Below are 72089 nucleotides of genomic sequence, written 5' to 3'. Positions count from 1 at the left end.
TATCAAAGATGTTCTCATTGAAAAGGAAACAAACAATCCTTATGGCTGTTGGAATGATAGTCCTGGATGTCTCATCGCTTCATAGTTATGGAGGACTATCCACCACGGGGGTCAAATTTGCTCAACCTTAAGCTGGAGGAAGCTTGATGATCAGAAGGTATGTGACAAATACACATAAGAAAGACATATAATATAATTGAATTTAATATAAAAATGAGCTGCTTCATTAAGAATTTATATATGTCAACATTAAAGGTATCCACACCTGATGCATTACTATGTGGTTGGTGCACGATAGCTGTTAAGACCTTGTCTTCTCTAATCAATCAGCAAACAACTGAGATAGGAGGCATCTTCTGCACCAAATATAAGAAAGTAGTAACTGTTGAGAAATTAGGATGTTAAGGCTTCTTTTGAATGTGAAGAACTGAGGGTGAGTCATACAGCTGAACATAGAATTCTAAGAATGCAAAGTTACCGTCAGCTTGGTTAACATTAGAGTTATTTTCCTTGTTTATAATCTGAGCAATAAACTTTCTCTTTTATGTTATTTCCAGCTATGAGCTACTGCTTGGCAGTTGTTGTAGAGGAGTATGTCTATGAGCTGTTAATGAGCTACTTCCTGTGACCCGGGGTTGATTCCATCAGACTCCATTAGCCAAACTGTGTAACACTAAAGAAGTCACTTAAAAAGACAGTGTTCCCAGACTGAGTCTAAAACATGGCCATATAGATCAGTTCTCTAACCCAGTTAACAAACAGATTTGTCTGGTTTATTGCCTAGAGGCAAGAATGAGTGACTGTCAGTACAAGATACAGATGGGCCGTTTCCATCACTAGTGTGTGTTCTCTTAAACTGCCATTAAATTTAAGTTGCTTTCGGCACATTTTCATACCCACCTTTACTTTTTTCTAATTCTCTGTGCTTTAAGTCTAATTTGGTTAGTTCCATAACTTTGCTGTAAGCAAGGAAAATTATTCTCCTCTAATTTTTAACTTTCAGTTTTCACGCCATGGTAAGATAGGCAAATGTTATGGCAGATTATTAGAATGGAAGTAATCAAATTCCTCCATACCCATCCACCATGCAGGAATTCACAATATTCCATATATTTCAATAAAAAGTGCCTATCCTCCATGGATTACTCAACTGCACGAAGTAGACATAGATGGCACATGTTGCTGCCTTATGGCCTGTCAGAAAGCATGTGACAGTATAAATTACAGTAATTCTACCTGTTTGACTGAATAACATGAACCAGTAGTCCAGGCTGCTACAGTTTCACAGTCTGATGGTGCCAAAGAGGTAAATGTGCAACTTGGTTCTTGAAGGAATATGCCTTGCAAATGTGCTTATTCATCAACTTTAGCAACATCTTCTGTTACTGTGACATTTTCTAGTATTCACTGGCAGCTGCAATCAATCACTGGATCCTACGTTATATTAAAATCACCTCCTAACAGTACTGGTTAATTATTATATTAAAACTGGCCAAAGGGTAAATAAAGAATACAAATTCTGGCTACAGCAATATACAGTCCCTAATGTATAGCCAGTGTGAAAATGTTTACTATAGTCCAAAAGTCATCTCCCTCTGTCCTTTGGTCTGAGGGAGAAAATCCTGCTCTACCGACAATTAAGAGGCAATTGTCATGCATCATGCTATGAGGAGTGAGCAAAGGTCTGAGTATTAGTGCCTTCAACATGTACGTATGCATCCTATATACCTGCAAGCTACCTATGTTTTTTATATAAAGGCAAAGTATGCCTTTTACTGATTCTAAAATTTGTACAGAGCATGTTGCTTTTGTTTACTGTTACTACTTCTTATATTAATTTTGATGCAGTTGACCTTTATGCCCTCATTGCAGAGATTCTGTTGAGGTACACTAAGGAAGACTGGAGAATGGATAAAACCTGCAAATGCTAGCAAAACAATCAGACAAAAAATTAACAGCTAGCTAATAAAAAATAACTAACAATGAGGTGCAGTAGGACCATGTAAACTTAGTAGTGTCAGTGGTGCAACAGCAAACACACACACCTTTGGTGCTGGAAGACCAAAAGGCTGTGGATTCTAGTTCCACTTCAGGTAATTGGATTGTTTTAAACTACAGTTCAGCATCATGGGGGTGTTACACATCTGAGTGTGTCATTCTTGGGCTGAGAAGTTAAAGTGAGGTCCCATCTGCTTGAGTTGGTGGCACTTCGGGTGGATGTAAAAGATCCCATGGCACCTATCACAAAGAGTAAGAGAAGTTCCCTAATACTTTGGCTGAGTGTCCCCTAGAAGTATAAGTAATACCTCAGGTCTCCCTTGAAAAGAGGTCACCAGTCTAGTGGGACTAACTTGGTCATATAGAATGAAAAAAAACATTGGTATTAAAATAGCAATTGTTATTAGTTTAAAGCAAACACAAGAACTGTATAAAGACCATGCATTGACTTTTGGTAAATCTGTTATGGTAATGGAAAAGAAGTGCCAAATACATGGTCAGTATGCTACTCCACAGATATGATAGGAATGGGAATGGGTAAAGCAACCTAAAAAACATTGTGCTGTATTCCATGCAGGGTCCACTCATAACAGCACAGTAAAAAGCAGTGCTTCTGCAGGGGATCATTTCTGTATCTGATGCCTCTCAGGGTGAGTTTCTCTTTAATCAGCACCAAATCACAAGTGTGAGACCTGTTATTGTGACTCTCACAACTTCAGAAAATAAATCGTGGTTGTAGAAAAAAGGGAATGACAAAACACACTGTACTACCATTAAAACCTACTTCCAGTGGTCTTTGCTCCTTTGCCTACAGTGTGGAGGGCTGTGCTCCAATACTCCTGCTATCTACAGACATCTCTTAAGTTTCAAGGACTGCAGTTTTGCATTTAAAAGTTCAACTGAAACTTGTTCATACTATGCAGTTTGCACTGTAATCCTTCATAATGTTTGAAACTGGTTTCTGGGGAATTTTGTGTAATTAACTAATGCATGGGAGTAGATCTGCACAGGAGCTGTCTGATTGGAAAGATATCTGAACCCTTTTCCTTCTTACTCACCACTTGGAATGGCTCCTTGTTGGAAGGGTAACATACTAGGATCCACAATTGTGAATGTTGTGATTCAGAACTGTAAAGTGCTTTTGCAAGGTAAAACAATGAATATTAAAATGTTCTGTCTGGTTACTAAGGCATGTTTTAAAAGGGGAGCTGTCCTCTCAACACCTCAATATCTATCTATCTTCTCTGAATGAGCTGTTAAACAGATGTCTCATGAAATGGTGGTAGCATCCACACCATACATCTCAACCTCTTAGAGCAAGAAATCTGGACAAAGCCATAAATAATGGGGGGTGGGGGGCAAAGGACCAAAAATAGGGACACTTTTTTAAATATTGCTCTTGTAGACTTAGAAAGTTGATAAAATAACACATTTTGCATTAGCATGAATTTTCTGAAGGGTATGAAGTCTGACATTGAAATGTCATTATTTTCTGACTTCAACCCTCAATGACTTGCCAATGATTTGCCAGAAAACCAAAATTTTATGAGAAACAGACCGAACTATGAGGCACAAATCTGGACATTCTGCAAAAATCTGTACAGTTGAGAGGTATGATCCACAGGACCTACCAAAAAGAGTAGGGGGACGTTCTATGGTAGTATAAATAGCATCACTGGTCTTCTCTGAAAAGATTCCAAAAGTAGAACACACCAATAAGCCAAAAATACAACAAACCTTGGATCCTGGTCTCTTCGAAAATACTTTTAATAAACAAAACTTGACCAAACAGAAAGACACTTCACGATACAATCCACAAATACTAAGCGCTTTCACCCACTAAGATGGGGCATCATCAGAGTACAAATAACCATTGCTGATCATCCCTTATATACTAAATTCAAAACCATTTAAATGAATAATTAGATAGATAATTAATAATAATCATCAAACAATCAGTTAATCACATCTTAAAGATACAGTAAGAATAAGGACATATATTCCATTAAAAAACAACAAGGAATGTTAAAATATTTCTAAAAATAAATGTTATGTATAAATAATTAAACTGGTAAGAATTACGTTAAAACCACAATGATAGTATGAATCAATGTAAATGTAGTTAATCAAAAATACTGATAAAAGTATATATATATATATATATATATATATATATATATACCTTATGGTGTTGTATTTAAAAAATGTAAATATATATATATATATATATATATATATATATATATATATATATATAACTATAATAATATATATAAATGTAAAAGTAAATGTTAAAACACCCAAGCAATATAAATATTGTTAGAAATATTATTATAAATATTGTGTATAGATAAATATAAATATAAATATAGATATAAATATAAATATAAATATAAATACTAATATTAAATATAAAATGTAGTGTAATGTATAAAGTAATATATAATAATCAACATAATGTGTAGAATTGGTTATGTTGTAATAATATAAATATAATAATAAAAAACTGAATTATAAAATGTATAAGTTATAAAAAGAAACTTGGATACAAGAATAACCACTTAAGCATTCAAATTCATGCACAAACAGTGAATAATAATAGTATAATTTTTGTTCATATGAAATATGATTTAAGTTTGAGAATGCTAGTGATTGCTATTTGTTCATTAATGCCAGGCCATTTGCAGGCATTAAGCCTAAGTTGCCATAAGCATTCTTTGGCTTCTAATATAGTTTTTTCATCACTACCTTTGTGTGTGTTAGGTGGTATTCTGTCAATGACAAAAAACAAAAATCTTTTAAAGTTAGTACAATTGATACTGTGATTAAATAACATATTGGTTGTTTTGTGTCTTTTAATGTCACTTAAATGTTCAATAATACGTGTTTTTAACTTTCTGATAGTTTTCCCTATGTAGAATGCTTGGCAAGATGTACAAGATGCTGCGTAAACCACCATGCTGGAATTACAGTTACAATGGCCTGGACATTTGAGAGTTTTTCCATAATTGAAAATAGAAATATATGGACCGTCATTGATAAATCAACATACATGACATGCGCCACATTTACTCATCCTAGAGTGTCTAACCAAATCAGTGTTACAGTTGTTTTCAAATAAATTTTTCAAGTTTTTCCCTTTACTGTATGTAATTTTAGGTATGTTACCTGGAATACTTGAAAGTTCTACATTTGAATCTATAACACTAATCCATGCTTCTTGAACACTATTGACTATCTCTTGCATTCTATCATTAAATGGAATAATAAAGGTGTCACTTCTGACTGCAGTAGATTTGGGTGTAACCCCCTCTGATATTCCATATAAAATAATAGGTTTGTATTTGGTCAACCTCTTAGTTTTTACATCCTTACTAATTTTGAAGACAAGGTCGTAAGGATAGCCTCTGGCAAAAAACATACTCATAAGTATTTCCAATTCCTGTTCAAAAACTTGATTGTCACTAACAATTCTAGACAGTCTGACCATCTGGCCTTTAACCAGATTCCTTTTTTGATGAAGTGGATGGCAGCTGTCGAAGTGTAGGAACGAATTTGAGTATGTTTTCTTCCTGAATAAACTTGATTCAATTCTGTTATTAACAACAGTGAGCTTGATATCTAAGAATTCAACATTGTTGTCAAAAATGTGACTGGTGAATTTTAAAAAATCAGTAGTCTGTCCTAAAAATATAGTAAAGTCGTTAAACTCTTCCTTAGTATACCCCCAGAAAATTAAAATGTCATCCAAATAACGCAGATATAGTAAAACCTTCTCCCAAAAAATACTAGTAAATATAAATTCAGATTCCCATTGAGCTAAAACTAGATTGGCATAAATGGGGGCACATCTGGCTCCCATGGCAACTCCTTTTGTCTGTATATAATAATCCTTGTTAAAATACACAAAATTATTTTCCAAAACCAATTCAAGCATTTCAGTTAATAAATGGTTGTCAGAAAAATTCAATCTATTGTGTGTGTTAAGACATGTTTCAAACATTTCCATCCCCTTTTCATGGGGAATAACAGAAAAAAGATTAATAACATCTATAGTGGCCATAATAAAATTGGATTTGAAGTCAAAGTTCTTTGAAAATTCTCTAACCAATTCTAAACAATGCCATGAATCTCTGAGAATATATGGTAAACTTTTCAAAATATCTTTGCACTTGAAATCTATAAATGCCGCTAGGGCTTCTGTTTTTGAGCCTTTAGCTGACACAATAGGTCTGAATGGGGGGTGATGTACATCTTTATGAATTTTTGGAATCCCAAAAATTGAGGGTATAATAGGGAATTCCACGGAGATGTATTTGAAAATATCTTGATCAATTCTTGCATCCATAAGATACTCATAAATTAGCCAATCAATCATAGTGTATGCTCTGTTGACTTCGTATCTAGTCACTTTTTCATAGGTGTCGTTGTCATCTAATAAAATTGTCATCCTTTTATAATAATCAGTGTTGAGCATAATAACTGCCCACCCCCTTTATCTGGTTTCATGACCCTATATTGATTTGAACTAGTTAATTCTTTTAGGCAAAACTGTTCTGCTGATGTCAAATTGTGTTTGGTGACCGCTGCCATCCACTTCATCAAAAAAGGAATCTGGTTAAAGGCCAGATGGTCAGACTGTCTAGAATTGTTAGTGACAATCAAGTTTTTGAACAGGAATTGGAAATACTTATGAGTATGTTTTTTGCCAGAGGCTATCCTTACGACCTTGTCTTCAAAATTAGTAAGGAGGTAAAAACTAAGAGGTTGACCAAATACAAACCTATTATTTTATATGGAATATCAGAGGGGGTTACACCCAAATCTACTGCAGTCAGAAGTGACACCTTTATTATTCCATTTAATGATAGAACGCAAGAGATAGTCAATAGTGTTCAAGAAGCATGGATTAGTGTTATAGATTCAAATGTAGAACTTTCAAGTATTCTAGGTAACATACCTAAAATTACATACAGTAAAGGGAAAAACTTGAAAAATTTATTTGAAAACAACTGTAACACTGATTTGGTTAGACACTCTAGGATGAGTAAATGTGGTGCATGCAATTTGTATGTAGATTTATCAATGACGGTCCATATATTTCTATTTTCAATTATGGAAAAACTCTCAAATGTCCAGGCCATTGTAACTGTAATTCCAGCATGGTGGTTTACGCAGCATCTTGTACATCTTGCCAAGCATTCTACATAGGGAAAACTATCAGAAAGTTAAAAACGCGTATTATTGAACATTTAAGTGACATTAAAAGACACAAAACAACCAATATGTTATTTAATCACAGTATCAATTGTACTAACTTTAAAAGATTTTTGTTTTTTGTCATTGACAGAATACCACCTAACACACACAAAGGTGGTGATGAAAAAACTATGTTAGAAGCCAAAGAATGCTTATGGCAACTTAGGCTTAATGCCTGCAAATGGCCTGGCATTAATGAACAAATAGCAATCACTAGCATTCTCAAACTTAGATCATATTTCATATGAACAAAAATTATACTATTATTATTCACTGTTTGTGCATGAATTTGAATGCTTAAGTGGTTATTCTTGTATCCAACAAGTTTCATTTTATAACTTATACATTTTATAATTCAGTTTTTTATTATTATATTTATATTATTACAACATAACCAATTCTACACATTATGTTGATTATTATATATTACTTTATACATTACACTACATTTTATATTTAATATTAGTATTTATATTTATATTTATATCTATATTTATCTATACACCATATTTATAATAATATTTCTAACAATATTTATATTGCTTGGGTGTTTTAACATTTACTTTTACATTTATATATATTATTATAGTTTTATATATATATATATATATATATATATATATATATACATATATATTTGCATTTTTTAAATACAACACCATGAGGTATATATATATATATATATATATATATATATATATATATATATATATATATATATACTTTTATCAGTATTTTTAACTACATTTACATAGATTCATACTATCATTGTGGTTTTAACGTAATTCTTACCAGTTTAATTATTTATACATAACATTTATTTTTAGAAATATTTTAACATTCCTTGTTGTTTTTTAATGGAATATATGTCCTTATTCTTACTGTATCTTTAAGATGTGATGAACTGATTGTTTGATGATTATTATTATCTATCTAATTATTCATTTAAATGGTTTTGAATTTAGTATATAAGGGATGATCAGCAATGGTTATTTGTACTCTGATGATGCCCCAGCTTAGTGGGTGAAAGCGCTTAGTATTTGTGGATTGTATCGTGAAGTGTCTTTCTGTTTGGTCCAGTTTTGTTTATTAAAAGTATTTTCGAAGAGACCAGGATCCAAGGTTTGCTGTATTTTTGGCTTCTCTGAAAAGATGCCACTAGCTTAGTGGGACTGACCCAGTCAACAAAGAATAAATACATTTAAAATGTATCTATGTCTATATCTACACATACACATATACTAACTGTGACATCACTGTACCTTGGAATAAGGTGAATAATCTGAGCTGCTGAAGAACTTTGAGTTCATATGTGTTCACACAGTTATGCTTTGTGTGTTGCTGTTCCAAAGATTGCAGTAGATTTCAATTATAGTTCTACCATTTACAACACAAACCCCCTGGAAGACCAGGCATCCTAACACATTCATAGGAAAATGATAGGATTTTCCCCAAGATCGTCTGTGTTGCTAGAGCTTACAGGGTGGAATGATCCATAAGGATTAGTTGATGTTATGAATTTGTCTGGTCTTTTAATAATTTGTGATCATCCCATAGAGGGTGATAAGTCAACTATTAATGTCTAATTGTCATTTAGTAAACTGAATGCTTTTTCTCAATTACTCAAGGTTATAGGATAACTGTTACAGTTTCTGGAGGTTGAAATCAGTTTTTTTTATCATGCAATTTTCATAAGTGTAGCTAAATCCTTAAATATCGACAGCTTATTTCTATAACACACCTGCAATATTTCTGCAAATGCTTCTCTTTTCTAGATTGTTTCAGAAAACAAAATATTGAAGCAGACAGGTTTTTCACCCACCCGTTTAAAAGGAAAGGTTTCACTGATGTTATTTGAGGGAAAATATCATCTTCGTCAACATACTCAAGTAGTAATATGCTCTGAATGATCAGCAAGTTCTTTATATAATCAGCTCAGAAGATCTGAACAAACTGATGACCTTTGATAAGTTCTCATCTAGAACAGTCATCACATGCTGTAGCTCAGTAAAACAAAGATTATAGTGTGTTTATTTTCTAAATCCTTATTTTTTGTTTGTTTGTTTTTTGCAATAGTAGCTGAATTGTACACATTTGTGCTGGTATTGTATGTTAGAGTACTTGGATGGTAGCTTGTGTGGACTCCATAGTTATAGCTCATTCAATAAAGTTAGATTTAGTTGTCAATTTTGCAGTTAATTATTGTTGAGGTTCTGACACAGTCTTTAATTCCACGGTGTTCTGAAGGATTTTGGACTCCAGCACCCTCAACTTGCCCACATAGTTGCTGAGAGATACACTCTCCAATGTTTATGACTGTTGATCCCTCTGCCATACTGTAAACAAAAGGATCACTTTTCAGCAAATTGCACCTATCTAGTAAGTAAAGCAAGAATCATAATTACTACCAGCAATGTGACAATACCAGATATGAGACATAGAAAAGAATCAGAAATTAACATTGCGTTTCTGTGATGAAAACCACCAATTTGAAGTTGTCATCTTAGCTAAGGTTCGCTGTCCTTATTTTCATATAGTGGGTGGGTTTAGTATAATGGCCAAGGTGTTTACCTCTTATGCCAGAAGTACTTGGTTTGATTCTGCAGAAGGAAATTTGCTAGGTTTTAAATGGCTCATAAGAGCAGCTAGCCTAGCACTTAGCTATGAACCTATGAATGTGTTCTTTGGGAGATTTTGTTACAGGGATTCCACATAAAATGCACCTGTGAAATATGAACAACCTGCTTTCTAAAATATATAAATAAAAGAAAACCAAAGAATGATTTCAGATTTTTTTTTTTACCAATAATTACATTTTGATACAGCAAATGTTTCTCTTGTAATCTGTTCAGATTAGGATGTGCACCAATCTGTAGAAATGGAAGAGCTTGTTTTTTCTAAACTCATTTCTTAATGGAGGTCATTCTTAAGTTGCCATTCAGTTTCCTGACCATCTTATTTTTTCATCAAAAAAGATTATCATACATGCAGTGCATTTCAAATGTTGAGATCAATGAACACACTGTCAGTCCTCTGAAATGTTAAAGTAAATGAATCAACCAAAAACGTCAGCATTACTTTATTTTGCATTGTTAAATGCCAGGCTTGCATGTTGTGATATGACATTACATTGATGACTTTTCATTTCATTTTGCCAGTGCTGGTATATGATTTGGAACAGTTTCAGTTCTTTTATTCAGATATAATTTGTTGCCCTTCAACACTGTTTTTGTTCTCTAATGTATCAGCATCTGTCATTCAGTGAAGTTTTGTAACAGAGGCATTGAATCAAATGTGTCAGACTTTCATCAGTCAATGTGGCAGAGTGAACAATTTACAAATGGTACAATAAAAGTTGTCAACCAGTGGTACATTCCTTGACATCAACATTGTCATATCTTAATCATCATTTGGGTTGACAAATATATTAAACTAATTACATATGTGCATTCACAAAGTGCACGAAAGCATGACAGCGGTTTCTTCAGCTAATACAAGGGATACCATTTGTGGTTTAACAACATTCCTTGTAGATGACTTTCTGAACTTATGGTTAGAAAATCTTTACTTCAATTTTATTCTGAACTATGGATACCGTTCCTGAAATGCAATTTATCTGAATGATTTTATTTGTCACTTTCTGTGCACTAAAACTGAAGTGAATAATGAATGTGTTAGAAAAAGGAATATTGTTTTGCATGTCCTAATAAAATTCCCCTTCCCTGTGTGACCCATTTCTTCCATTTGTCCAATGTGTTTTTCATTTCTTGTTTGCCTGGACTCCACCATTCACACTAACAGTGTCCACTAGAGGCACACAGTTCTCTCCAAGAAGCAATGTGCCTTAAGCTGGTATTGAGTCATTCCATTTGCTTGCCATCTTCTTCCTATCACCCTTCTCTTTCTCATTCCTTTCTTTTCATCTGAAAGCCCAGCACTTGCTACCCGGCAGCTCAGTCTGCACATATATCATAGCTCTTCTCTTCTATTGTTTTGGTCTGCTGTTCATTAATATTCTTTCCTTGCTTCCTAGCTGCTGCCCTTTGGGCAATTGCTATAGAACAAATACACCCTGCTTTGTATGGTCAGCAAACCTGGATCTTATCGTATTCCATATGTGTTCTTAACAATGGGGGCCTTGCCTAAGCAATGCCTGAGTCTAGCTATGCAACCTAAAAATGATTTAAGCCCTGAATGCTGTCTCACTCCTCTGCATGATTCCTTTTTCCTGGTAGCAACATTTTTTGACCATTAATTTTGTCTTAGCCTGTCTTTGCAGTGTTTGTTTGAGTCTTATCAGATTTCACCAGAGAATGATAGAAATGTTACACTAATGCATCCCTACAAGGTATAAGAAAGAAACAGGGATGAAAGGAAAGGAAAAGTTTCTGATTTTCCATAATAAGAGTAACTGATACTCAAATTAAGTGGTTGCTTCAGGGCAGAAGACAAAACTTAGCAATGGCATCAGTGACTGAGCTGAAGGTAGGTGAAATGGTAACCAACAACCTATACACCTAGTAACAAGAGTAAAATCCACACTGTGGGATTCTATTCCACGTGGTAAGACAACAACTAATCACGTTATTTCCAAAGTGGCCATATGGAAACTTTCACATTGAGGAAGCACAGGGGTAAGTGGTATTGTTGTTTGTGAGGGGAAAGCCAACAATAAAGATAATAATTTGCAGGCCATTGTGAGTTGGCTGATGCTCTTCCATTCAACAGTGCTAGTGGTGGAGGTATGGTAAATGTTAGAGTGTGTGATTTCAGGAAAGTTAGAAGATTATGTGACATTGCCTGTGGCTCTCTTTTCTGGAACCAGTATTGGATTAGTGTTGCTGTTTTGTTCTTGGTGAATGAATGGGTAGAGGGACATTAATTCCTAGTCTTCCTAATGACTATTGATCATTGTAGGGACTGTGACCCACTTCTCAGGAGAGACTTGTCCTACAGTTTTGCTACTTTTGAGAGAAGCAGCAGAGGGAAATTGATTCCAACCTGTCTCTGAGTGTGTGTTGTGAGAAAAACTTTCACCATTGGCTTTATTGTCATTTCAGTGGGAACCACATCCACTTAAATTTCAGTAGGGACAAAGCCTGAGGTGAGACTATGATTGAACAGGGCACACAGGTGAGGTGCCAGTTCAGTCTGTAGTTCATGTAGAACACAACCAGAGATATTGTCAGGTCCCATAGAAGCTGTATTATTGGCCTTGGACAGTGCTGTTTTAACCTGTGCAGCAGTAATACTGGGTGCCTGGAAATCTACTGATATTGTGACTGGTCCCTGGGGGGGGGGGGGGGTAAAGTTGGCACTGAATCTGTCGGCCAGTATATTGGCAATATCTGTTGGCTTGGTATAGGAGGTATCATTGTGCAGCAGCTCAGAGCAAATCTGGGTATTGCTGTGGCGATTCTTTACATAACTATAGAAGGCCTTGTGGTTGTCTTTATTATCTGCTGCAAATCTGTTTTCATAGCTAGCTTTAGATGGTTTGATGAGGGATCTCACCTTTCTGCTGAGGCTGATAAGGGAGTTTTTCCAATCTTGGGACTTCACTTTATTCCACATCAGTTTCCTCCTTCTGTTGTAGAGTTTGTTTATGGCAGGGGACCACCAGTTTGGCTTCCTTTTTTGGAAGAGAGTGTATAAGGACATAACATTAGCGTGAGTCATATTATGTGTAGTATCTCTCAAACATTCAGGGCCATGGGGTATTGTGCCTAATCTGCCAGTTTGTAAACATGCCCAATAGTGATTAAAATAGCTATCACTGGTATATGGCCAAGATGGTGGGCAAGATGGTGACTTCAATGCAGCACATATTAGTTGCTCTGTACTATTAGAATGTTTTTTGACAGGAATTTATTATCAGAATTGTTCTTGTCAGTGGTATAAGTAAAGAAAGGGTATTTTTTGTCTCAAGATCAAATTATATGTCAAAAATGAATAATTCACAAAAATTCCTGTCAGACAGTATCTCAACAAATGACATGGAGGGTATCAGTTTCCCAAACTACTGGACAAGAAACTATTTCCACAAAGAAAGATTTCCTGAACACAGTGGCACCCATAAAATAACTATCCTTAAAAACAGGCAATATGGAAAAGAAGGTAGGCTATGTACAAAGAATGGTAAAAAACAGATTGGATTTCTAAAAACGATAAACTGACAACAAAATACTCATTTAGACAGTATAGAAACAAGTTTAGAAACATCAAAGGAAGACTTGGAGAGCAAGAAAATTACACTGATTTTTTGCTGAAACAAAATAACTGGATAAGATGAATGATGTAGAAAACTGGGAGAAAATACATTATTCAACGCTATATAGTTCACATGAGAAAGTGGAAGGAGAAAACATAGATAAGTTCTTCACCAACTGTATTGCAAAAGTGTCAAACCTTCAATAGGCCATGTCCTATGTATATAAACAGGCCATAAATCTCTCACAAAATAACTAGCTAAGGAAAGAGTTCAACCAGAGTCTATAACTGTTAAATTTATCACCATATGGTTAAATAACTTGTTATTAGAACTGCCTGGCAAAATCATTCTCTAGAAATTGGTAGTTTTGTCATCAGATTTGATAATGACTATTTTCAGAAAGTCAAAGAAAAAGAGATGGTTTGCTTACCACTGACAACATCACAAAAAATGTAGCATTGCATGCCGCATTTCATTTCCAGAAAAAAATTAAGTATATTTCTATCAGAAGGAACACATACATTTGATTCTATAGATTATTTAAAAGATATCTTTCACTTTCTCAAATTTAAAAGGATCCGCAATCTTCAGGAAGAAATAGACTGGAGACATACAAGCCTAAAGAAACACACAGGGAGACCTTGATGGAAGACTGTTTTAACAAATAAAATGACTCATGAAACTGGAACATTAATACAATAGACCAATGTGTTTATCTGAATAAATTATACTTTGTATCTATCCAGTAATACAGATATAGAATCTTCATGCAAGACTATGAGCTGGACTCAGAAAACTTTGTCACATTGTGGTAAGGGAATTTGTGTGTCAAGCAGTCACACACAGGGTGTGTGTGATTTAGAAAACCCAGCAACATGAAGTGGCCACCTGAAATAATATGGTCCCATATGTTATATGTGAATGACTGTATAATGAAACATCACATATGCTAATGTAACTCTAAGCAGCAACGCAAGGAGGCACAAACAAAATGTACGTTAAGCGCTTTTCGTTTATGGATTACACAAACTTCATCATGGTCTGATGAAGTTTGTGTAATCCATAAACTAAAAGCGCTTAACGTACATTTTGTTTGTGCCTCCTTGCTTTGCTGCTTAGAGTTGTGTTTTAATAGTTTGTTTTGCCTGCGTGTTTTATCACATATGCTAATGTGACAAAAAGACTCGGAGGAGTGATTCAGAAACCTTTAAATTCCATGCAGTGATGTTATATCAGCTTTAGATTTGTACATGGCTATATGCTGAGGTTCAGTCAGACTAAAGTAGTGCAACATGTTAGGAATTGCAGTAGGCATTGTAAATGTGTATCTACAAGAGCCTCGCATAGCAGAAAATTATACTAATAATTGTTATTCATTTATTATTATATTAACATGATATATATTATATTATAAAATAAAATGCTTCCTGGTTTGAGAACTTCCTCATTGACAGACACTTATAGGGTCCTCCCAATCAGAATCTGCACTTGTTGCCAAAGGTGGACCACAGGGATTCACTCTTGCTTCTTTCTTCTCCATATTCATTAACAAGCTTCCTTGTCACCTCCCCCATCTCCCCTTATCCACTATGGTCATGACTTAGTCATTTAACAATCAGGTAATTCTAACATTCAGTGCCAACTCCGGTCAGAATCACATGAGCTCCACCAATGGCTCATAAGCCTTAAACTACTTCTCAGCCACATCAAGACCAAAATGATGAGTTTTGGAAATCATTAACTATCTTTGACATACACAACCATTCTATACTCCAACTTCAAGCACATAGGACTATGGCTTGATCAGCCAATAAGCTTCCATTTCCACATAGACAAAGTGAGACCCAAATTAAACTCCTTCCTTTTCTGGGTCAAAACATATCCCCCTTTTCTATACCAACCAACCAGAGCAGCCAGCAACTGGCAAATGAATTCTCCTTTCTTAACTTGAATATGGACTCACAGATTTTGCTTCAGAAAAACATTGCCACACTCCAGAATATCTCTAACAACATCCATTGATTCACTACAAACTCACCTGTGTGTGTGTGTGTGTGTGTGTGTGTGTGTGTGTGTGTGTGTGTGTGTGTGTGTGTGTGTGTGTTACTGTAACTGCATCACCCTAGAAAAAGCCAAATCCCTACCCATAAAACAAAGATGTAACCTATGTTTATGATCTTAACTCTACAAAGTACTCAAGCTTCACATATTTAATCCTCTTGCAGCCAAACTTCATGAGGAAAACCTCCTCATGCAACTTGAGACACTACTCACGAGCCACACCAACTTTCATTATCCCTAGAACCAAACTCTACAGCACTGCAAATGCTTTCTCCTCCCAGGCACATACTCTTTGGCACTCTCTCCTCATTGACATTAAGGAAATCAACACTTATTCTAAATTCAGACTACATCTCAAAAGCACTTCTTCATCAAAGCCAAATGCTCCTGCTTCAATGCAGGATATAGCACCTAACCCATCTCCTTTCTGAGTCTTTTCTCTTCTCTCAAGATTTATTAAAGAGAGGGTGGAACTTGAATGGCTAGGATGGCAGTATTTTAGAGCTCCATATAACTAGTTAAATAAGACAGGAAAAATATTCTTTTTTTTTTCTTCAAAGTATAAAATCTTATAGATAAAGGACTAATTTACATAATTAGAAACTTTGGTGAAGTTTTACAAACAATTTTCTATCAAAAAGCTTGGAGACATATTAATTTGTTAAAATGAGCAAATCAAAGAATTCTCACCAGGATGCTGCCTTAAAAAAGGAACTACAACAGATGGCATCTACCCTGCAGGTGTTGTCTTTGAAGATAGATGATTTTAAACAGAACCTGGAAAATCTTAAAACAAGCAGTCAAAAACAGGGTGACACCCTCAAGGAAATGCTACAACAATGCCAGAAAAGGATAACAGGAATAGAGGTTTCTCTAAATTACTTAGAAAGCAGACTTAAGGAAGAGGAAACACAGAAAGAACTACTTCTTAAACAAAACACTTGGTTGGTTAATAAAGTAGATGACTTGGAAAATAGGGAGAGGAGAAATAACATCAGGATTTCCACATTACCTGAAAACACAGAAGGTGAGGATATTGTTTCCTTTTTATCAAGCTGGATCCCTGACTTTTTAAATTTACACAGAGCTCTTGGGAAACCTGCCACTAACTCAAACTCTCCTCCTAGGTTAATAATTATCAAATTTCTTTCATACTTGGACAAGGAACTGATTTTAAGATCTGCTTAGAGGAAGGCACCTCTAAAATATAAACAGAGCCTGATAAGATTTGATAATGACTATTCATCTAGAATAATGGAACAAAGGAAAAAAGTGTGGCCAGTGATAAAGTTTCTGAAACAAAATAACATCAAGGCACAACTTGCATATCCAGCTAAGATAAGAATACTGTATGCCAACAAGATGAGGATTTTTATTGACTTAGAGGAAGCCTCTTCATCTATTAAAACTAATAATGTGATTACTTTACCAGAAGATATGGATTTGATGTCACCTTCTCTCAAGAGAACAAAAGAAACAAATGTCTGGACAGATGTCAAAAAGAAGAAGCAAAAGACTGATACTGTTACAGCCAAATCTCTCAAAGCATCTACTATGATATGAATTGTTTTAACATTACCTTAAAGGCCCAGTTTTACTGCTTGGAATTTTAAAACAAAGGTAACTAACTACTGGAATCTTTATCTATATTTTTTGAAAATAGATGACACATGAGAGTTTTCACATTACCTCAGGTATGTAAAACAGGCACTTTTCTTTCACAGAAGGAGGGTTATCTAGCACATAAAATGTTTATACTGTAAATTAACATATATAGTATATGTGTATTTTCTATTAAGTTTATCTTTTCTTTCTCTCTTCTCTCTTTTCTCATTAGTTATTTTAACTGCATCTTGTCTCCCTTTCTAAATTCTCTCCTATTTACTATACTAATATAGTCTGTATATATTTAATAACTCACTATCTATACATAGATAAATAATAGTCTAAAATAATCTAGTTTAAGGTAGACTAACTGGAACAGTGAACTTAATTAATTGTTATTAAATATTTATTCGATTAATGATAGTCACTGTTATGCTTATTGGGATTGGGGACATGTTCGTGATTAACTCTGAAATGTTCCATTCATATACATATGTTCTTTTAATTATTTCCTTTTAGTATTAACAAATACATAAAAAAGGAGGGAAAAATGTACTCTTGATTAAGAGAAGGAAAGCTTTCTACACATTCAATCTGCGTTGCCATAGCAACAGTAAACAATCTGAATCTGCAAAGTGCATTTAGCCTCACAGATAACAAATAATAAGAAAAAGTAATGTTGTTTAGTTAATAAAATGAAAACGAATCTAAACAAGGTAAAATAAATACATAATAGGATTATTTGTAAATATTTTATGATTTATCCTCACAGGATTACATATTCCTGGAAACACAACTGAAATCTTCCCAAACTACATGTGCACTGAAATGTAGCTGCTTGATTAAAAAGTATTACTCACTTTAACATGCTGATTTCACAAGCTGTCTGCACTGTAAAGGTTAAATTTTATACATTACTTGAAATTGTCAGTCTCTAGAGCATATGGGAAGATACATATTATTTTTTGCAACATGTTATCTTTGCAGTTACCTCACACTCTGTACAAACTCACTTGGTAACTGATAGCTATTTATTTAAAATATCAGTTTAAATATTAAATGTACCCTTGAAATGCTATTGACATTTTGACAAAATATAATCTGAACTGTAAAATGAATGACTTGAAAGAAGTGAAGTAATGCATACATTTCAAAGACAGTTCTTGACACTACAGTAAAAATTAAAATATATATTCACAAGGAAGTATTGAATGTTTTAGTCTTTCAGTTAAAATAGCTTGCTGTCAACATTTTGCGATATCAGAAAGTTTGAAGAACATTGTCTTTATAATGATTATTAGACAGATGTTAGACTCTGCTTAGTTTAATGAATTGTGATATATGTTTATGAGGAAAAGTAGACTCAATTACTCACATTGGTCTACACATTCCTGGAAACTCCACTGAAATGTCCCCAAATTACTTGTGAGTTTAAATGAAAGTGCCTGATTAATAAGCATAATTTACTTTAACAACCTGAATCCATAAGCTCTCTGTATGCTACATTATATATGTCACTTGCATATGACAGTCTTTAGAGCACATGAAAAAATACATTTTATTTTTGCAACATGCTATATTTGCACTAACCATACATTCTAAACTAACTCAATTGGCAACTGACAAGTTATTTATTTGAAACATCAGTCTAAATATTAATTGTGCCCTTGAAATATTGTTGCCGTTTTGACAAAACAAAACCTGAATTGAAAAAGGAATGATTTGAAGAAGTGAAGTATCGTACAGATTTCAAAGACAGCTACTGACACTATGATATAAGTAGAAATGTATACATGCAAGGAAAAACTAAAATGCTTTATACTTTTAGTTAAAATAGCTTATTGTTAACTTTTTGCATTATCAGAAAATTTAAAGAGCTAGGAAATTATTTCTAATTGGTCTTTATAATGTTTACTAAAGTGATGTTAGTCACTGACTTGTTTAATGGATTGCGAGTCATGTACAAGATGGACTACTGAATGTTATTTCTGTTTACCTGTGTTTGCTGAATTTCTTTTATTAGTACTGATTTAAAACAAGGGAAAGAAAGGGAAGGGAAATCTCTGTTTTTGGTCAAGGGAGGAGAGGCTTAAGAGTATTCTAACTGCCCCGAGAACTCTCTAAGATTCTCTAAATAATATTTGATTAATACTTACCTAAGGTAAGTCTTGATTACCATATAGGTACCTTTACATTCATTCTAGACCTGATGTGATTACCCATTCTGGAAGCAGGAGGTGCACTATGCAGGATGGGAATTGTCAAGGTGATCATAGTTCATTCTGAGACTCTGCTTTGTAAATCTATAAATATGTAAAAACACTGCACACTAGATTGTAGGGTGCCTCTACTCTGAATCAGGATACCACTGATAAGCCATGTCTTTTCATAAGTGTAAGTTGAAGTTGGTGAGCTGAAGAGTGGGAAAGTAAAGGAAGACAGTAAACCTACAGTAAATTCATATTTCATTGGTAATCACCCATTGTCTCCTGTAGAGTCCTTTTAGTCAAATTATTTTAGTAATAATCTATTTGTTGTTGGCTTATTTAGTGTATGCTCGTCTGTTGCATTTAATTTATCCAAAATGACATATCTGACATGTTTGGGATCTCTTAAGGGTAACTAAATATTGGATATTTTCTAAGTCAACATAATAATTGTTTACACTACTAACATTCCATCCTGATTTATAAAATACTATAGAACAATAATATAATAATATAGAAGTTCATATCTCTTTTAAGAAAATTCTCCATATAATAATTTAACATATGGAGCTCATTTGATATTGTTGGTTAAAGGTATGAGTGATAATCCAATAGATCTATCTTTATCTACTGGATTAGGAATTACTTTCATTCCATGTTTAATGGGAAATTCATATTTACTTGTATTTGATACTTTAGAATTAATGTTTTATAGAAGTACTTTTTTAAAGCCTGACCCGAATTTTACCCTACTTATATTTAAAGAAGAAAGAACATTAAATTACACTCCCAAGTTTACACATATAAAAATACCATCCAATGTTATCAGAGAATATGGTATAACTACTATAATCAAAATAAAAAAAAGAAGCAAAAAGATTCTGCCAACAATAACTTCAAATGGATTTAACATTCTTATCATTAAATACTAACGGCTTAAATAATGCAAATAAAAGATCAAACTTACTAAAATATTTAAATATAAATAAGGCACAAGTAGTATTTCTCCAGGAAATGCAGTTTAAGACTAATGATAGCTTTATTTGGGACCCTAAGGATTATACAGTCTTAGCTCAGTCCTCCTATACAACAAAGACAAAAGGAGTATAAATACTCTGGAAGAAAAACATAATCACTCCAAAAGTTATTTATAAATATGAAGACAAAGAAGGTCTACTAGCATTTGTTATAATTAATTTTAATAACAGAATATGGACCTTAGCTAATCTATATTGGTTCCCAGGAACTGGAGCAGGAACGGTTAAAAAACACCTATATTTTATTTCCAACAATTATAAAGCAAATCTTATACTGGAAGGAGACTTTAATTGTACCTTAAAAGCTTCTGAAACCACCAATAAGTCTTTTTGCGTAGCAACTATTTCAAAATCCTTAAACAAATGGATTGATTCATTTCATTTAATTGACACTTTTAAAGTAAAAGATGATAAATCCTTATTATTTTCCCATAAGTACCATAGATTTGGAACACAAACCAGAATAGACAAACTATTTGTAGTTCAAGATTTACAAACAAAAATCCTCAACTTCTCAATAGTTCCAAGCCCCTTCTCAGATCATGACTCTCTGATAATGAAGCTCCAAATAGAGTTTAAACCTTTAATCCTCTCAACTAGAATTACATCATATATCATGAAAATTAAAGAATTCAGATCCTGGATGTTGTCAGAACTACAATTATTTCTTAAAATTAATAATACAACAGAAATCAGTAGAGTCATGGTTTGGGACTCATTAAAAGCGTATTTATTTGGTAAGACCTTTAGCTGGTACAAAAACAAAGTTAGAGCATGGGAATCTGAATCATTAGACTTGCAAACCAGACTCTTGACAGCAAAATCTAAAAAAAAATCAGAATTGTCCAGAAGTCAAAAAAGAAATAGAGGAATTAAATAAAAAATATAATGAAATTCTAATGCACAAAACTTGTCTAGCCTTGGAAAAATTTAAAATAAACTCATTAGCCACCTCCCCCAGATACCTACATAACTTATCTACAATTATTAAAATACAATCTAAAGCAAATAGCATCAGTAGTATATATATCATGAAAAGAAAGGGAAACAAATATCAGATATAGGAGACATCCTTGAAGCATTTCAGTCCCATTATATGGATTACTTCAAAAAAGAAGCTTTAGATACCAACCAAATAAACTTAGATACAAACCTTATCAATATAAAAAAATTCCTGAAAACTTAAAACTAGACCTACAAAAACCTATATCCTACAAAGAAATTGTTGAAAAAATAAAAGAAAGTAAATCTAACAAAGCTTCAGGGATAGATGGTATATTTACAGAAATTTACAAACTCTTCCCTTCAACAGTAATCTCCCTTTTTCATAAAACTTTGCTAGAAGTGCAGTCAGAAGCAAAAATACCACCTTCATAGAAATATTCTCTCGTAACACCAATTCTAAAAGATAATAAACCATCAGACCTTTGCACCTCATACAGACCTATATCATTACTGAATAATGATTACAAAATATTCATGTCAATACTAGCTAACAGAATGAAAATCCCACTTTCAAAGACAATTAATAATGATCAAACTGGATTTTTATATAACAGGCACACACATGATAATATTAAAAGGATACTTACTCTTATAGATTATGTGAATAAAGAAGATAGAAAAACACTTGTAATCAAATTAGACATAGAAAAAGCCTTTGAATCCCTCAACTGGGAATATCTATTTAAAACTTTAGCATTATTTGAATGTCTTCTTCCCTTCATCTTATTACTAAAAGCATATATATTAATAACTTAGCCTACATTAAATTAGGTCCTTTCACCTCAGAATCTATCCATATAACAACATGTACTAAACAAGGATGTCCCCTTTCTCCTATTTTATTTGCTTTGGCTATAGAAATACTTGCAGAAATAATACACAATAATCCAAGAATAAAAGGAATAGAAGTCTATGACCAGTACATATCTAAAATAATGCTTTTTGCTGATATTTTATATTAACCCTATCAAACTCCAGAGAGTCATTAAGAAAACAAGAACTTAACACTAAATTATTTAGGAATAGTATTATGCAAAAATATAAACAAAACAATATTAATAAATTATAAAAACATTATTGAAACAATAAAAAATATATAGAAATGTGGAACAAAATTATATTAACTTTTGAAGACAGATTGCAATTAATAAAAATGGTCTTATTGCCAAAAATACTATATGTAGCATTAGCAATACAGTTGATTCCTGAAAGATGCATTCTTAAAGAAATAAACTCATGTTTAATAAAAATTTGTATGGTATCCCAAAAAGAATAAAGTTGCTCTAACTCATCACATTAGACCCTGGAAACAAGAAGGATTGAACTTCCCAGAAATAGAAACATATATAAAAGCATCTGTGCTTAAAACTACAATACACTGGATAAACCCAAATTATTTTGCCAACTGGAAAGAATTAACAACAGCTATATTAATAAATGAATTTAATCTGTTAAAAATATTTTTAATAGTAGACAAATCAAACAAACCCTGGTACATACTATGCATAAGTATACAATATAATATAACAAAACCTTCTAAAACAACACTGATTAATCATTACATCAATTTCTTTAGGAAACTTATCAATGCAAACATAGAGCTAAAACTTTGGTTTGACCTCTTAACCCTATTTACCATCACTAAGAACTTTCCTCACAAAATATATAGGGAAACAATAACATCCTGGGAACAAAATGGATTCTTATGCTGGTTTCAATGTGTAAATAAATTAAATGTTTTAAATATACATATGATAAAAACTGCTTACAATATTCCAACACAGGACTGGTTAACCTTATAAAGCATTCTAATGTACATTAAACATTTATGCAGATTAATGAATAATTCTTCATTTATAGATGTTCCAAATCTAATAAGTTTTCTGTAAGAATTTATATATAATTGTTGTGAAAACAAAAATTCCATTTCAAATCTATATAAAGAGTTACTAACATATAAAACAATTCCCAAACTATCATACTGGCAGTTCTTAACAAAGGTCATTCATTGCAGTTAACAGAAGAAATTAAAACTAACATCTTACTATCAGTTAATTACAACTCTAACACACAGCACTGGAAAATATTTAACTGGAAATACTGACATAGAGCATTTTTAACACCAGATAGAATTAAAAAGATCAGTACTACTACAAATGTTTTTTGCTGGAGGTGTGAAAAGTCAAATAAAGCAGACTGGATTCATATTTTTTATGAATATAATAAAATTAACTAAAGTATTGATAATTCTAAATGTAAATGAAGGTCCCTACCTGAACAAGACAAATATGTATTTGTTATGGACAATACTTGCTATATCTAGGAAATGCGTAACCAGAAGGTGGAATTCAAATGCACCCCTGACCTTGGAAGAATTTTACACTTTACTGAAGGCAACTGCATTGATGGAAATAAAAATAAAAGATCTACAAATCTATCCTAGGCCATTGGTAAATAATCCTTGGAAGAAAGTTATATCTTTGTTGGACACTCTGCAATAATCAATATTGTATCTCTGATAACTGATCTATTAATTCTATATTTAATAACATACAGTGTATATAATTGAAAGTCAGGCTATTGTAAATATTGTATATAGTTTAAAATGATATTTAAAAATATTATGTAAATGTTATTTTAATTGAAAATAAAAAAAAAATATGTGAGAAAAAAAAAGATTTATTAAAGATTGACGTACTTTGGAAGCTAATGTATATGTTGTGCATTATACTGTGCTTGCTTGTACATTGCACTGTACTTCTTTATTATAATGTATGCACACCGTTTTTTTTCTGTGTAATTAGTCTGAACTACATGTTATTGCTTACATATTTGCATTTAATTCATTTTTGTAAAAAGTTTTGTATTTCACCAGAGCTGAGTCTCAAATTGGCTAGTACTGATCAGTGCACTACCCCAGTAAACAAATATAAATAAAATAAAACAAGAAAAGAGCACAGCCACCTGCATTAATAAAAACTGAAACAGAAACATAACTATGCCCAGCACAGTAAAAATATTCAAAACCCAAAAGCCTTTTAATAAAAATTCAGTAAAAATGCAATAAAAAGGAAAATGACTTCATCAATCATTTCACTTTTTTTACTGAATTTTATTAAAAGGTTTTTGGATGTTTTTACTGGGTGACATGGTAGTATATTTTCTGGTTTACATATTATATTATATTATATTAATATATTATATTATTACGTTCTACTATAATGGAAAACATGGAACATAATAGTCTTTTTCTTTTAAAGGCCATAAAAAATATCTACAATGCTCCTATTATGTAGATTGTATGTATAATAGCTGTCTGCCTGTCAGCTATTGTGTGTGTGTACATATAATATATATATATATATATATATATATATATATATATATATATATATATATATATATATATATATATATATATATATATATATATATATCTATATAAGACAGAATGCCAACACCCAGGATACCGACACCATTTGGTAGATACAGGCAGGCGGTTAATAGTCGTGTGAGGGAAGGGTAATATTTCTTTTCCCTGTGGACTGTGTGATCTCAGATTTATTATATATAATTATCAAGGGTGTGCTGGGCACAGGCCCCACATGGGAGGTGCAGGGGAGGGTTGCCCCTCTGGAAAAAATGATGTAATTTGTTGCATGCACTGAGGTTCTTTCTCAGTGCATGTGTAGTCATGTGTCTATGCTCTATTTGTCGACCTTTTGCAGTCTCTGTTTTGGAGGTCAGTATATGAGCTACTCAACTAAAATGAGTCGACCCATATATATATATATATATATATATATATATATATATATATATATATATATATATATATATATATATATATATATATATATATATATATATATATATATATATATACATATACGTATATGTATACATATACATATACATATGTGTACACACCATATTTAAGGAAATGTCAAGCATGATATGAGTACTGACCACATGTTTCCCAAAAAACAATTACAGAAGTGATAGTAAACAGAGACCTTGACCAGTACTATAACAATTTAAATAAGGCTGTGTCTCAGTTCATATCTACAAGGCACACAAAAGTAGAAGAGTACTGAGCATTGCTCAAAATATAAGCCCAGGTGGGAGTATATCATCAGCTTTAACAGCTGTATAGTCTAATACAATACACATGACAATATATTCCCAAGACAGGTTTGCCCAACACATCTTAAAATTGCTGATAAGGTGCTATCCCCTCACAGGAATAAGGCTCTATGAACAGTCAAAGGTAACATTCTAGAAATTAATTCATTGTGTTGTTTAAGGAGCAGCAATAACTTTTCATATGCAGATTATCAACTCAGAAAGCACATTTTTCTCATAATCAGTTTACAGGATTCAAACTCCTTTGAAAGTACTTTGATTCTGAAGCGTGATAAGGCTTAGGTCTTCTGTTTGGGCTTATATCATGTAGCATCATCCCTCTGACCACTATGATTATGTTAATTAAGACTCACCTCATTATTGTTACAGCATGACTTACTACACCATGCTGCATTCATACCGGAGCACCTGTGGGCAACTCTGCACATGCACGTGAAGGCAATTATGTTAGGGTGGAGGGAATTGTCACCCCATAATTAACCAGATTAAGATGGAATCACTGTTGAATATGTGTTCTCTAAAGGAAATGGATGGAGGACTGCCATGTTTTACACTTAAAGTGCCACTGGAATCATATTAATGCACTACTTATGTTTTATTATTTTACCAACCATAGCTCAAATGAGGTGTCTGTCAGTATCCATCTTTGTGTGAAGGCTGAGAAATGAGAGAACTGTTTTGGCTGCCAATTCTTTGCCATTTTTCCTGAGATCTTAGAAGGTGAGACAATAATGATTGGAGAAGTTCAAGGTAGTGCACATTGTAGAGCACAAAGGTGGTGTGAGGAGGAGACCAAGATTTTTTTGGAGATCCTCCATAATTATTGCAGTTGTAGGTTCCTGCAGAGGGCTATACTGAGTCACAGGGCTGATGCCTGTAACAGTTTTCTAAGGCTGTCACCTGTTTTACTGGCATCCCACATATGGTTGAACAGTGCCATCGTCACTACAGTAACTTGAGTTGATGCAAGCCTGACTTCCTTGGCTGATGGGAGGTTGAAGTTAAGGCATGATCACCAGCTAAGTACTATAGGTATACCATCTTTTAGCTAAACAAATAACCTGCCAATGCGTACTACTATCCAGTTTTTCATCATGTCCTTTTTATATGTCCCCTCTGAAGATTGAAAGAAACAGGTAGATGAAAAGGAACAGACTAGAGTGCCTAAGACATCACTGGAGTGAGTATACATTCTGTTGTTAAAATGCTTCTGTTGCCATTACAAATAATTCTATATAACATTTCATACTGTAGTAAAATATCTGTAAATACTGGAATAGCCTAGTGGTAGTATTATGAATGTGCAATGTCTAAGTGGGCTTCTGCAGAAAACCTCTAGTGTAGATGGACAAGTAGCTCATCATGTTACACCAGGGGGCAGTCAGATATTTAGGATGGATATGGGTTCAATTCCCCCAAAAGAAAGTGTAAAGTCCTGTTTCCATGGAAGAGTATATGCATCTATGTATATGTGTGTGTGTGTGTGTGTGTGTGTGTGTGTGTGTGTGTGTGTGTGTGTTCTCACTAATAGCAGTGTACCAGGTCCATCTCTCTCTTTCTCTCTGTATACAGATATATATATATATATATATATATATATATATATATATATATATATATATATATATAAATGGGTCTACCTGAGATGGTCGACAGGCCATATGATCGACACTCATTTGGTCGACAGTTCATTTGGTCAACAAGCATGTTATGTGGGGGGCTTCACCCCCCACACCACACACCCCCTAACTATATATATTAACTCCGGGGTCACACAACATTGGGGAGGGGGGAAAATCTGCTTGTCGACCAAATGAACTGTCGACCAAATGAGTGTCGATATATATATATATATATATATATATATATATATATATATATATATATATATATATATATATATATATATATATATATATATATATATATATATATATATATATATATATATATATATATATATAATATCCATAACTAGTAGTTTCATATTTATGGTTTGATCAGCATGTTTCTTATCTATATGTGCAGCTATATTCTTGTTAAAACTAAAATAGCATCACCTGCAGTTACAAGCAGGGATGTGTTATCCGTTTAAACAGATCCTGCAGTTAGTATATTCTTATGTCAGACTGTATGCGAGGATGGCTTTTGGCTTAGGCCCCTTCCTTTAAATGTAATACGCTTGCAAACAGGTTGCTGACATACTTGTTTAACTCCTATTATTAACAGATAATTTAGCTACACTCTATAATCGAAAACATAATTAAGAGTGCAGTTTCAATTTTTTTTTTGTAGTTGTCCTTCCTCACCCTCTTTGTTAATATCTTTCCTTTTTCATTTATTTATTTTTTCTCTCTATTTGCAGCAGTACAGTAACCTGCATTGATTGCTCTGGCATAACCTGTCATACCACCAGAGTTGACAGCAGCAATGCCAGCACCAGCAGAGGTGCCCAGCATATCTGGATCCCAACCTGCCATAGTTACCTCTACAACTCCTGCCCTATCTGCTCAACTTGAGTCAGGTAGTTCTGCATTGGAACATGGTATATTGGTACTTTCTGAAAGCAGTGCAAGTGGAGGTGGAACTTTTTTTCACCCATCAGGACATGGCAGAGCTAATATGGGAGATATAGATAGCAGGTTGAGTGTCCACATTGGCCATATGAAGACCATAATCCAGCAACTCTTTGAGTCACATCCATGCCAGGCTCTGTCTTCAGCTTCTGAGCCAAGGACTCAAAGGCTATGGTTCACAGGGAAATGAGTAATCTCCCAATGAATCTAAGTTGGCAGAGACTGCATCTTGGAACACCCAATCCTATCCCCACATTAATTCCAATTCTTCAAGTTTGAAAGAAAAAGGACCCCCCCCCACCAGTATCCTGCAAAATATTATCTATGGCTGTAAATTTGAATTGGTGATTTGCATTTAAATGAATATGCTTTGCTAATGCATTATCTAACTTATTATGGCTAATAGCATATAGATGCTCATACATTCTGTCCCGGAGCCTACGCTCCGTTTTTCCCACATAAAATGCAGGACAGCATGTGCATCTCGCCAAATAAACTATAAACCTAGAATTACAGTTGAACCTTGATCTTAGTTTATATTGTTGTCCATTTCCCACGAACGAATTGGTTACATCCACATGTTTACAATAGTTGCAGTTCTCAGATTTAGTCATCCCCACTATTCTAGAAGGCCTAATATGCTGCTTTTCTAATAGGTTTTTGAGATTTCTGCCATGTTTATACACTATAGTTGGTGTGCTAATTAATTTATTAAATAGTGTCTGGTTACATCTAAATAAATCCCAATTTGTCCACACTATTTTAACACAAAGATTACTTTGTGCACTAAATGTAGTTATGAAACTACTTTGTAAAGGTTGAATATTATGTGGGAGAGACTCACTGATACTTACTACCGCTGATGTATCTAAGACCATAAGGTTGCTACTGCCCGTTGGTTTAGTAGCCAAAATGAGCTTAAAGATTAACTTTTCTCTTATATAAGTAACCTCTTCGATTAAAGAATCCAACAAAGGTTCTGGATAGCCACGGTGTAAAAACAGTTTTTTCAAAAACAGACATTCCCTATGAAAATCTTCATCTTGGCTAGTGATGCAAGAAGCCCTTACCAACTGACCTTTGATGACAGACCTTTTTTGGTGGAAAGGGTGGCAACTAGAAAAATGAAGAAAGGAATTGGAGTATGTACCTTTCCTAAAAATGTGAGTGGTGGAACAACCCAATGTTTTATTTTTAGAGAGCCAAATGTCTAAGTATGATATAGGATCAGTGCTAAAATTAGATGTAAAATGCAAAAATTCAGTTGTCCCGTTAAACTTGTCTACTAACTCACACCCTATCTCTTCATCTCCTTTAAGTAGAACAAATATATTATCCAGGTATCTGGTGTAGTATGCCAAGAATTTGGAAATATTCATATTGTTTAACACAAAGTTGGATTCCCAGTGTGCCGTAACTAAATTGGCCATACTTGCTCCACAAGGGGAGCCCATTGCTAGACCTACTTTTTGTAAGTAAAACTGGTTGTGGAACAAAAAGAAATTATTAGTGAGTGTAAGGTCTAATAATTCTATCACTAAAGAAATATCCGCATTCGGGGCGCCGTGCTTCTTCATCATTGAAGCCACCCATTCTATGCTAACTTGATGTGAAATACATGTATAAAGGTCTTTGACATGAATTGTCAAGAAATTGTAGTTATCATTATATTTCAAGTTGTTAATTTTTGCCAAAAATGACCAAGAGTCCTTACATATTTGGTCTTTGAAAACTACATATTTCTGCAACATTGAGTCTATAACCTTAGCACAGGCATAGGGTGGAGAACCTCGACTGTCTATGAGCGGCCTCATGTTTGGGTCTACCAAGTCCTTGTGGATTTTTGGAATACAAGGACGGATATTTAGGAAATGAAGTGACCATGTAATTGAGTAATGCTTGATCTATTCGGCCTTCAATAAAAAGGTCGTTGATACATATCTTGATTAAATTATAAGCCTTATTGACTTCTGACCTAGAACTCAACTGGTAAGCAGCACTACACAATAACCTTTCCATCCGCTCAATGTAATCAGCTCTGTCAAAAACTACTAGTCCACCCTCTTTATCTGGTTTACATACCCGTATATCTTGTGATTCAATGTATTTCAAATGATCACATTCATCACTAATTGTGTTTGAACAATGTTTAGATTTTGAAGTGTGACTCGCCATATACCTGAAGTCTAGTTCATACAACTGCTCAAAAATCTGCAGAACTGGATGTAACGGGGGATTAAAAGTACTAGGTATATGAAACACATTAACATCTTCTGTATTTAAAATGTGCTCAAAAAATAACTGAAAGTTTAACTTTCTAATGAAAGTCTTAATCTCAAAGATGGCTTTGACAATGTCCATTTGATGTTGGGGTATATAAGTATAACCTTTGGCTAAGAAATTCACCATATCCAACGAAAATTCACTTGCAGAGAAATTATACACTCTAAAATCTGCTTCATTGTTACAAATAACTTTAGGACCTGGTTGATGTTGTTGTATCTCTACAGAATTACCAAGTGGTTTAAACAAACAATAAACATCATTTTCAACAATTACTTGTGAACGTGGATCAACAGGCACAGATGAAGGGGAAGAAACCCCAAATGAGGCAAGTACTACCTCACTAAGGGAATCTTCCCTAGTCATTACATTTGGTTCCTGTTGAATTTTGACTTGCCCCTGTTCCCTTGAAAGTTTCTTTGTTGTTTTGGCTTGGCACCTGTCTGATTGACTTGCCGAAAAACCTGATGTTCATTATTATTAAATAAATTATTAAATTATTGTTGCTATAATACACTCGAGGGCCATTTTGAAGTCTCTCGCTCCTCCGAATTTCAGGCAACACAGGACCATCAACACCAAGTTCACTAATGTTATTGAGCTCATTAATGTAGGTAGCACACAAACTATAGTGTATAAATGTGGCAGAAATCTCAAAAACCTATTAGGAAAGCAGCATATTAGGCCTTCTAGAATAGTGGGGATGAATAAATGTGAGAACTGCAACTATTGTAAACATGTGGATGCAACCAATTAGTTTGTGGTAAATGGACAACAATATAAACTAAGATCAAGATTCAACTGTAGTTCTAGATTTATAGTTTATTTGGCAAGATGCACATGCTGTCCTGCATTTTATGTGGGAAAAATGGAGTGTAGGCTCCGGGACAGAATGTATGAGCATCTATATGCTATTAGACATAATAAGTTAGATAATGCATTAGCGAATCACCATTTCAAAATTACGGCTATAGATAATATTCTGCAGGATACTGGGGGGGGGGTCATTTTTCTTTCAAACTTGAAGAATTGGAATTAATGTGGCAGATCAAACTTAATGCATACAATGTTCCAGGATTAAATGAGTCATGCTCTATCAGTAGTGTTCTTAAACTTAAAAGTTTACAAAGATAAATTTTGTTATTCATTTTTAAATCATTTTTCACTACTGTTGTGTTGGTAACAATGTTGTCACTTAATTCTAAAGTATTTATGGGTACTTCAAATCAGAACTAATATTCTGTCTATTTAATGTTTTATTTATTATCAGCATCCATGTTTTTAGAGCTTTAAATACAGTATGTGTATAAAGATAATTATCAAAGACATGCTTCAGATATAGTTTATGCTGTTTTGGGCAATGTCTGTTTAAGAAATTAATTACTGTTTGTCCTGCGTTTTTTGATCAAGTGAAGGAAGGTTCATTTCTTTCTATTTGTACTTCTGATGAAGTTTGCATGACTGCAAATGAAAAGCGCTTAAAGTTTAAGTTTTAAAGATTTTATTAAACTAGTGTGATGACTCTACAGTTGCTTGGACTTGTGTTTTCGTTTTAATTGTTCAACAGTTGTCAACAAAGTTAACGTCTGTATTTAATCAAAGAAATATAGTGGTCCTTGTCCTATGGTAAAAATGAATAACACTCCTTGGAATGCTCTGCAATCTTGCCATCAGTCATGGAAATGAGCTAAGCACAGATATGCATCCACAGACAAATGTGCAATACAGTTAAGCAAATTACTTTATTCTAACTGTACTGATGGCTCAGTCTACTCATGAAATGATTTCTTACTTTGTCAGTGTATTGGGTAGGGTGTTTGACTCCCTTGGGGATTATATGATGTTTTACACTAACTGGTATCCTTTTTGCCAATGTGTTGCATATTCCTAATGTGCATTTTTAATGACCTATTACAGTCCGACATCTTCAGTGGATTTGCTTGCTAATGCACATCTATTGAGATTATGACTATGAAAGAATTAATTGCAGTCCATTGAAACCTATATTTCTTGCTATCACCTTGCCAGTGTATGCATTTCCCATATATGTGTGTTTTATGACCTTGCTAATTCTGACTGCTTCAGTGGATCCCTTTGGTAATGCACTGCTATGTAGCATATCACTACAAAAGGTATGAGTTCAAATCCATTGATGTCTATATTTCTTCTTCACTCACCTCCATCTTGTTCAATCATTTTCTCACCATGTGTTGTGTCCTTTGCTTACTGCCCTTTTTCATCTCTGTCATATACCATTTCCAGCCATTAATATTGACAAAAAAGCATATCAGTATACCACACATATGCCCAAAAGAGCTTTCAAAACAACAAAATCATCTTTCTATGGTAGTGTATTGCATGACAGGTTGCAAAGAGCAATGCCTATGTCTGTACATAAACAAAATAAATGTCATTTTTCAACTAATGGCATAAATGAAGACAAATCCTTATCATTTGCTAGTAAGTTACCATGCAAATAGGAAATAAGGTGAACATACTATGAGCATGTAACAGCGTCTGACTCAGTGTAGTCATGTAATGATGTGGGGGGTAATCACTGATTGTTGCTTGCTGTTTCCAGTGTTCATTTTTCAGTCAACACTGTTCTAACATTCCCTTAAAATGTGTGCTTTCTGACAATTTCACTATACATTTTTTGTGGCTTCACTTGCTAGAAAGGTAGGAGTTTAAATCCTTAAGGTCTATCTTGTGTTGGTCTTCAAAATAACCAGTATCATACATTGTTAACTTGTCACAGACTGTGCATATGAGCTGATTGTCAATGTACATTACCATGCAAATCTGAAAATGAGTTAAACCTAATTCATATAGTGCAATGGCTTCCATGGCTCAGTGTGCTCATGCAGTGATGTGTATATTGTTAGTGCAGTGTGTGTGTGTGTGTGTGTGTAGGGGGGGGGGTAATCCCTTGAAGACTGCATGGTGTTTAACAATGTTCAGTTTTTCAATCATCAACACCGTTCTAACATTCCCCTGATGGCTTTTTTCAGCCATCTTTCTTATGATTGTATCTATTAAATGCCATGCTAATGAACTGGTCCAGAAATTTTTATTGATAAAGGCAGAGGTACAAATACTTTAAGTTGTGCTTCTCACTTTTTGCTACTATGGATTCCATTGCCCTGAAATGTGTTTTTCAACAACCTTGTCTATGGGTGCTTCCATGGCATGCCTTGCTAATGCACTGATCTAGATAACATCAACGGCAAATGCAAGGGTTTCAATCCATTCAGGTGTATTTCTCTGTTCTTGCTATCATGTGTTCAATTCCCTTGAAATGTGTTACACTTACACATTCCCTATGAATGGTTTTGGGTGTGATTTGCTAATGTTCTGCTTCAAAAAATATGAGTGAGAAAAGCATGGGTTGAAATACATTCAGATGCATTTCTCTTTTTTGCTATCATGTTTTCCTTTTCCCAGAACCAAAATATTCCTAAAATCAGGTTATAAATTATGTTAGGGAGTTTGGCACTCTGTAATCAAATTCATTATGAATTTGGTTAACATTGTTAAGCTAACAAATTGAGAAATATTGGCTGTTATCCCATCTCCATCCTTCTAATTCTTTATGTGGTCACCTTGTATTCCAACCTTTGTTTGCTTCCCATTTTCATGTCTGTCCTATACTGTCATTTCCAACATATAATATGGTAAAAAACGTGATAGATACAGCACACACTTCCCTCAAAGGGCTTGGAAAAATTCAAAAGAAAATCATCTCTTTGCAGTCATAAATGCACAATAGTTGGCAGAGATCAGTGTCAAGGGATATCTATAACCACAGAGAAATGGCATTCTATGAACTATGGCAAAAATTTATTTAAATCCTTAGCATCTGCTAATCAGTCATGCAAAAGAGCAAAGCATCACTTGCACCCCAATCTATAATAAAGTGCAATTAATACCTATATTCTAACTCCTTCAATGGCTCAGTGGAGCCCACATTTTCCAATACATACCTACACTTTAAGAGTTGTCAACCCTATTCATAGAAGAAAAGTCTTGTCAAGGACAGTACGTACAGTTAGTAAGTGTGGTGTCTGAGATTTTGTTTGTATGGAGGAAAAGAAAAAGGTTGAAGGGATGTTTCTTAATAGAAGATATCCCCATTCCATGGTTATGGCAGTTAGTGCAGAAGTATGTGAAGGATGGGGAAACTATAAACATCTGTTTGGAGTTGGTTTAACATACAACACAATGAGGAAAGAACAGAGTTAAATGTTTCCAGCCAAAAAAAAAAAAAAAGCACTGAATAGTGAGAATAAAGTTCAAAGAGCCTTGGCAATAGAAACATGAGTGCTAAAGTAATAAAAAGTATTGTCAGGAAAACTGGGATATCTTAAGTAGAATTCAGAAACTCGTGGGTAAACACCACAATGTATTTTTTTTTAAAAGGCAAAGTACTTAAAAGACATGTTAAATGCTCTTGGAATGGCACAATTGATGATAAGTTTATAGGCACAAGAAAATGTGAAGCACAGGAATTGATGTTAGAAAATTAGATGAATACCACAATTTATTCAAAGCAGGGTAATGGTGGTATGGTGGGGTTGATTTATTTGGCAAAGTGCTTTGTGTGCCCAGTCTTTTATGTTGGCAAAACTTAATGTGGTGTTAGAAAGCAGATTTATGAACATTAGTATGACATAGAGAATAACCCTATATAAACATTCAATTGTATATGGGGGTTTCAAAAAGTTTTTATTCTTAATTCTTGAAAGAATAGTTCAAAATCTAAAAGTTGTTTGTGGGAATTGACTATTGAGTGCAAGGAGCTTATATGACAGTTGAAGTTAAATGCAGCATCTGATACTGGCTTAACTGAATCAATTTGTATCCTTCCTATACTTAAGCAGAGAGCAGCTAAATTATAATCACTTTTCATATAGACCAAAGATTTTGGTATGACATTCTGTATTTAATTTATCTGAGTAAATTCCAGTTAGTATACTCATTTGCAGTTAGGTGTATTTTTTATCATATTGGTTTTAAAATTTTAAACAATAATATTTTATATAAAACTTGAATGTGGTCTTTTAGCTCATAGAAGGTAGGAATTTAATGTCTGTTCCTTAAAATTTCTAAGACTTTTACTGTGTTACAACTATTTGTCTTTGTTCTGATGAAGTCCATGTGTAAATACTTGAGGACAAAATTGGTTAGCTAAAGGTTTTTGTAATAAAGATTGATACATTTGGAATCCTGATTATTGCTGTGCTTTTTACTACATTAATGACCAATATTTATTAAGAAGATGGACATTTTGCAGTTTACAAGTAATTTTTCGTGCATCTTGTCCTTGATTATTTTATTTATTTATTTTTTTTGAAGTCACTGATACATTTTAGTTGCTTTGCTGCACAACTCCTTTTGCAATTTTTTTTTATTCACCTCTGTGGCAACTCCTCACATGTGCCTTGGTAATTCATAGATTACAGTCAAGGTCATTAATGCCAGACATTTGAGTTTCACATTTGGTATCAATCGATAAATGCATGCCAGGGAAAAAGCTGTTAACCTAGTTATTCTATATGGTTGTACTATGACATTAAGAGGTATGATTAACATCTCCTGTCCTTCTCCCTAGTACATCAGAAAATCTTGCAGGCATTGCATAATGCTGAGATCCTCAAAGTATGTTACAAAATACTGCTGCACTAACTTATCAATAAATGCAGTGGGTTAAAGCAGTGCTTTTGTGTACCAAGGCTGCATGGTTCATATACCTTTTAACATTGTTTATATTCAGATGTTATCCCTGGTGTCTGGTGTTCCCACCTGGCACATGATCTGTTTAATTGCCTGTGATTCCCCACCCCTGACTAATCAAGGAACCTCAATCCTCACCTCTAGCACCAGTGAGGGATGTACATTGGGAGGATGACAGGTACACTCACAGTATTTCCAGATGCAGCTCACTGCATCAAGTGCAATTTCCCTAAATAGTACACAGAGACCACATTTGGTCTGGAGGTGGTTTCTCCCTCTTTCTCCAGATCCTCAGAAAGACTCCCCACTGGCACAGCTATAGAGTTGAGATGTCAGCTATGTGGCCCAGACAAGACCTCCAACACTCTCTCTGTCCAACCAGTACTTTATATCCCTGCCCAAGTAGCTGACACAGACACACTCCTGGAGATTTCCTTTACACACACACACACACACACACACACACACACACACACACACACACACCTGGCAAAGGCTGGCACAGGTTTAATAGCTATGCCACCTTCTGCCCAGACTATAAGGTAGTTATTACTTCCCCCAGCCACCTCTTTATCAGCTATTTTAAGGCATTTAACAAAGAGTGTACAATCATACTGTGTAATGTTACTATCAATACAAATGGTAGTTTGACCAAGAATAAGGCTATTAGGAGTGGCCCACACAGTGTCACCAAATATGTAACTATTCCCAGAACTTAAATATATACAGATCAGCCACAATGAAAGGTTTAAATATATATAATAATAAATAAAAGAACAAGAAAATACTCAATATATACTTACAGTTGCATCAGAGTTCAAAATCACAGGAAATATTTAAAACAACATTGTAGGACAGTCTCAGATGAATAAAGAAAAACATCTAAGCTAAGCTTTTCTATATTCCTGATGGCATCTAAGAATTTCTTTACCCTAATAACTTACTTCAGAGCAAGCAAGGCAGATGTGGTGAGTGGATTTTGAGGCTCTCAGGTCAAAGTCAAAATACAGAATGCTGTCTCACACTAAGAGACTCCACAAATTAATATTGCAAATATTACTGCTGGGATAGCTTTCAGAATTACATAATTTCTAATTCTCCAGTAGTAACTGCAGTACTATATATGACATCAGGTCTTTTGCAAATTGCAGCACGAATTGGATTATCTATATGGCCTCTTGCAGTTGTCATGCATTTTACATATGACAAACATGTAGACCTCTCAAGTTACATATTTCTGAACATCTTAGTGATGTTAAATGTAAAAGAATGAATAATGCTTTGTATAAACACACTCTTAAACATACCATAGCAAGATTTCATTTTACCGTGATTGATAAAATAATAGGCAACAGATCTAATAAATCTGGGTGGCACAGCAAACTAAATATAAAAGAAAAGAAAAGAAATGGATTGTTAAATTAGGTGGACTTTTTCAGCCTGGTCTTAATGAATATTTATGATTTTGTATACTAATGAATATTCATGAGCTCACCAATTAAACTTTGTGACTAATGATGTTAATGTATAAAAAGAACTTCAAGATGTTATGAGTATTTACACTGATGAAGGCTAGGTTAACACCATAGCCAAAACCGGTCTGTTATCTTTGTGTTTTTTTATTTTTTACCTAATTAAATTAGTTCATACAGCTCACAGTTGCTGGCTTCACCTTTTTGCTAATTCTGCCCATTACCCAATTATTGTGTGATCTGAGAATTGTTATATTTAATCTGCAAGAGGTATAGGGACTAGCCTCCTTGTAAACTTGTTTTTCATTTTCATTCTCAAATATAGTATAATACAGTAAAGTATATTATAATACAGTACAGTACAGTTTAATATTGTATAGCGGTATATCAATACTATACTAATGATGTAAGAGAGTAAAAAGTTAATTAGAAGGGTAATTTAGATGGGATTTCTATTCAAACTAGAAACATAAAGTTCCATGGAAAGGAACTGGTTTACTTGTAGTTTAGTTAACTCTAATATCATTACTCTATGTTGTTTGCATCTATACAAAATAAAAATGAAAAAAAAAAATCAAGCAGTAGTTTTCTTTTTGTTTTCAAACAGCAATTAATTTAAGGATCTGAAACAAACAAACACCAAGGACCAAAGCACAGTGAGAAAGCATAAAAATATAAAAGTTTATTCGATAGGTAAGCAATGTGCTTCTTCAGACCATAAATAAAGCACTAAATGCAAATTATCTATATATACAAAATTACAAAGTATCAAATCAGTTTCACCTAAGTAGATTGTGTGATTTGAGGTGAGGCTTTAAAGGGACATACCCATTCAAACCAAACCCCTTGTCAGCTTGCAACATTAAAATCCATCTAAGTTCATAATTCTCAGTTTTATTTCTAAAATCACCCAGTCTTAAATCTCTATGCAGTAATTGCAGCACCATAAATGAAAAAGGATTTGGCTTATTATAGAGATCACAGAACAGCAATTTTTAATATTAACATGAATATGATTAATAAAAAAATCTTCTTTAATATATATTTCTTTAAATGTAAATAACCTCAACAGTTACAATAGAAGTAATTTTTATAACAAGAAACCTGTTTATTGCAATATGATAACTATAGATTAAATAAAAAGGAATATACTGTGCTAGCAAGTTATAGCTTTAAAGAAAAGAGAAAGTACATGAATCTTATGGAGAAATTCTATTATAAAGCCACGGTTATAGACTTGTACTGTGATGATAAAGGTATAATGTGCAGGGTTATTCTTTTTTTTTTAAACATGTTTATTGAAATCATTACTAAAATAAACACATATTTCAATAACATTGAACTATTTTAAGAAACAATAATTAAAAAAGAAGAGAAATGAATATAAAAATGTAGATAAAAACTATGTACAATGATGTTCACTGTATGACATTAAAAAGATAGAATTAAATTGACATATATGAAAAAAAATGTGGTTTGTTATTTTTCTAATAATTCATGTATACTTTTCCATTGATTATATAAAGCTGTATTCCTAATAGATCTGTATTTAATAGTTAACATTTCTAGTTTGGATACTTCAAAGAGAAGATCTTTAAAATCTTGTGATGAAGGTATATATGATGATTTCCAATTTTTTTGTAATTGTTTTCCTGGCAATTGATAAAGCAGACCAAAGTAATAAAATTTTATTCTTCTTCACACAATCTGGAACTGGAATGTTAAATAATACAAGTTCATAGGTTAGTACTAAGCTAACTGCCCTTGTGAGCCATTGTAAGTCTAGCCAATTATCCCTTGTGAGACTCAAACCCTGCACCTTGTTTTTGTAAGGCAAATACCTTAACCATTAGGCCACCCTCCCATCCCTGAAGTGATTTAGTAAGTAAAAAAATATCTGTAAAGATTGCTTGTAAAAAAGTATTTATATCTTTCCAAAATTTCTTTAAAGGTAGGCAATCATAGAATATATGTTACCAATCTACATTTATTACAGTATTACATCTCCAACCGGAAGTATTTTCCTTAGTTATCTTGCTTATGTTATATGGAGTGAGAAATGATTTGTTCAAAAATTTCCATGTAAATATTCTCCATCTAAGAAGTAGTCTTACTTGCTGACTGAAGAATATTTGACTTGTCCTTCTCTGTAGGGTTACAATTATTGGTGGTAGAAAAAAAATCCAATAATTATCTGAGTGTGTTTTTAAATCAAATTTAATTGCCCTGTAAATAGATGACAAGTTATTTTTAACAGGAAGATTATGCTGAGTAGATAATATTAAATAGTGTATACGTTTTGGAACAACTTTCTTGGTAGATGAGGAAATTAAATCAAGTTTTTCTAATATATATTTTCTGGCTTCTTGTAAATCTAACCATAAGAAAGTATCAAAACCATGTTCATCCATAAGTGTATTAATTGATTTCAATTCATTATTATTCATCAATTGATGCCAAAATATTATTTTTTTGTTTAAATATCAACATTTTAGAATAATTTGTAGAGAATATAGTTCCTTGTGTATAATCAATGGGGTAAATGCGAAATAAGCAATTCTCATATATTTTAAACCTACGAATATAAATTTTAAAAGATCTGAAGATTAAAGTGATATAATTAGCTTTAAATGTTATATAGGAGTAATTGTTGAAATAAGCTTTTAGTCTCCAAATAAATTATTTTTTTACTAAATTTACCATATGTGGACTGTCATTTTTTGAAGTTTGAGATAGAATAATTAGAGTATCTTTCCATTTTACAGAGTATTACACACCTATTAGATATGAAATTGTTTTAATTACTGGTGAAATTGAATAAACCTCTAAGTTTGGTAATGAAATACCTCCATTTTCCCAACTATACATATGATAAGATAATGCAATCCTATTTTAATAGGATGCCAAAGAAATGTCTTAATCAACATGTCACATTTTTTGATTATTAAATGGAAGGGAGGAATAGATATAGATTGAATTATATATAAAATTTTAGGGAGCAATATCATCTTTATGATGAAAGTTTTTCATCCATTGAAAATGGTATTTTATTCCATTTATTGATTAGGTTTTCTATAGTTGTTATACTTTTACTGAAATTTATTTGTAAGATATCTTTAATATTAGTAGTAATAATAATACCTAAATATGTTATTTGATGAGATTGAGAAATAAATTGTTTATATTCATCGTGTATACTATAATTTTTTGGACCAACTAAAATAATTTGTGTTTTATTGTTGTTGAATGTGAGACCTGCATTTTTTTAAAAGTGTCCATATCTTCAAAGAGTTCTTGTAAGGTAGGATTATTTCCACCCAGAGTAATCAATATATGATCTGCGAACATTTGAATTTTTGATGTTTCATTAAGACTTAAACTGTAACCTTGAATATTTTTATTTTCTCTAATTAAATTTGCCCAAGGTTCCATAATCAATGTGAACAGAAGAGGTGATAAGGGACAACCTTGTTTGGTTCCTTTTATGATGGGTATATTTTGGAAAATATTTAAACCAATTTTAATATAAGCTTGACTACCATAACATAATTGGGTGATAAGATTAATGAAAGTATTAGATAAATTTAATTCCCCTAATAGAATGAATATATATTCAAAATTGATTGAGTCAAAGGCACAATTTATGTCCAAGCTAACTAGAGTTAAGTTATTTAAAATGTTTACTGATTCAATTAATGTAATTATTCTTTTAATGTTATCATATGTAGTTCTATTTATTATAAATCATGTTTGATCGTCAACAACTAAGTTAGGTAGAACATATTTGAGTCTATCTGCATATATGGACATGAATATTTTACAATCTGTATTTAATAAGGACATGGGTCTATATGAAGAACATTTAATAGGGTCTTTGTCAGGTTTTAAAATAGGAGATATAAAAGTATACTTCCAGGATGGGGGAATTATATTATTACTTTGAACTAAGTTAAAGACAGTGTGTAACAATGTCAAAGCTTTAGTAGGTAAACTTTTATATATTTCAGAGATAATACAATCATTACCAGGTGCTTTATTTTGTTTAAGCTTAGTCATTTGATGTTGAATGTCTTTAAAGGATATCTGTCTATCAATTGCATTTACTTGTTCTTCAGTTAACCTTTTCTGAGTATTTTTATTAATACATGATTTTATATGCTCTCAGAGATTTATTATATTGGTTGGTTGATTTATTTTAAGAAAGAATTCTCTAAATTCATTTAATATGTCATGTAAACCAGAAACCTTCCTCTTTTTTGGGGGGAAATATATGTCATTAATGTGGTTAAGCTTATTTAATCTTTTTGTTTTATTAGCTAGAATATTCAAAGACCTAGAATTTGTAGAAAAGTTTATAAATTTTAATTTTTCTAAACTAATCATGACTTTATGGTGTAATAATTCTAAATATTTATTGTTTAAAGAGTTTATTTCTTTCATTCTATCTTTTTTATTTGAATCAAGTGAAACTTCAAGTTTCAAACTATGTAATTTAGATTGTATATCTTGGAGATCTTTGTCTCATGAAATCCTTTTCTTTTTATACCAATCAAGAGTTCTTCCATATATATAGGCTTTTTAGGGCATCCCAAATGTATATTTCAGATGTATCAATTGTATTATTCAACTCAATAAAATGTTGTACTTCTGTAGATATAAAATTATTAAAGACTTTAAGCTTTGTAATGTAAGCTGGGATCCTCTTTATCTGAACATTAAAGTTTGAGTAAACAAATAAATCAAAAATTATGGAATTATGATCTGAAAGACGACATGAGATCACTTTTGTATTAGTTAAAGAATCTGTTAGTTTATTGGAAATATGATTTATGTCTATATGAATAGAATGCATAAAACAATGAGTTAGAGTCCGCATAATTGTTATTATCTTTCAACAAAAAAGTGTCAGAGAATTCTTTTAATAATTTAGCTGCTGCTGAAATGTTTCTCTTGCCATTAGTACTAGAATCTTTGTTATTACAAATACAATTAAAGTCACCAGCTAGAATTATATTGCCTTTAGAGGATTGTACGATGTGATCTATATGTTGTTTAACTGTATTTAATCCAATGCCGGGAATCCGATATATATTAATTAAAGTAAAATTTTTGTTATTAAACTATTTAATAACTGAAGATAACATTCCTTTATTATCTTTGAATGTATCAATTATTTTAAGAAAAGGTAATATATTTTTCCATAGGATAGCCACTCCTCTCTTTTTTGAGTGTGTTCAGAACTAGCCAGTATTTTATAAGATTTGGTGTCTAATCTGGAGATGTCATCAGTTAATAAATGAGTTTCTTGCAGGAATATTAACTGAGAATTGTGTAACTTAAGGTATTTCATTAAAGATCTTCTCTTATCTGGATTATTTAAAAATTAATATTGACTGACATACATTTCAGAGAGGTCATAAAATATTACATTAGCTTAATAAAACATTTTGACTGTTCTTCTCTTTTTCCCTCTTTTTTTTGATCTGATATTATATGATCTTGAGGAATACTTTTAATAGTTATACATGAATTAAATAATAAAACCTTCAAATAGAGCACATTTAAATTAAATTTAGCTAGATAAAATAGAGTGAACATTTGAAATAATATTAACAAAAAGTTATTACGTAAACTTATATCAAAATATTCACCCAAATCCCTCCTGGAGTTACAAACTCCTAATTTGAGTGACATCTGTCACTCAAATTGACCACCCTATCTAGTAGCAGCAACCAATTGCTCCCACCTAAGTAAATGTTACTATATATATTAGAAAATATGGCTTGCACAATAATTCTTAAGCAGTTATACAATGATATAAACTTCTCTTTTAAATCTATTAGTTTTAAAGGTATTAAATGTTAAACAAATTAAGGCACTTCAAGTACAGTAACAAAATGTTTATATAAGAGTGGAAAACATTTGAATAAAATCAACTATGCAACTCTAATATAAAGAATCAAATGCATCTACTGTATTAAACATATAGACACCTTATTAATAGTATTAAAGTAAACTTCTGCATTTAAAAATCTAAATATGATAAATAGTGTATCTAATTTTATATGAAATTCTTAATGAGTCAATTTTTGTGTTATAATACTTAGTATATTCCTAAGTAAGAATTGTCAATTGTCAGTTTTGAAAACAAATAATCAAACTATAGTCTCATAGACTGTAATATATGAAATCGTAGAACCTATTATATATTTGTATATATGTACAATGAGAAAATAGTAACTAGTTTTCTTATTAATAAACAGTTATATTAAATAAATATAAAGTGAAATATATAAATTTCTATTTTCTAGTGATGTGGAAGTGTGTAAATTAAAATTATAAATTCTCATTCTGTAGTGGAATGTATGTATATAAGGAGAGTGTATAGTTCCCATTTCCTAGTAATGAACATATGTATAAGAATAAATTATAAAAAAAGGAACCAAAAGTATCAACCTGTGAATAGAAAAAAACTCTTTCTAATTATATATTAACTTAGTAATGAACTAAACAAGTTTAAAAAGCCATTACAGCCAAAAATCTGTTAATTCGACTGAAATGTTTCCATTACAGATCTTTTACTCCATCTGATAATCTGTTCTGTGAAAGTTGTAGTTAGCCCCATCATACTTAAATTAATAATCTTAGCTTTAAATAACTTGCTATGTTCTAAATACTAAACAATATCTCCAACATGGTATGAAAAAAGTAAGTAGGACTATCATCTAGCCTAACTAAATGCAGCATGAAAGTAGGCTTCAAATTGTGCATTATGATTAAGTACCTAATGTACTAATGTACTGTAACCAGCTTAACTTGCTAAGACTATAAGGGACTTAACACTAAGGATTGCATTGCTCAAAATACGTAACAAATTTAGTATGGAGGTGTATTACAAAAATAATACTATCCGACCATTACTTCCTCTAATATAACAATGACTTTGGAGAAATATTAGTAACCAGAAATGTCTGGGTAAATATGAACAAGCCATTTAGTTACAGATTTATGAAGTAGGCTTCACTGCTGAGTCTAGCCACATTTTAGGAATACAAGATGGGCTGAGATGATCTAAAAAGATAATCTACAATACCATTTGCAAATAGGCAAATAAATCAATGATCATATATTTCCATTCCTAGATTTTGTAAATCTTCAGAGCATGCTAATTAAAATATCTCTCTCTCCTTCTATCTCCTTCACCACCTATTATGATCCAACAAGTAAAACTGAATGAAGCCATTTATAAACTATTATGGCAACCTTTGATAGGAAAGACAGTAGAGTAGCAGCACAAACATCAAAACTGAATTATTTGGATTAGATAAACCTGTTATAATACTAAATAACAGAAGCAAAGATAACCATAAACAAGATGTAGCAGGAGTAGAGCATTCTTTTCAACCATTTCTTTAAGTAATCTTTACATTGGTTCACTCTGGCAGCACCATGAGATCATAATCTAAAGAATATGATCCATATTTGACATATATACCTAACACGTTTTGCCTGAAAAGACATCTTTGAGAATTATTATCTCTGAACTTATTGGGATAACATACCAAAACAGACCCCATAAGCTGTGTAAATTGCTAATTTAATAACAGATTTAGCTGGAGACCTGGTGGTGGAATGAAGAAGTACAGGAGAGTATACAGAGAAAGAGATTGGCGAAGAAGAAGTGGGATTGTCAAAGAGATGAAGAAAGTGGACAAGAGTATAAGGAGATGAGGTGCATGGCAAAGAGAGAGGTGGCGAAGGCTAAGGATAAGGCGTTTGAAGAGTTATATAAAAGGTTGGACACTAAGGAGGGAGACAAGGACCTGTACCGATTGGCTAGACAGAGGGACCGAGCTAGTAAAGATGTGCAGCAGGTAAGGGTAATAAAGGATTAGGTTCATAGGTTCATAGGTAGGTACTAGGCTATCTGCCTGAGGGCATTTATAAGCCTAGCCAAAATGTGTCGTCTTTCGCCGCCCCTTTGAATAATTAACTGAGCCTTTGTCAAGCAGAGCCAATGAAGTGATCCCAGGGGTGTACTTTCTGTTACCCATCCATCGTCAAGGCTTCTCTTGAAGAGTGTTAGTGAGGGGCTCTGCCTAATGTAGTTAGGAATTTTGTTCCAAAGCAAGGGGAGTCTCTGTGACAGGAATCTATCCCTCCAGCATGTTCTATTTATTGTTGTGGTGAGGTTTAGCTCACTAGAGCGCGTGGCTCACAGTCACTTTGGATTTCTTTAGGTGGAGCATGTCCATCAATTCTGAGTTGGACATGGCTTTGTAAGTCAGGCAAAGATCACCTCTGAGTAAGCGATATGCCACTGAGCACAGCCGGAGTTTTTTCAGTCGGGCTGCATAGGACATATGTTTGAGGCCAGTAATCCTCTTGGTGAGGTGCTTTTGTGGTCTTTCAAGCTGTTGGAAGTGTCTTGTGAGGTACATCCCAAATGGGGCATTGTACTCTATGATGGGTCTGATGAGTGTCGAGTAGAGGGGCACTATAACCTCTTTATTTCTAGATGCGAACCCCTTAGTAATTAGATGGGCCACATAGAAGGATTTCCTAACTACTTTGGCAATATGATTGTCAAAGGAGAGATTACTATCTACCTGGGTCCCCAGATCTCTTATTACCTCTTCTGTATCAAGGGAGCTGCTACCTATGTGGTAATTTGTGGGTGTTTTGTTTTTCACAAACGGGATGACTATGCATTTTTTGGCATTTAGCTTGAGGCCATGACTTTGACACCAGGTGTCTGTCTCAGTAAGGCCTTTTTAGAGGATGTCTGTGTCAGTCGGAGAGTCAATTATGGCTCCCAGTTTGCAGTCATCGGCGAACTTGGTTAGCCATAGTCCTCCTGTGTTTGCCTGTACTTCTGAGAAATATATGCCAAACAGTACGGGTCCCAGAACTGAGCCTTGCGGGACACCACTTGTGACTTGTTTAGAGTCAGACCTGGAGCCTGATATTCTTACCATGTTAGTTCTGTCTGTAAGCCAGTTGGCAACCCATCTTGTAACGTAGGGGTTCATGTTCAGGCTGGTGAGTTTTTCTATAATACCCGAGTGAGGAATGGTGTTGAACGCCTTGGTGAGATCAAGGTAGGCTGTGTGAACCACCTTTCCCTCATCTATGGCCTTGGTAACTGTCTCGAAGAAGTCAACCAGGTTTAGTAGGCATGATCTGCCCTTAACAAAGCCGAACTAGGTTGGGTCAAGTGTTTGGAGGTTCCCAATATCTTTGTTAATGAGTTCCATGATGATGCGCTCCATAGCCTTGCAGACAAGGCTAGTCAAGCTTATGGGGCGATAGTTACCAGGGTCATTTGTGGCTCCTCCTTTGTGGAGTGGGATAACCATTGCTGTGTGCCATTCTATGGGCACGTAGCCTGTGGAGAGGCTGAGGTTGAACAGCGTGTTTAGGTGGGGGGTTAGTTTGTTCTGTAGTTCGTGCAAGACGCAGCCTGAGACACCATCTGGCCCCATTGATGCTGTGTTTTTGGCTTTTGAAAGGGCTGTTTTCACCTGTGCTTCTGTGATTTCCCGGACACTACACTTTTCCGGTATTGTTGTGGGCGCTTTTGAAGGTGAGAGGGAGGTGAAGTTTGCACTGAATCTATCTGCCAGTATGTTGGCAATATCAGTAGGTTCAGTATATTTTGTGCTATTTTGCACTATCTCAGAGCATATCTGCAAGCTGCCACTTAGGTTTTTGACATAGTTAAAGAAGGCTTTGTGGTTATCTTTCGAGTCCTTGGCTATTTTTCTTTCGAAGTTAGCCTTGGTTGATTTTATGAGGGACCTTAGTTTCTTACTGATACTAATCAGGGATGTCTTTCCTTCTTGGGATTTGCTTTTTTTCTGAACTAGTTTCCTCCTTTTGTTGTATAACCTGTTTATGGCAGGGGTCCACCAGACTGGTTTCCTTCTCTTAGGGGAGTGAGTCTTGGTTTTGCTAGGGATGGCATGATCCATGCATCCTTGTAGGTGCTCCTAGAGTGCAATTGTAATGGATTCTGCATCTTGGGCAGTGTTATCCTTTAGTGTGGGGGCTGTGAAACTTGCCACCTCTGACTTAAGTAAGGTGAAGTTTGCTTTAGAAAAGTTTTTCACTGTGGGTTCCTTGGTTGGGAGTGGTGGTGGGGTGTGGACATCCCGGGTGATTAATTTATGGTCTGATCTAACCAGTGATGGGTTGACCTCCAGTACGGAGCACTTGTCGCCCATGTTGGTGATGACCAGGTCCAATATGTTGTGGCTTCTGGTAGGGGAGTTTACCAGCTGATCCAGGGCATTTCAGTTGATAAATTCCCGGAAGCGCTGAGCCTGGGAGTTTGTACTCAAGTAGTTTTCCCAGTTAATGGTAGGGTAATTGAAATCTCCCAAGATCAGGGTGTTTGGTAGGACCTTCATGTTTTCCAGTGTCTCCAGAAAATGACGGAAATGTACTCACAAGTGAGGAGAGTGTGCTGAGCAGATGGAAAGAGTACTTTGAGGGGTTGATGAATGAAGAGAATGAGAGGGAGAGAAAGCTGGATGATGTGCAGACAGTGAATCATGAAGTGCAGTGGATTAGCAAGGAGGAAGTACGGATAGCTATGAAGAGGATGAAGAATGGAAAGGTTGTTGGTCCAGATGACATACCTGTGGAAGCATGGAGGTGTTTAGATGAAATGGCAGTGGAGTTTTTAACTAGATTGTTTAATGAAATCTTGGAAAGTGAGAGGATGCCTGAGGAATGGAGGAAAAGTGTTTTGGTACTGATTTTTAAGAATAAGGGTGATGTGCAGAGCTGTAGTAACTACAGAGGGATTAAACTGATCAGTCACAGCATGAAGTTATGGGAAAGAGTAGTGGAAGCTAGGTTAAGAAGGGTGGTGATGATTAGTGATCAGCAGTATGGTTTCATGCCAGGGAAGAGCACTACAGATGCAATGTTTGCTCTGAGAGTGTTGATGGAGAAGTACAGAGAAGGTCAGAAGGAGTTGCATTGTGTCTTTGTGGATTTAGAGAAAGCATATGACAGGGTGCCTAGAGAGGAGTTGTGGTATTGTATGAGGAAGTTGGGCGTGTTAGAGAAGTATGTAAGAGTGGTACAGGATATGTACAAGGGTAGTGTGACAGCGGTGAGGTCTGCGGTGGGAGTGATGGATGCATTTAAGGTGGAGGTGGGATTACATCAAGGATCAGCTCTGAGCCCTTTCTTATTTGCAATGGTGATGGACAGGTTGACAGATGAGATCAGACAGGAGTCCCCATGGACTATAATGTTTGCAGATGACATTGTGATCTGTAGTGAGAGTAGGGAACAGGTGGAGGAGACCCTGGGGAGGTGGAAATATGCTCTAGAGAGAAGAGGAATGAAGGTCAGCAGGAATAAGACAGAATATATGTGTGTGAATGAGAGGGAGGATAGAGGAATGGTGAGGATGCAAGGAGTAGAGGTGGCGAAGGTGGATGAGTTTAAATACTTGGGGTCAATAGTTCAGAGTAATGGTGAATGTGGAAGAGAGGTGAAGAAGAAAGTACAGGCAGGATGGAGTGGGTGGAGAAGAGTGTCAGGAGTGATTTGTGACAGACGAGTACCAGTAAGAATGAAAGGGAAGGTCTACAAGAGGGTAGTGAGACCAGCTATGTTATATGGGTTGGAGACAGTGGCATTGACAAAAAGGCAGGAGTCAGAACTTGACGTGGCAGAGTTGAAGATGTTAAGATTTGCACTGGGTGTGATGAGGATGGAAAGGATTAGGAATAAGTATATTAGAGGGTCAGCCCAGGTTAGAAGGTTTGGAGACAAAGCCAGAGAGGCAAGATTATGTTGGTTTGGACATGTGCTGAGGAGGGATGCAGAGTATATTGGGAAAAAGATGCTAAGGATAAAGCTGCCAGGTAAAAGGAAAAGAGGAAGGCCTAATATAAGGTTTATGGATGTGGTGAGAGAGGACATGCATGTGGTTGATGTGACAGAGCAAGATGCAGAGGACAGGAAGAAATGGAAACAGTTGATCTGCTGTGGTGACCCCTAACGGGAGCAGCTGAAAGAAGAAGAAGATTATTTTTCCTCTCTTACTCCCTTTTTCCCACCCCTTCCCTTCCTGTCCTCCTCTCTCCTTCCCCTTCCTCTGTCTCCCTCTATTCCTGAACCAACATCAAGCATATGAATATTTGTTCAACTGATGTCATTTCAACCCTATAGATCTTGTTTTTGCTTAGCAGGCAATCAAGCCACCATAATTAGGCTTGTAAAATTATACACAAGTAAGAAATCTTGCAATCGCCCTTTGCAGTAGAAAAGACAACTTCAACAACATTCTTAAAGAGATGCAGAACTCTAGATTACTAAAAATGCAATTCAACTCAGTTTGACAACTGTTTCAACACTCAAAGAACAGCTAGTTTTCCAAAGGTGGTCTGAAGTGACAATATAATTCCATTGAATCACTACCATTTAAAATCCAAACCACCAGCACTCATATTTTAAAGCAACCCAAACCAAAAGACTATGGCTAGAATGCACACCACCCAATTAGCAGCTATTAAGTCATGATCAGATTATGATGGGTTTAATTTTAAATACATGTCAGCCTAAATGTTCTATTTATAGCCAGCTTTTGTAGAACCAATAATGAATAGTTACCTAGGGCTGCTTCACAAAACCTAGGGTAAAAAATGAACGACGTTAAAAAAAAAAAACTCAATACATTTCTCTCTTGTAATGTTTACTTAACTTTCCAGCATGTATGCAAAAGAGATTATACAGAGATGTGATTTTTCTTTTTTTTTTTCTTTCTAAAAAGACATATATAAAACGGCGTTAAAAAGTGCCTTTATTGTCTCTTACAGTTAGTTGATGGTGAGGAAAGAAAATATCCAATCTTCTTGGTTGTGATCTGGCAGTTCATACACTGAAAAAGCTAAAGTTCAGGGGTTGTGTCACATTGTCATCATGGAAACACTGCTTCCTTCAACACTGGATGCCCATCATCCACAAGGGACAAAGCCACAAGCCTGTCAACTAAAAGAGAGTCCCAAAGGATTCCAGCAGGAAACAGTAAGTAAATTTGAATTATATTGATAGTACAAGGCTTCTTGTGGCAAGTCAAGCAAGGTGATGTCTCTCAGCTTGAAACACAGTACACACAAAAAAAAAATAAGAAGAAAGGAAAAAGAAAAAGAAAAACAAAAAGCCCATGGACCCAAAAACCGACCTCAGTCCCATATCTAAAGTCACACAGCAAACAACAAACATACTAGTCATTTTCAGACACCAAAAAAACAGCCACAACCTCAGAACAAAAAACATATAACAACAAACAGAATAGTCACATGCAAATACCAGAAGCCCATCACCATCCCCAGATCAAAATCCACACATCAACAATGTACACACTAGCTTCATAGAGATACCAGAAGTCCTCCTCAGCCCCAGATCAAGAAAAAGACAGCTACAATAAGCACATTAGCCACATCTTGAGATCATTCATCATCAACAGTAAAAATAAATATAAACAACCAAAGGGAAAGCACACTACCAAGCTAATCACAGTCAGAGGGCTATCATACATCAAAACAGTGTGCTGTCATAACCACACATAGTATAATCATTAGGAACACCTCGCAGCATAATAATGTTATCCTACGAAGTGTGTTTGGACAAAAATATATGTAACAAAATAAATCCTGTAATAAATAATCCAGTTTATAAAGACAGCTAGCAACAATGATAATTTATATTCTTATAACTATGATCACTATGCCTACCAACATGTAAGCAAATATTTCATTGAAAGTATAGAAAGGAGTAGCAATTAACAAAGAGACAAGACAGTCTTATCTATTAACAGAGAACCATCGAACTGCACTCATCAAATTACACTACAAACACCAGCATAATTTATTTATTTATTTTACATTTGTTGACCGGGCTAGTCCAGCTGGATACATATCCATTTTCAGCAGAGGCCCGGGGAGAAAAGCTCCACGAGAGTACAAAACAATATTTGATTTTAATAAAACAAAACTATAAAATAAAATAAATTCAAGGTTAACAAAATGGAAGTAGTATATACAATTAAGCTATTTTATGCAAAAAAGAACATATTGAAGTAAACAGTTGGGTAAAATAAGTAAGATGTACAATACAGGAACACACTTGAAGAGGTGAGTCAACATGAGATATTAGAGTGACAAAGAGACATAATAAGATATAAAAGAGAGTACAAATTAGTTGAAAGAGAAGTTATGAATCTGGATTCCAGTAAGCAGGTAGATTATGCAGACATTGAGATTTAGAAATTTAGTGAGAAGACAAGAGAGGTTAGTCTGGGTTAAGACAGGTGCATAGCCAATGTCTTTTTAGGTAGGATTTAAGCCTGATTTTAAATTGTGAAAGTGATGGTAGTGAGGTTAGGTCACTGGGAAGAGAGTTCCAGGATTTACCCACGGTGTTAGAGAATAGAGAGTCCCCTGCCTTGTTGTTGGCTTTTTGTGTTAGTACTAGCATTTTAGTGGCTGAGTGGAGGATATTGAGGTTACTGTAGGGGATGATAAGGTTGGTAAGAATCGGTGTGTTACTAGGTTGATACAGGATTTTATAAGCAATTATTAATTGCTTAAGTAGCAGTAGGTTAGGTAACTCTAGCCAACCAAGATTTTTGTAATTAATACAGTGGTGGGTCCTAAATGTTGAGCCAGTTGCAAATCTTGCAATATTGTTGTAGGAGACTGCTAGTTTGTTCATGTTGGCTTTTGAGAGGTTAGTATATATTGGAGAGGCATAGAGGAGGGTAGAAATTAGGTGGGTCTGGGCAATAGTAGATCTTGCTAGTGGGGTAAGAAAGGATTTGATCCTATATAGTGAGCCTAGTTTTTTGTTAACTGTTTTTATGGTATTGCTTATGTGGGCTTCAAAGTTAAGGTTATTGTCAATTAGTACCCCTAGGAGTTTTGTGTTAGAGTCAGGGGAAATGATGGTTCCGTTATTAGAAGTGACAGTGAAGTTTAGAGGTGTGGCTCTATGGGTGGGAGTGAAAAGTAGAAGTTTTTTTTTTTTCGGATTTAGGATGAAATTAAGATAATCTCATAATGCTATGAGATGTTAAAGCTAGGAAACAAACCATATGTTAAAGCAAATCAAGCAACCTTATTCTAACGAATAAAGTAATTAACGTCAATTACTCCCAATAAAAAAAAAAAAACAATAATAATTAAGATATAAAACAAATAAATAACAACAACACTCACCTGCTGAACCATTCTCACTTCCACAGACTTCTGGGTCATAAAGTGAAAGTTAGTGAAGAAAAGGTAGTTTTTATGTTTTTTTTCTGAGCTTCTTCTTATTTGCAAATGTTTGCCAGGATCCATTGTCAGCAATTCTTTTGAGACTAGTACTTGCCGAATCCATTTAATCAAAATTTTCAAGGATCTTATTAGACTTTATGAAAGTGATGGCAGAATCTAGTTCATCAAAAGTTTTTGAAGCATTTTGGAAAAATATTTTCAGTCTATCTGGAAATAATAAATGAGATTTTTGGGGGTCTTTTTTAAGTTCTTTAAGCAATGGTAGAAACCTTTTTTCTTTTGGCAAGTACTGATGAAGAATAATCATTATCGAAACAAATAATGTTGTCTTTAATTTTAATTGGTGTTTTAGCCCAGGCTGTTTTTAAAACCATTTCCTTGTCATGTGAAGATATAAATCTTACTATGACAGATTTTGCAGAGTTAATTTTGCTATTCTTGGAAGAAACTAAGGATCTATGAGCTCTTTCAATTCCATAGGAAAGAGCTTCAGGAAGTTCTATAATTTCAGGAAGTCATGAAGTTAAAATTTCTCCATGTTATTTTCTTCAATATTATCTCGTAGCCCAAAGATCGTAATATTGTTTCTGCATGATCTATTTTCTAGATCATCTATTCTTGTTTAAAGAAAGATATTCTATTTTAAAAGAAGTTCTATATTATGTTCATCTTCTTGAATCCCACTGTCCATATCATTTATAGATGTTTCTATCCCTGTAATCTGTCTTTTCTGTTGTTTAAGGTCTTCATGTAAGGTTTGCATTTGTTGTGTACATTTTTCCTTGATGCTATCTTCATGTCCATTCTGTCAATTTTAGATGATAGTTCTTGAATGTTAATTAATAAAGATTGAAGTTCTTTCTTAATTGTAGTTTCCTGATGAAAAGATGTTGAGGAGCTCATATTGAAGTCTGGTAGAAAATTGTCAAGTATTTTTGACAGGAAAAGATAAAAAAAATTAAGAACTTTTTTATATATTATCCAAGTAGATGCTTAGATGAGTTGAAATATATCAAAAAACTGGAATTTGGATAATTATATTTCAAAAAAATCTTGTCATAGAAATTCTGAAGTGGTAGAGCTGAAAGGAAATGCTGCTACTTGGTGTACACCCTGTCCACACCCCCAATTCTTGAGAATCGAAACAGAATCTTAATATTAGTAAATCTGTACTGAATTCTTGAAATTAAAGCTAAACACTGTAGAAGGGGAGTATAATAATGGCAGGAGATCTTAAATGTATCCTTAAAGAAAATTATACCAACTGCTATTAATAGACCAAGAATTTCAGTATCGGCTATGGCTTTAGTAAGCTTTACTGACCTAGTTAATCCTACAGATTAAATAACTTTTGTGAATCAAGTTCTTTATTTTGCACTCATTGATCTTATAGGTTTGGTATGCAGCAAATAATTGATATAGTATATATTACAATGCAATGAAACTTACAGTAATGATAAACTCAAGACAATCAGAATTTTTTAATAGACTGCCAGCTTATATAGCAAAATGAACAGATGTTACAGAAATATAACAGTTTTTAGACTTTAATAATAGTGGTGAAGTTTCTTATGTGATCCTGTGGGGCTCAAAGACAGCGTATTTCTATGGCAAAGTCTCAACTTGGCATTGCAACAACAGAAAACAATGTGATAAAACTTTTGAAACTGCAAAAAGATAGACAACATAAAGCCATAGGTACAAAAAAGAGTAAAAACGCTTGTTATCAAAAGAAAAAAAAAAACAAACTAATGTAAAGATTCAGAAGATCTACAGCATACAGTTTTCATTAGTTTAGGAAAAAGTCAAAGTACATGTTTATTCTATAACTACTAAAAGTTTGCATAAATTTGCTCTTAATTTCAAAACGATAGCAATCATATCAACAGTAAATCCATCCCAAGTTGTAACAGGAGATACACAGATATAGAATTAACCAAGGACTGTTTTAAGAAAACACTATGGGAAAATTAATATGCTGAATAGTAGTGTAGAAAATAAATGAAAAATAAATTGATGCCTATTTAAACAGGGATATACACAAAGTAATTTTTCAGAGCAAACAAGAAACATAGAAAATATTTCTATGATATAAGTAAAGAAGTAAATTAAAAGGCTTAAGGGAAGTAAAGCTCCAGGTAATGAAGGTGTCATTTCTGAATTATAAAGATTATTACCTCAAATGTTTTTATCTCTTTTACAAAAAAATATTCAAAGAAATTAAAGCTACATTTAACACACATCTCTGATATATACAATAATTTATGCTTTACTAAAATGGGATAAATATCCATATATGTGCTCTTCTCATAGACTTACATTATTATGTCAATCTTTGCCAATAAACTAAAACAAATGATGCCCTTATTAAGAGATGAAAACCAAACTGGATTTGTATTAAATAGGCAAGCAATGTATAACATCAAAAGAATAACTACTTTAATCAATTACTCTAATAACAATAAAGTAGAACTTTGTATTATTAGCCTGGGTATAGATAAAGGCTTTGATTCAGTAAACTGGTCTTATTTAACTAAAGTATAAGAAATGTACAGGTTTCCAAGTAAATTTATATTATTAATCATCCTTATCACAATTAATGTTCATATGTTAGCTCATTACAGCATAGTAACACCTTCAGGTATTTCTCAGCTACAGCCTACTCATACCTCTGGGCATCTAATATAGCCTGTTCATATCAGAATTATTAATTCCAAAGTCTTGCTCCATATGAGCTATTGAAAGATTTTATCTTAAAGCTTACATGGTGTGCAACACACCTTCACTTATATTTTACCTCTGTCTACTTCTGCTTAAGACATATTAATTGTTGTTTATATACTATTTATTTAGATTTTCATAATTCTATATTTTTCTTAACTATCTCAACAACTAAGGAATATAGACCTTATTGTTTAGCCTCACATGTAAGCTCAAAGATGGACGAGTAAAAGTCTCCTGACAGTATGTGTGAAGCTTAAGTGATTACTTTGACGCTCTGAACAGTTTAAAAATATTGCACAATTAATATTTACTGTGTTTATTGTGACTTGCACAATACAGTTGAACACCTAGAACCTTATAAACACTATCACTTTTAATGTTTGTTAGTGCTAAACAATTTGCCATTTATATTTCTATAGTAAACCCTGGTTACAGAGATATGAACATTTGTTTGAAATGTGAGACCACACCTTGATTTTGTCAAACTTGATGCAATCATTAGAAGTTAAGAGTACAGGCCTCTTGGGCTCCATTGGCATGAATGAGTTAAACTAGAGTATTTTATTTTCAGTCAGCTAAGATAAGTAAAAATGTGAAACAAGGATGAACATTGTTTACCTTATTATTGGCTTTGCCTAATGAGTATATAGGCAGTTATATAAAATGTAACACCAATACACTGGGATTTAAAACAAATGATCAATGCACTTCCAAAACTCAGATATTTGTCAATGATATATGTTAACAATAGGTAATATTGATTCTTAATAGATATAAAGCATTCATTAAAATATTTGAATTGATATAAATGGCTAAAGTTCAATCATAATAAAACTAACACCTGTGTAATTAAAAAAGTGTTAAGATATTTGATGAGAAATGAGTAGTGAATTTAAATTGGATATTGAAGAGATTACATGTTTAAATCAGAGCAATAAGTTATAAAATGTTGTTTGCACAATATTAAAACAATAATAATAAATTAATGGAATGTGTATACTTTTCTGTGGAATATAGGCTGATTTTAATGAAAATGGTTATTTTACCCAAATACCACACATTATGCATGCAACTTTTTTAGATCCATCTAAATAATACATTAACCAATTTAATGTAATTTGTTGGAAGTCTTACTGCACTACACCTCAACAAACCCTTAACAGCTTTGGGACATCATCTAAGAACATTGAAATATATGCTATAGTTTCAGTTATTAAAACCATAGTTTTGGATTTAAATGAGGTTTGGAACAAACAAATTTGGTCAGGGACATCTTCAGGTGAGGATCAGGTAGGAATAGTAATGAGAGTTAAGGTTTGGAGAGGGGGCAAAGGGGTTATTTGTGCTATAATGGTGGTAGAAGGAAGTTAGGTGATGGGGTTGGAAAGGTTAAATTGGGAAAGCAGGAAGGTTGGGAGGAAATGAGGTAAGTGTAAGGAGGGGCTTAAGTGGTTTTGTGTGAGGGTAACTTGGGAAGGGTTCAGATTTTGGTTTGAACTTGATATAGTATATGCTTATGTCCGTGATGACCTGTAGGTTCTCCAGTGATCAAGTAGGCCTTTGCTTAATAACTGTGTGCTTGGAAGAGGTGGGTACTATTTGGCAGCAAAGTGTTTTTTTTTGGATTGCATTTTGTAGAGTAAAATATGTTTGGGGGTAAAGTGTTATGTGATACAGATGATGCATGGGTGTGTGGTAGTTTTGTTCTGATGAGGGAGTTCTTCATAAACAAAATTGAGGAAAAAGAAAAAAGAAAAAGAGCAAGTATTGATAGGGCAGTACTGGTTAGTAAAGTTGAGTAATGATTTAACTTACATGCTTCAAAGTTGTCCATTCTTAGACAAAAGATTAGGGTGAATTGTATGTCTTAATTCCTTGGTAGTGTGCAGCATGATAGGTTGTTTCACTAGCCCCTCTTTCTTGGCAAAGTGGTCATTGGTGGTGGCATGATACTGTGGTCTTTCTCTGCTGATGCAGTTCCAGCTGAGCCACAAAGAGTTTTTCACAGCTTGTGAGTTATCTAGCTGAATGGTTCCCCTCCACGCATGCATGATGCAGTGATAAACCATCGGAAATGGGGTACCATGGATGGGTGAATTGTATTCTTCAACCATACTTTTAGTACCATATCTGGATTTTTTTTTGTATGCATGAGGAGGTAGATGACTGGTTTTCCTGGTGTCTTTGAATGGTGAAGTGGTCATTGGGGTGGAGGTAGGATACTGCAGCTTCTCAGTGCTGGTGGGTTCCAGCCAAGCCACAAATGGCTTTTTGTAGGTTGTGAGTATCCAGCTTAAAGGTCATCCTCTGTGCATGTGTGTTACAGTGATAACTGTTGCAAGGTGGTGGTTTTTACCATCATTGCATACTTTTTTAAATTATGAAAAAAGAACTGATTGGACTTTATGCCATGTGTTCAGAAACTCAACTTGATACTTGCTTTTTTGCTTCCGCCCCCTTCTCACACCTGGCCATCAGTTTCCACTAACTCCTGTTCTTGTCTCCTGGGTCGACAGGATCTGCCTTATCTATGAAACTCACTTCCTAATTTTGGGCATGTGAATCCAAGGTCTTCATTAAGAGGTCCCACAAGTACCATCTTAATAGGAAAATCTACTTAAATCTAAATTGTTGCTCCTGTCATAGGTTTAGTAATTTATTTTAATAACTTAATTTATTTATTTTTTCACCCAAGTAAACATCTATATTATGCCACTATATACTTGGGGTAGTGAGGACAACTGTGTATTTCTCTGCAGCAGTTCAGTTTGCTAGCAGGTCCATATTTCCATCTCATGGTAGAATGTTTCTGGAAAAAAGCAAAGAAAAAGTATGGTCTGGTGCCAAAGCTTGGGCAGAACAATACTGAGTCCATACTAATGGCTTATCAACATCAACCAGGAGGGTCATAGGAGAGTTAAAGTATAGTGTTTCCTTATATAAAAAAGATATTTTAATAAATTAATATGATTCATTTCTATTTACCATGGATATCAGTAAAAATTTCCTGATGTGGATTGTGTGTCGGACCCTTTCAGTCTGGAATTTTGGGAAGTCTGTACTTCTCAGACCCCCTAATGAGGTACATAGTTAGTCCATGTGTGATTCCATTCTGGTGTGTGGGACAGAGTTTATCATAATAAAAAAATACAAAAAAAGATGCAAAGGAAGGGGCAAGAGGTAGGAGGTTGCAGTTTGGGAGAAGGTGAAGGAGGCTAAAACAAATTAATGGAATGGATACACAGGAATTTGGCAATAAACTGTTTTTTTTTCTCTCTCTCTCTCTCTCTCTCTCTCTCTCTCTGCTAGAGTACTTATCATTGTCTTTTCTTTTGGCAGATGAAAGAAGTCCAGAGCTCGGTGAGTACAGTGGGAAACCAACTGACAAACTGCTCAAACTCAAGTGAAAATGAATACTAAAAACAGGATCGAGGGTATGGATTATAAAACCTTTAATAAAGTTGCTAAAGCATGTAGATAAAACCAAAAAAGTAATAAATGATAAACGCTTTTGTCCACTTTAATATAGACTTCCTCAGATAAAGTACTTTCCAAAGATCTGCCTTTTTATACTAAAATTTTAATGGTTAAATTCAATCACATGATGCCTGAGCCCCTTGTGATGTCGCATTCTCATTAATTTGTATAAAAAAACAAGCTGGTGATTATCTGAAAGTTTAAAGCCATCCATAATCATGTAAGACTTAAAATAATGGAGTAGATGATGAAATGTCACCCTATTAAACTGCATACACTATCTTTCTAAATATTTCAATTTTAAAATGCAGCTAATAGACATCCGATTGTTCAGTCCAGACCAGTTCATGGCATTCAATCTCAGCTGCCAACAAAGCTTGAATCTTTCCACAGCATTCACCAGCCACCATTTAGAATAATAGTAGATACTAGAGGTTCTATTACCCACCCCCTAGCCAAATTTTTGGACATCAAAATAAAAGAATATATGAATTCTGAACCACACCTATGTCAGGGCTCTTGGGATTTTTTGAGTAATATAAATAAAATCCCTTGTAACAGGTCATCCATTCAGGTCACAGTGGATGTCAGGGATTTATATTCTTCTATTCCCCATGACATTGGACTATGAGGTTTTGTAAAGAAAAAGACCTTCCACAAGATACCATTAATGTTTAAGAAAACCTCATGGATCTGGTATTAAATTATAACTTTATTTATTTTGAGAATCTTCAGAAGAAAGGTGTAGCCATGGGGTCTACATGTGAGGGCCTTTTTGCAAATGTTGTTATGGTAGAGTGGGAGAAGTATCTCTTTGGATCTATGTACTATCAGTCATGCAAGTTCTACACAAGGTACCTGGATGATATATTTATTTTGTGGGACATAAGTGCTGACAATATTTCATCATTCTTGGACTTTATTAATAACACCGGTGGATTTCTCCAGTTTACCCACCAAATCATGATAACCTCATTGCATACTTAGATGTGCTGTTCACTAAGGATAATGCCAATAGTTGGTTCACATCTACGATTTACCACAAAGAGACTTATTCCAACAACTTTCTCCACGATACCAGTGCACATGCTTATGCTCCAAAGAGAACTATTGTGAAAGGCCAGTTCATTTGGGCGGCAAGGATGGTGACAGATGATACATGCTTCTGGGATGAGTATTGTATTTAAAAGATATGTTCCTAAAGCGGGGTTATGCCATGGGGTTTGTCAATGAACTGATGATTATTAAAAAGTGCAAGAATACACATTTTTTTCCAATTCTTGGAACAGAATTACATGAATCTAATAATGTATTGACAAATGAGGTTTTAGCACAGCCACAACTTTCGACAAGGGACTATGTGTACAAGTCCTTTTTTATTATAACATTCTACTTGGACAGTTATTATATTAAAAATATTCTGAATAAAAACACACATATTTTCTTGGGTGGCAAAAGCCAGGGTACCTTTTTGGCTGGGCTTGTATAGGCCCCAGGGCCGATAGCCTAGTACCTACCTATGAACCTATGAACTGAGACGTTGACCTACCTATGACAGAGATGTGAGGGAACAAGTTGGTAGTACCCCATATGTTGTTTATAAATGTGGCTCCAAGCTGAAATCTTTACTTGAAAGGAGGTCCCAACAGTAAAAAACATTGTGGTATGTACAAATGTGGCCACTGCCCCTTATGCAAATATATAGCAGTTAGAGTATTTGAAATTAATGGTATTACATGCAGAATAAATAAACTTCATAACTATAATTCAACAAAAGTGGTTTATTGTGCTCAGTACCAGCAGTGTCCAAGATTCTATGTTGGCAAGACACAGAGACACTTATGGGACAGAATCTATGAGCATACTTATGACATAAGGGCTTAAAACACCTCAAATGCCCTTTCATAACATCTTATGAACCATGTTGGCCATGGATTAAAATTTTTGTATTACAGGACTTGATTCCATCAATGAGGGGTGATTGTGGATGTTACTGACATATGGATAACCACTATGATTGATACCTCTGAAACTGTTACTAGAGGGGGTAAGGTGGGGGAAGGGGGGATTTTGGGCCTTTAATGTATGGTTGTTGCTTATGGGTGGCATGCAGGCTCTCACACATTTGTTCGAGGTGTGTGGGGATACATTCAGTTTTGCATTGTGGCCAGCTGATGGCAATATGGTCAATCCGAGTTTGCATTCAGCCTATTGGGGGGGGGGGGTTATCTTCTTCTTTTTGGGGATTGCAAGGTCTCTGAGTGAGGGAGAATTTTTGCAGGCAGAGGGGGGATGCCCTTTCAGGGAATGAGTGGAAGATCAGGGAATACATTCTCCCATTAAGGTGCAGATATTGCAATATATACTCAAGCAATTTCCTGATTTGGCAGCAGCACAGGAATTAAATCATGGGTTTTCTTGAGGGTTTTCCATTAAATCAAGTGTCAGAGGGGATGGAGTAGTTTGTAAGAATTTGTGTTCAGTGCAGAGGAAGAAAGATATTTGGAAGGCTTGGTAGAGAAGGAACAGTGGGCAGATTGATTATTGGTCCACTTTTTGACAGTCCCCCTTTTGCCAGTTTTAAGTTATCATTGTTGGGCTTGTGCCTGAGAAGGTGGCTAGTGAATTTCATTTGACTCACCAGTTGTCTCATCCTGAACAGAACTCTGTTAATGACTTTATTTCAGTAGAAGATGCAAAAGGGAGTAATGTGTCTTTGGATAATGTGGTGTGTGTTAGTTGGTGATTTAAGGACCCATGCTTGGTAAAGGAGACATTGAATCTGTGGATAGTAGGCAGTACATTATACGGGCAATTCTTGATATTAGTTGAAGGGTTTGAAGGAGCATTAGTAGGTATGCATGCATTTGTGGGGATGTGTGAAGACTTGAGTGTTCCGTTGGCTATACAGCAGTTAGTAGGCACAGGCAAGGCACTGGTTTCTTGGTATTGCTAGTGGATGTAGGCTGTGGTTTGTTTTGTTTACCAGAGAAGATAACACATTTAAAAGGAAAGCTTATGTGGGTGAAATCCAAGGACAATGTACGCAGTAGAGATGTTATTAGGAGTTATGAATTGTGCATGTAGGGTAGTTCATCTGGGTCATACCTTTTGTAGATCTGTAGACTTTTTTTTAAATGGGGGGATGAGCAAGCATCATTGGGTGTGGGTTGTTAAGTGGGTGCATGCTGATTTAGCACTGTGGTTGACATTTTTGGAGCGGCTTATTGGTATGTTTTTTTGGAAGATGGTTTGGGTTGTTCAAGGGGATGTATAGTTGTTTACACATGTGGTAGGGGGTAATGAGATGGAGGCAAATTTTAGGGGAGAATGGATTGCAGCTTAATGTTTAACAGGTTGGAAGGATGAATGGAAGAAGAATGTATTCTTTTTAGAGTTAGTTTCAATTTGAGCAGCATTAAAAATTTGGCAGGAGAGGTCGCAGGGAAAGAGGGTTATTTTTCATTCAGACAATATGGCAGTGATGTGAGTGTTACAGGCAAAGATAGTGAGGTCTGCGTTGGTATTGTGTGCATTACATAAGTTGGTTATGCAGAGTTTGCTGGTTAATTTTTCTTTTAAGGTTGTGCATGTTGCAGATGTTTGGAATGGGATTCTTGATAGCTTGTCAATTTCAGTTTTCTTGGTTCTGATAGTTAACTCTAGAGGTGGCACATGAGCCAATGGTGGTGCCAAAAGAGGTGTGGCAGATGGTATACATTCATTTGTGTGAAAGGCATTTGTCCATTCGCACTACTGTGTGACTTTAAATGCTGAAAGACAATATTTCGAATGGAACAAGATTTCGAAACTGGTAATCTGGAAAATGATTCAACCATTTTCGAAATTGAAACATCTCCACCAAACATCGTTATGCAGGGGGCAAGCCCCCTTGCACCCCCCACACCCCTCCACTACAATGAGGGAAAGGCTTAATTTCCCGATCCCCGCTATAGTGATATATGCCCCTGAAATGCCGACTTCCAGTGAATGAATGCCAATGTGCATTCACTCATTGGAAGTTGAACCATTGTCACTCGGCATTTCAGAAATCTGGAGGTTGTACTTTTGCACTTTGGTGAATCATACAACCTCCTTTCAAATAAATGAATGTATACCGTGGCAGATTGGCCTCAAATAATCAGATGGTTGGTACAGCAATATTAGGCAGCTTCTACAAGAATGCCGTATGGTAGGGCATTGCAAGATTTTGATAAATTTGTGTTACAGCTGTCTGAGGAGGAAGAAGTTTGGCTGGAAGTACTCTTAAATCCAAAAACAGGAACAAACTAATTAAAAACAAATTCAGCCGACCAGGAAGATAGTGCACCAAACGAAATTATAACCGGACTTCCAAATGAAAAGCAGAAAACTCTTTAATGACAAAAAAGAATATAATTGTTAACATAAATCCAATCAAGTGCTTTCATCTCCAAATTCAGAGACTTTATCAAAATAAAGGGTAGTTAATACAACAGTCCATTTAAAATAGCCCACACCCATAGCCTAGACCAATCAGCACACTACACTCATGAATAAAACATGAGCATATAACTTCAGAATCAATGCCCAATAGCTGTATATCCAAACACACTGTATGTCATATAAAATGATATATATATATATATATATATATATATATATATATATATATATATATATATATATATATATATAAAGTCTCCTTTTCTAATAAGAATTACTAAAATACCTAATTACCAGTTAAATAAAATGCAAATGGTTTAAATATAATCATACATGATATATGATATAAAATCACCCATAAGGGACAATCAACCAGCAGCCAACAGTCTACTACTGTGTATATTAATAAATATATTATAAAACACATTATATAGAAAATAATAAAACATAAATGTATGTGTATATATATATATATATATATATATATATATATATATATATATATCCAAATATAAAAATATAAGTATATAGAACATAAATATATAAATATACATATACAGAAATGTGCCTAAAAGCCTAAACTTGTATTTCCTATTATAAAATATAACCGTCTAAAACACATACAATTTATACTATATAACTTTTAAATTCCTGTTCCTATTGGAGTTCAGGTACACCCAAATAGAGTAATGTATGAAAATTCCTATTTGTACAAAACCTAAATATAAAGAAACAACATGCCATTATCTCTCAAGTGCTTTTAATTTTAAAAAGCAAGTAATTGAAAAAGCCTCATTCAAGCCCGGCCATTGTGTTGCATTGGTTTTAAGTTGCCATAATGCTTCATTTCTTTCCAAATGCAAAGACCATGGTCCACCCCTGGGGTTAATTTGAAGGGGCTCAATCACTGTGAATTTAAAAGTGTGGCCAACTAACTCGTTACAGTGATTTGCTAGGGAATTTGACTCCTTTCTCAATATAATATCCCTAAGGTGTTCATAAATACAGCTTTTTAGTTTCCTCTCTGTCTTCCCAATGTAAAAACAGGGGCATTTACAACAAAAAGCACAGTATATCACCTTTTCAGTTTGACAATTACACTTTTTCTTTAACGTCATCTTCACCCCATTTATACTGAAGGTTGACCCTTCAATTATATATTCACAATACCTACATAGGCCACATTTTTTCATATGTCCCCTAACCTGTGTATGGTCCCTACTTTCAAATATGTTCTCATGGGATTGGCCCTTCCTATAGACAACCATGGGTCTCTCCCCAACACATTGCCTAACCTCACTACATGAAGACAAAATAACCCAATTTTTAAACAGAATATCCATAATTTTTTTACTCTCCAAGTTGTAGGTTGTAATAAAGGCTGAACGAAAATTAAAATTATTGTACACATCCATACCCTGTACACCATACTCTTCATTCGGCCTTAGCCTACCTTCCTCAACACTAGTGTTTGTTCCACAAGGGGAGACCACTCTATTCTCACCAGTTAGAATGGATCGAAGAAAACCTCTCTCCCTCTTATTAATAACGTCCAAACATTAGATTGTTCACCAAATCCACCAGATAATCCCTTTTCAAATACATATTTTTCAATAGTTCACATTCAGTAAGAAATGACTAAAAGCAGGAAAGCATTTGGGCAGCCTACACGAACTGCCCTTTAATGACCCCCTGTTTTGTTTGCCTAGATGGGAACTATCAAAATGTAAGAAACTATTGGAGTAGGTTTCTTTACGGTGAATCTCTGAAATAATTTTTTTTGATGTAAAGTCTTTTACCAACCTAACATCCAAATAAGAAATCTCATTCAAACCAATTGTATGTGTAAATTTCAAAAACGATGTTGAATCATTAATGTAATCCAAAAACTCAACAATCAGCTTTTCAGGCCCATCCCAAAATATAAAAATATCATCCAAAAATCGTATGTACATTCTACAGTGGTTAAAAAAGTGTGAACCAAAGAGAATATTTTCTCCCACTGTAGCATAACCATATTAGCATAAAGCCCCCCACAGGGGAGAGTCCATGGCCACCCCTACGGTTTGGATGAAGTACTCATTCTCAAAAAATATGCAATTATTTTTTAACACCAGCTCAAACAATTGCTCATACATATTATTGTTAGGCTGAGACACTCCTTTTTGAAATAAATACTCACACACCCATTCCACCCCAATATCATGAGGAATTGAGGTATATAAAGCTTTATCATCTGTAGTGATAAACAAACCAGTATCAATAAATTCCAAATGATTAATTCTATGCAAAAAATCCCATGAATCCTTACATAGACTTGATTCATCAGCCACAAAAGATTTTAGCCTAATATCCAAGAATCTAGCAAGGGGGTATGTAATAGAACCTCTCTTATCCACAGTTGGACGCATGGGTGGATCCAAAATATTCTTTTATATTTTGGGCAAACCAAATATACAGGGAATTTTTGGATGGGGAACAGACAAAAGATTGTATTCATCAATAGAAATGGAACCATCAATAAACAAATCCTTCAACTCATTTCGAATCGTATTGTAGGTACCATTTAGTTCATTCAAGGATATTTTCTTATATGCAACCCCATCTAAAATTTTTTCATTCTTATGTTATAATCACTTAGGTCCATAATCACAATCCTACCTCCCTTGTCTGGTTTGATCACTCTCACATCCTTGTTTAACCTCAATTGAGTTAACGCCTCCGACTCACCCGCATTCAGGTTCATATGAAAAATCTTTCTCTGTAAGTTCCTCAAGTCAACCTCACACAATCTTTCAAAGGTTGATATAGAGGGATGGATGGGTGGATTGTAGGTACTAGATATGTGCAAAGGGTTGCTCACTTGTTCAACTGATTTAAATAAAACATTAACATTTAATTTCCTTATAAACTGTCCCAAATCTACCAATGTTTGGGCTAAATTGTAGTTTCTAACAGGAACAAACGTCAACCCTTTTGCAAGTAAATCACAGACGTTAACATCAATTTGTTCTAAAATTAAAAGCACTTGAGAGATAATGGCATGTTGTTTCTTTATATTTAGGTTTTGTACAAATAGGAATTTTCATACATTACTCTGTTTGGGTATACTTGGACTCCAATAAGAACAGGAATTTAAAAGTTATATAGTATAAATTGTATGTGTTTTAGATGGTTATATTTTATAATAGGAAATACAAGTTTAGGCTTTTAGGCACATTTATGTATATGTATATTTATATATATTTATATATTTATTTTCTATATATTTATATTTTTATATTTGGATATATATAGCCATACATTTAGTTTTTATTATTTTCTATATAATGTGTTTTATAATATATTTATTAATATACACAGTAGTAGACTGTTGATTGCTGGTTGATTGTCCCTTATGGATTATTTTATGTCATATATTATGTATGATTATATTTAAACCATTTGTATTTTATTTAACTGGTAATTAGGTTTTTTAGTAATTCTTATTAGAAAAGGAGACTTTTATATATATATATATATATATATATATATATATATATATATATATATATATAATTGGTGCTCATACATCATTTTACATGACATACAGTGTGTTTGGATATATAGCTATTGGGCGTTGATTCTGAAGTTATATGCTCATGTTTTATTCATGAGTGTAGTGTGCTGATTGGGCCAGGCTATGGGTGTGGGCTATTTAAAATGGACTGTTGTATTAACTACTCTTTATCTTGATAAAGTCTCCAAATTTGGAGACGAAAGCACTTGATTGGATTTATATTAACAATTTTATTATTTTTTGTCATTAAAGAGTTTTCTGCTTTTCATTTGGAAGTCCGGTTATAATTTTGTTTGGTGCACTATCTTCCTGGTTGGCCGAATTTGTTTTTTATTGGAAGTACTCTTGTTCAAATACTTGGCTCAGGCTTGACAGCAAGGTAAGGCAGTTAATTCAGTTAAAGTGGACTTAGCTGTGATTAGCATATCTGTGCAGTTGGCAGGGTTATCTGATTTTATTAAACCTTGGGCTGTGGTTCGGATGTGGAGGGTTGGGGTAGGAGTGATAGTGTGTAGGCAGATTATATTGGGACAGGACAGGAATGTTTGGTTGTGGCCACTGGGTTGGGCTAATTATTGTGCTCTTATGCTGGGAGTACTCAGGACTTATTTTGTTGTTCGGTATGAGGCAAGGTGATAAAGAGTAGTCAGTTTGTATTTGTGATGAGGAGAGCTTTTCTCTGTGCTGATTTTCCAGGAGAGATGTTTTCTACTCATTCTTTTCATATTGGAAAGACTCCAGCTTTAGTGAGAGAAGGCAGATTGACTGAAGTCATTAAGGGGGAAAACAGGTTCTCATTCTCAGTCATTCATATATTCATTGGGCAGTAGGGAGGGCTGCAGTCAGGCCAAATGGCACACATTTGTATTTGTATTATTTGTCATGGTGTCAAAGGTTTTAGGTGGCATCAGCTCATGAGGAGTTTAATTTTATGCAGTCATGAATTGGGCTTCCACGAGTCCTAGTTGTTCATTTGGCGAGTAACAATTTGAGAATAATTCCAAAGCAAGAGTTGGTAGTTAGAATAAGTGAGGACCTGCTTGTGTAATGAGATTATACCTGGGTACATATATTGTGTGGTTGGAGGTAGTGCCATGGATATTTTGGAGGCATGCTTTGGGTATTTATATGATAGGGCATAGAGATTTCAATGACAGGGATCCAGTTTGATTTAGAGAAGATGGAGTACCCTGAATGATTTTGGTTTGAACCTGTTTAACACACTTTTAAATTTGTGTTCGGAGGGTTTGGTGAAGGTTTTGGAGGGAATGAGGGGGAATAGACTGTGTCAGGCTGGTTGGTGGAGAAGAGGGGCAGGCTTGTCCCTGTTCTGTTCCCCTCTGGTGTTGGATGTTTAATTTAATGAGCTGGGGTTGAAAGTGAGCAGCGGGATGCTGCTCGATAAGTAAAAGTAAGTGAGTGGAGGTGTTGACACTGCTTATTTGGTTAATGTGATAAATTAAAATATGGTTCAATAAAGTGAAGCTTATGGAAGTTTAATAACGGTTGCCAAATGTCATTTGGTGTGATGTATTTATTGAAGGGGACTGGGACAATTCTTGTTATTCTGACAGTTGAGAAAAATGCATGAAACCATTTGGTTAAATAAAGAAAAATATCACTGTAAAGAATATACAAATCATAAATAATAACACAAGGTATGCAAATATTTATTTAAAACAATAATAATTCAGCAGATTCAATGTATGGAAACAAGATATTAAAACTTTACAAATGTTATATATAAATATCCTGACATAAAAACATGGGATTACCTATATTTCCTATAGGATTTATATCAGACTGCATCAATAGTTTGAATTTTCAAAAATGTTAAGCTTAAAAATAAAGATTTGAACTTTTGGACTCAAACTTTAAGAGAGATTTAAATGACTAACAGAAACTATTTAATGGACAAATATGATTTTGGTGTGGAAGACTGGCTTATAATACAAATCAGTATTTTTTAATCTCTAAATTTGATTTATTGTCAGATGTAATTAAAAAAAGAATATCTACCCCATCTTGATTTTCTAGACAATCATGAAACAAATGGAGAGATAAGGAGATCATAGTTAAAACATATATAAATTAATTAAGAACTACACATTTTTTATCAACTATAGCTATCAGGATTATGCTTCCCAAATGAGCTGGTCAACTTTGATTGCAATAGATAAAAGTGATTCTAATCTCCTCAAAAAATACCATCTTTATTTTGGAAGTTATTCTGTTAAAAATGTCTTCATAAGATGATTTATCACTCCACATAGAATTGAAATTATATGTAAAAAGGAAGGCATTGGTTGTTGAGGTGTAAATCCTTAATCAACACAGATTGACAGCACATAGTTCATGACTGGAAAGTTCTGCAACATTTTGGGGAAAAACATCAATATATCTGTAAGCATTGTGGTCTAATAAGTTTATATTAACTAAGCTCCAATTCCTGGATGCATACTCAAGTCTTAATTTTCACTTCTCTGTAGCTTATTAATAATACCAGGAAAATTAATACAAAGAACTGGAAAGGCGACATCATATCTTTATTTATAGAATTTATAAGTAGTATCACAGTTGTGTAAAATAAATGTCTACTACTAAGATAAAAACAAACATAACAACAAAATATAATTGCTGGATAAATTGAAGTTACTAATAGAGAAATAGTAATCTACATTCTATGATCAGTTTATACTATTTGTTTGTTTAATGAATCTTTGTAATTGATATAATGTGAAATGATATAGACAATTGTGTAAATAGTTTTATGTTATTTTAGTGTGCTTGCTCCTATATATAAAATTTCAATAAAATATAAAAAACGAGAAATAGCTATGATGATCAGCATTTGTAAATGATTGTTACATAAGGGTCGGCAGCTTGTGCACTACAATAGACATGACTGATTATATTTAGCAAGTCTGTATTCCTATTTATCATGAGAGCCATCTGTCTTCAACTGTTAAATAACCTCCGACCTCTGTTGTCTCTATTATTATGATCATAGACCACTTAGTGTAGATGCAACACTCTGTAATATTATAGATTATATGTCCATATCTGTTTCATATCTCTGGTATGCATGCACTGCATCTGGACCACTATGTTCTCCTGAACTGAGACTTCCTACACAAGATGGGATGAAAAGCACAACAAACACCTTCTTCATTGTTGGCACATGTATAGGACTGTCTTTGTACATACTATCCATTCCATATGAAATCCTAGCAGCACTTAGATAAGTTATGTCTATCATCCTGAATATGGGCAGATTTGTGAATGAGTAAAATACACAAGGGTCATGGATGTATGATCTAAGCAAGTAGGGAATAATAGATACACAAAGAGATTCCCTCAAAGACATTGTGGCATGCAAAACACATTTGTGTGTGAATAATATGCCTGCAATTGCTTTACCTATGTATGTCCAACATTCAGATTTATAGAAGGTCTCAACTCACTGAGTTCAAGTCATGTTGAACACATCCTAATTAAAAAAAAGAACCAAAATGAGTGTTTTCACAAGTGATCCTTGTCATTCTGGATCCCTACAACTTTCAGACTTTTATATAGTTATGCCATGCTCACATCAACACTGAAGGAATAAAAAAATTACAAAAACAAAAAGAACCACAGTTGCCACATGCTTAGAGTCTGCATCAGCAGTGATTTCTGATTTCCGGTGGACAAAATATTATTGAGAAGTTCAACACTGCGGAGTTGAAACTGCAGGAAGTTCATCCACTTTACAATCAACATGGTTTAGGGAAACGTCTTTCTTTTGACTGGTGGTATAACACAGATTGGTGAGATAGCACCACAGTGTTTTTCCTGCTCTGCTTTTGTGAAAAAGAGCAATGGCTTTGAACTGTCATCCTGTTTGTATATGATACTGAGCAGGAATCATTTGCATATAATATATAGGAAGGAGTCTGACTTTGACATTGTTCCCATTGGTGGGAGCTATGTTGCATTACTGTGTGGGGGGAGTAAGGTCTGTTGGTTGCATGTTGCTGTTATGCTCAGTACATTTTCCAGCACAAGCATAACATTTGCATATAATATACAGGAAGGAGTTTAACTTTGACATTGTTCCCGTTGGAAGGTGCTGTGTTGCATTACTGTGTGAGGAGTGGAATGTAAGGTCTGGTGGTCGTACTTTGTTGTTATGCTTAGTGCAATTTCCAACACAAGCACTACTGTGTCTCTGTATAGGAACACGTTACATTGCATTATCCATTACATTTTTGTTGACATTGCTGCTTGGTCATGTTCTACTCAGCACAACATCACTTACATAGGAAAAGCTAACATATCCATTTAATTTTTGGTGCAATTAGTCTGCACTTGTGGTACCTAATTTCAGGCCTGTGCAGTACAATATACTCTTCCATTTGCATATTTGCAAACTCATAGATGATTGTGGGGGACTTCATTTATGTTCAAATTCTATACCTGGATTGTTCTGGGTGTGCAGTGGTATATGGAGGCATTGCCTAGCTTTGGTGTACTTTTCTGAATTGTGAAGGACTTTTGTATGCAATCTTTGTCCTATGCAGCTGTGCTGTGAATGCTGCCCTACATGACCATTATTGATCTTTTCCATCTCTGACTTCAACCTCTTCCTCTTTATTATGATTATTTTGTTTATTTTCATTGATATGTTTTGAAAACACTAGTGGAGAAGACCACAAAGAATTATTTTTAACCACAAACAAGTTATAGAAATAAAAGCATCATATATTCCTTGGGAGTATTACATGCAATTGGTAGAAATAAAAAAAAAATAAGAATTTGTACTTTGGAGATTGCAGAATGAAACATAACTGAACAAACAATATATATAGTATTGGCAATTGCAATAAAGTATTAGATATGTAAGAAAACAAGTAAGTAGAAGCTACTTAGAAGTATATAGCAAGGCAATACTTTTTGTTTTTTTAAGAAAAGTATTTACAGACTTCTCCAGAGTCCATTGCAAGGAAAATGATATCTAGTTTAAGATA

This window comes from Protopterus annectens, chromosome 2.part2 (genome assembly GCF_019279795.1).
Source record: "Protopterus annectens isolate FY-2018-M chromosome 2.part2, PAN1.0, whole genome shotgun sequence".
In the NCBI taxonomy this organism is placed as follows: domain Eukaryota; kingdom Metazoa; phylum Chordata; order Ceratodontiformes; family Protopteridae; genus Protopterus; species Protopterus annectens.
The sequence above is the reverse complement of the archived record's forward strand: the minus strand, read 5'-3'. Positions refer to the sequence as shown.